We start from the raw sequence: 71,461 nt of genomic DNA on the forward strand, positions 1-71,461 counted from the left end.
GCTGTTGGCCCAGCTGCCAGAGCTCCTCAACCATGTGGGTTAGACACTGCGAAAGGACAGACTGGAGGCTTAACTCTTCCTCCTTCCATTGGAAAGGTACGAGCATTGGGACGTTCTCCAATAACCTTTGGATATTAGGAATCCGGAAGAAAGAGTGAGCAGGAATGGGTTCCTTCAGTACTCCTAAATGCTCTTCATCCAGCCCCTGGACCATCTCAATGCGCAAGGGGTAGTTGCATTTGGACTTGATGGCAAGGTCCTGCATGTGGACGTAGTAATCCTCCGCACGTGTGTGAATAGCTTTCTGGTAGTTGGGGTGGCTCAGCCCACAATTCACTATCAACCCACTTACTGGGTGTCGGAAGGTTGATTGATAGTGGGTGTGTGGACTGGCCACGTAAAACTGCCAAAAGGTGACAAACGGCAGACTGGCAATTTTAGCCAAAGCTGGAGCAACATCCAGCTCATGTTGATCCAGCACTGTCTGAAAGTTTGCACACTCGTGCATGGACATGGCGGTGAAAAGTGTTGCTCTTGGCCCAACCAACAACTGTAAACCAGCTCTAGACCAAAAAAATTGGGTGTTGGTGTCATCTGGAATCAAATTGCACGCCACATGCAGAGAACACCGAACGATATTCTGGAAATCTGTGATTTTGGATAAAATGAGTGGTTCATGTGACTTTTGGCCAAACTTGTAAACAAAAAAATGGAGATCCAATGTCGGATGTTCAAGCAACAAATCCTTGGACTGATCAATAGTACAAAGCACGAACTCTTGATCCTGAGGTAGGACATTCATGTACCCTTTGTTCTGCAGGACTGTCTTCTGTACAGAGGGTCGATCAAGATCTCCCACTGGGAGGGTTCTAAGACTCTCCACAAAGTTGACCATCATACCATTGATGAGTTCAATGGTTTCTGTGAGAAAATATCCCGGGGACTGACAGGCTTTGTCCACCTTAACAAGGGATCTGGGAATTGCAACAACATGCAATTTATAACCTTCGTCCAGCTCAATAAGGTCGATGCCTCGAACCTTGTGTAGCACTTCCAGGCCTTGAATGGAAAACTTGGTGAGATCCAAATGTTTCTTGATTAAATGCCAAGAATTGCGCAGTTGTTGGATCCGGTACAGAGAAAGGTTGAACTTTGAAAACAACAGCTTCAACCTTTCCAGGAATTTCAGTTCGATAACGATGCCATCGAAATCAAACTCAGCATCTAGTTGCTCACGAGCATTGTCAATAGTACTGGCCTGCAGAGGAATGAGGATCTCTGGGTCAGTAAGGAAATCTGAAACACTGGAGGAACTCAAAAATGCTGTGGCCAAACCATCCATGTTCTCCCTAGCAACATCCTCCATGGCTGGTGGAATCTGGTAAGTAAAAAGAAAAAATTGGGTAAGTACACACAATAAAATCAGGTAACACACAAACAGCAGGTAAGTGCACTGTGTTGTGGTTTGCAGTGTTTTGTGTTGTTTTCACTTTAAATTTGTAAAAGGAAAAAGCTGAAAATTTAAATAGTTAAAAGTTTAATTGTGAATAGTTGATTTTTTTTATATGATTTATTTATTACATTTTATGTAGAGTGAATAAATAAAAGTATATTTACAGTGGCCCCTAGAGACAAAGCACATACAAACTTCAAATCACGTACGAACACTGAAGCATGTACAAACTCCAAAACACGTAAAAACTCCAAAACACGTGAAAACACGTAAAAACTCAGAAGCAGGTAAAAACTCAGAAGCACATAAAAACTCAAAACACGTACAAAAGACAACAGAAGTTGAATAAATAAGAGTATATTTACAGTGGCCCCTAGAGACAAAGCACATACAAACTTCAAATCACGTACGAACGCTGAAGCATGTACAAACTCCAAAACACGTGAAAACACGTAAAAACTCAGAAGCAGGTAAAAACTCAGAAGCACATAAAAACTCAAAACACGTACAAAAGACAACAGAAGTGCTCCAGGATAGCCGGAAAACCCATCACTAACACACACACAGCAGGTAAGTGCACGCACACACACACACACACACACACACACCAGTATTTGCACTTAAAGGTTGATATACAGAGTTACAGTTACGTTGTGAGCCTGTATGTCCCCCCTCTCCCTCTGAAAGTTATTGTGGTGTTTTCTAGCAGATGGGCCTCCCCTAAACTTCGCTGGAAAGTTGGATTGGGCCCGCTGGAACCTGTAGGAAAAGTCCATAGTCAGTAAATGAGGCTCACCTGTGTTTGGGCCTCGGCTCCATTCCACCCTGGGTCCTCAGCAGTTCTTTTTCCGTCTCTCTCGGTGTTGTGTCCGTGAACTTGTCCAGGTAGAAGGCTAGACAGACTGCAAAAAGTTATTTCAAGCTAATGCAGGCCATACACCACAAAAACATCATTGATAAAGCTATTCTGACTCAAACTCCCCCTAAGGGAATGGCTAGACAGATTACAAAACTTACGGCATTCATTAGACCTTCCTCCCCCACGGAGGAACTCAGGGAGGCAGTAAATCTGAACACGCAGACATGGCTACAGAATAGCCTCTCCATACTGCAACAACATTATGCTAAAATCGTGTTAGAATATCAATATACAATATGGGATGACACAGCTTTTCAGGTGGCAGCAAACTGGATGATAAAACGCTATAAAGCTAGATTAGCTACAGATACTCTGGGAGCTACTAGGTCCCTATTGATCGAACAATGGGAGGGCTCAGACATCTCTGTTTCCTCACCACTTGTAGATTCTGTGGAAGAGGAAACACCGGAGGAACTAGACCTAGAAAATGAGGAGGAATTTCCACCTCTGAGTCAAGTCAATAAACTAAATCAAACCTCCTTGTATCCTGAGGTTCGGATCATGAGGAACCCCACTACCCGGGATTCACAATCGACTCCCTTACTAGATGACCATGTACCGCTACCACAATTTAATACCACCGGGAGTATTTTGCCAAACCGGGTTATCTCCCCTGTTCTCCCTGATAGCAACCAGCGGTCTACTGAGTTTACTCTTGATCCAAAACCAACAGATGAAAGGCCCCCTGTGCCAATGCGTCCTTCTCACGAGCCTCTTTGTCCCCTCTCAACTTCACATCCAGAATTGATTTTAGGGGGGGAGGGGGAGAGACCTGGGGGACTTGAAGTTAGACCTGTGGCCCCTCAGACTGATGAGGATTTGTTCCAATCCACTACAAATTTGAAAAAACCTACAAATAGAGCAAATAGAAGTGAGATACAAATTAGATCCGATCCACAGAAAAATGTGATTACGACCAAGTTCAATTCACTTCATCTGTCTAAAAGTGTATACTCTAATGTCTCGGTATTACAGAACAGCCCAGAGATACAAACCTGCAGCAAGGGGTCTCAAACTACCAGTAAAACCTTCTCTTCTGCGGTCAGGGCCTCAGCTAATGATGCAGGGACGTCCCCTGGGGGAGCACATAGCATGGACTTGAACTCCATTGGTGAAAGGAGCGTGAGCGGCCTAACGAACTTGGTGGTGAACAACTCCAACATGAAAATTCGGAAGAGAAAGAGGACAGATGTAGACCAAAAGGAAGGGTAATGGGCAGAGGACAGGAGAGGGAAAGAAAAGGATGATGAAAAGGGAAAAGTCAAAGGGGAAAGAGGAAAAGACTGGAAAAGAAGAAAGGAATAAAAAGGGAAAAATGAGAGCCAAAAAGTCTGGCAGAATTGGAAAAAAGCAATAAGCTAAAAAAGATATTATAAGAAAGCCACAGAAAGCCAAGGAGGCGGGATCAGAGGGAGAGTATAAATAGGAGCCTCAAACACAGAGCTCTTCAGTATGCCCTCGCCTGAGGAAGAAGCAACACCTTCGAAACGTCGCGACAAGGGCATACTCATTTAATATTTTCTATTTTACGTTAGTTTGTTGTTTTAGTTTGTTATTTTGGGGGATTTTATTTCATGTTTTAATTCATGTTTTATTGGTTTTCCTTAAAAGCTCAAATCAGAGACACGTTAAAACTAAATTAAAAGACTACACAGAAAACAAATTGGGATTGAAAATTCTTTATTAACACCAAACCAAGTAACGGACACGGTGAATCAAAACCTGCAAAAAAACAAATACTTACCTTGACGAACCTGTAAAAAAGAAAATACTTACCTTTGAAATTTAAAAACAATTATGGAGGTAGAGGGATGTGAGGCTGCGGACCATCGGGGTTGATGGCCCGTGCACGCCCTGTTCCTCCTTCGGGAGGGACAGGTTCTTTTCTTCAACCACAAACAAACAAAATTTATTAAACTATAATACCAAAGGCTGCATCATCCACACAAAACTTTATTATTAGATAACAAAGGCTTCATCACAGACAAGACAATACAAACACCACAACACGACAACACAAAATGGTCTACCTGGATGAGGACCAGGATTGGATCCCTGTACGGTACCGGGGACGGCGTCTTGTGCCTGGTGGCCGTAACAGGCAGTGGAGTAGCGGGAGGGCCCAAGGGAAGGACCGTGCACCTCCGCGTCCCTTCGGGGACCGGAACACTTTTCCTCTCCCTACCTGGCCGCGCAGAAGGCAGCGGCGGCCACTCAGGCGAAGAGGGTCCGGGGGCCGGCCGCGCGGAAGGCAGCGGCGGCGACGACAAAGGAGACGACGGAGCAGTTCAGGGGGCCGACCGCGCGGAAGGCAGCAGCGGCGCTCCAGTGTCAAGCGTTCTGGCCCAGGCCCAGTGGGCACAGGACCAGGCGGGGAGGCAGGCGATGACGGGGCCGGACCAGGCGGGGCTGCAGAGGCCGGGGCCGGACCAGGCGAAGCACAGGCCGGAGCCGGACCAGGCGAAGCACAGGCCGGAGCCGGACCAGGCGAAGCACAGGCGGAGGCCAGACGAGGACGAAGACTCGGATGAGGCCGGACCAGATGTGGACGAAGACTCGGATGAGGCCGGACCAGACGAGGACGAAGATTCCAGACTCGGATGAAGACTCGGATGAAGCCGGACCAGACGAGACTGAAGATGAAGCTGCAGCAGGCGCTGGTGATGCTGCAGCAGGCGCTGGTGATGCTGCAGCAGGCGCTGGTGATGAGGCCGCAGCTGGTGATGAGGCCGCAGCAGGCGAGGATGATGAGGCCACAGCTGGTGATGAGGCCGCAGCAGGCGAGGATGATGAGGCCGCAGCAGGCGAGGATGATGAGGCCGCAGCTGGTGATGAGGCCGCAGCAGGCGAGGATGATGAGGCTGCTGGCTGGACGGGCTCCTCGGGCCCTCCAGCTGACGAGGCAGGAGGCTGGAAGGGCTCCTCGGGCCCTCCAGCTGACGAGGCAGGAGGCTGGACGGGCTCCTCAGGCCCTCCAGCTGACGAGGCAGGAGGCTGGACGGGCTCCTCGGGCCCTCCAGCTGAAACAGGAAACAAAGGCCGGAGCGGTCCGTCGGACCCTCCAGCGGAGACACGAGATGAAGGCTGGACGGGCCCCTTGGACCCTCCAGCAGAAGCCATCACAAAGCCAGCAGGCATGGAGTCCTCTGGCAGACACGAAGGCAATGGGTGCTGTACTGAGCACTGGCCCTGCTCAGACAGCACAGACACGGAGTTGGTCTCTGAGGGCTGCTCAATCTTCAGGGGTCCAGAATCAGCTGGGGACCGAGACCTAGCCTCTGGGGAAGCCCTGGAGTGCAGAACGGTGCCTGAAGCAGCTAAAGCGCGAGAAACTCCCTGACTGGACCTTAAATTTTCTCCCTGCATGGAGTGAATGAGTGGAACCGGTAATGCTGGAGCCAGAGCTACGGGTAGCGGGGGCACTGGAGCTACTGGGGCCTGCGCTACAGGCGGCACTGGAGCTACTGGGGCCTGCGCTACAGGCGGCACTGGAGCTACTGGGGCCTGCGCTACAGGCGGCACTGGAGCTACTGGGGCCTGCGCTACAGGCGGCACTGGAGACTGAACTGAAGGAGGCACTGGAGACCGAACTGAGGGTGGCACCGGAGACCGAACTGAGGGTGGCACCGGAGACCGAACTGAGGGTGGCACCGGAGACCGAACTGAAGGTGGCACCGGAGACCGAACTGAAGGTGGCACCGGAGACTGAGCTGAGAGGAGCACTGGCTGCGGGGGAGCTAACTGAGCTGAGAATGGCTGCGGGGGAGCTAACTGAGCTGAGAATGGCTGCGGGGGAGCTAACTGAGCTGCCGGTAGCTGCACAGGCGATAAGCAGCTCGCGTTGACATCCGCCACACAAAACACAGCCCCTGAATGAACAGTCAAAAAGTCTGGAAAAGACACAGAGTCCTCACTCACCACAGCCGGGGAATTAGAAGTCCGAACATCCGGCTGTGGGTTGGCGCGCCGGCGGCGCGATCTGCGTTTCCTCCCCGCAGACAGCTCCGACGGGCCGGGCAAGATCACATCCGGCGAGTCGGGCAGCGAGGCAGGAGCGGCTGAGAGAAGGTGGGGTGTGTGCCGGAGAAAAGCCTGCACGGTCGGAGGAAGTGAAGTTAGAAGCCATGGAAGGCCGGAAAAGAGCCGTTGTAGCCGACTTTCCACGGCGCGGCGAAGCTCCTCTGGAGGGTCCTCAAGCCACAGCCCGAGGAGAGTCTCCACGTTATATGTAACGTCATCCCGGAGCTCCTCGGACGGATTTACTGCCGCTGGGTCCATGGTGGCTGGTTCGTACTGTCACGGATTGCCGGGGCAAGCCGTGTGGAATTGTAGAAAGGGACCAAAAAGGCGGCAGCTCTGGTGCAGGTGAGTGTTTATTCACAGAGGTGGGTAAGTACAAACAACGGTGGCGACAAAACATGAAACTGGAAACCTAAACTGGGTAAACTAATAAGACAAACCAGAAACGAGGATGCAGGGAGGTTCGGAGAAATACATACGGGAAGACGCAGGGAGACCGAGGGGAAACAACACAGACGAACCAGCAATTACTATGACAGAAGACACAACTTAAATACACTCAGAGAACACAGGGAGATTACATACAGGTGGGAACACAGCTGGGAGTGATCACGTGACGAGAGTAGGGAGACAAACTGAAACACTCACATAAGACGCAGACCTTCACAATAAAACAGGAAACACATACACACAATGACATAACACACCAACTTAACACAGACTGGGGGACACAGAACATAGGAACATGAACCATGAAACAGAAGAGTATAAACACCCAAGGTAACCAAAACCACAGAATACTAATAAACTAAACAAACACGGAGTCGCATACTCCGGATCATAACAATATCAGTCCGGACCATCACGCCGAACGAAGCTTATGACCTTCAAAAGACCAAGTGCCAACTCATCATAAGCACAATTGCAAGATGTATCTGAAACTTATTAATTTTGTCTAATTAATTCAGTTCATTTCAATGATTAATGCTTAAACATGGAAATAATGATCTATGCTTCTCACTGATTCTCTACAAAAGTCCGGAAACTTCTCGGGCCACTATTAGCTTAAGCTTTACCATTCCTAAGTTATTAAAGACACAAATGAAGTTATAAAAATGTTCAAATAATCCTTGTTTGATGTTAAAGCTCAACTTCCCCCCCTTATTTGACACATTCCCATGTGTCAAATCAACGGAGCTAGAACATTAAAAGAAAAGGTTAGGCAGCTACAAGGTTTCCCAGATTGATAAGTTGATCTGCGTGTGATGTTCTGACTCAGGTATTTAATATTTTAATAAATGTCGTTTAATCAACTGCCACTATTTAAAACTTAGCTTAAAGACATAATTGAATAAAAATCACAAAGAATAACATGATATCAATGTTATGTAAGTGCGTGCGGCCCTCTATGCTCGAAGCCTTTTCCCTCAATAGATCAGTCAGACATTCGCGCTGACTGTAGCTTTTAACCCTCATTAACTTGAGCACAACTCTACAATGAGCAACAAGTTGCAATATGTATAAAAATGAGCATGGTTACACCTGCAAAGAAAGATTATACGATTATCCTAACACTTGTAAATAGAAGATTAATCTGAGGTTATAACAATCACTGGAACACAAATGTTAGTATAATATCAAAAACTTCAATAAATGATGATCAATGCAATGCTTGTTGCATGATTCTCATGCAATAATAATCCTCATGTTAAAATAACAATAAAACACCCCCTTTCGTCCCGTTTAACTTGACAGATAAACGTTCATAGATGGCTCTCTTAAATTTGACTTTCCCCTGGTTTTTCCTTCACTGACCACAGCAGGGGAAACTCTGCTATGAGTCAGCCATGAATGCAACTCACCTAATTCATCACTGAGCCCCACCGTCACTGGCGTCTGACAGGGTGGCGCTGCATACTCTTCCTTTAATATGTCTATTTTCAACCTGTTGATTAGAGTGCTTAAACCTGAAGTCGACTACGTCCACAACAAGTCAATACAGCTGTAAATGTGGCCAATTATCAATCTATTACCAATCAATATCAACAGATAGCTTTTATTTTATGAATGCTTTCAGTCAACCACTCACCCAGAGGATATCCAATCCCAGAAAATTCCTTCTCCTCATTTAATGAGTCTGTCCTCCTTCCATGGCCTGGTAACTGGTCCATCCAGAGCCACATGATCTCAAAATATACATACAACAAGCCAAACCACACCTTGGTCACACCAACCCTTTTCCGCCCTGTAGATGTTCAACGCCATCTTAGTCTGGACTGTCAAAGGTGACTTTAACGCTGACTGTTCCGACAATCCATTTTATAACGTTTCCTGGTCAGATTTTGCGAATCTCTGCACCAGGGTTTTAATCGTTTTGCCATTTTCATTAGTTTTTATTTTTATTTAGTTTCCACTCCAGATTTTCAATTTTTACCAGTTGTAATTAGTTTTTACCAATTCTTTGCTAGTTTAGTCTAGTTTTTATTTTCTGAAAATCCTTAGTTTTCAGCTTAGTTTAGATTAGTGCCAGTTATAGTTTTAGTTTTGTTTTGCAAAAATTAAGTGTCACCAAATCCCAGCTCCATTATATCAATCATGCTCTTATGCTTATCCTTGGGTATTAAGATTATTAACTCTTGCTGCACCAGGGTTCAAGTTAATTGATAACCTTTTAAAGGCGATTGTTTCACACATTTATTTAGATGTCCCAGTCCTTTTGTCTCGGGATGCATCACGCTGCCTTATCTGGGGTTAGCTGCTTTCTGGGGATGCGGGTTGGGTGGGGGAGCTCTTCAAGGATGAGCTCTTCAAGATAAGCTAGGTTAGCCTTCTTGTGTGAGCTTTTCAAGTGCACTTCAAGGTTTGTGGGATTTTTAGTTTTACAAATGTCCCTCATAACCCCCTGATGACCCAGTAATTCATTTTTGCGCACTGTAGTACACATTTCGTTTTTGCTTATAGCTCTCATACTCTACTTGCCACTCCTCTAAGTCCTGATGTTTCTTAGAGAGGACAACAGTACCTTTAACCTTACATCACATGCGTGGGGGTATGGCCTTGCCAATTGTTTTTTCCCACCTTTTCAAAATGGCTGGCGTACCCACCAGCACATTTTATGGAAGAAAGAAAGGTAAGCATGATATTTACAATTAAAATGTTTTTTTTAAATCAGATTTTGATTAATTTTCAAAAATAAACATCTAGTAAATAATTTGAGGGGTCTTTAAGAATTAGGCTTATTGAGTTTCACAGAGAACATGACTAATTTATTAATGTGTACTCTAGTGCATGTCGGGACTTTGTACTTATATTTATTTCACTTTTTCCTAGTAGACAACTCTTTAACGAAGGCAGAGAGAATTCTTAACAGAATAATTGAGCGAAATTCAAACATAGATTTTTCAGAAGATGAGAGTCATGTGAGCCAGATAGGAGAGGGTGAGAACCCAGGAGGAGCCACACAAAGATTATCAAGATGCAGTGGCAGATGTAATAGAGAAAGACACAGGGCCACCTGAAATCTGTCGTCCTAGCTGGTCCGAAACCGATATGTAGGAGAATCTGGAATTTTTGATTTTAAGTTAAAAAATAAAATATGGGTAAAGTGCAGAAATGTTTTCCAGTAAAGTAAAAATAAGAGTCGCATTTATAAATGAATCCATGACGCCTAATTGTTTCTACAAGATCACGTCGTTGTTAAAAGTTATCAGTGATCTCAATGTGCGAAAAGAACTCCCCGTATCTGGAGTTCAAGCTCCTCTTGGCTGAGAAACCTGGGACAAACATGTGAACAAGACCTGAATAATACCAGTAATGAAAAGTTCTCTCCGAAAACCAAGAAAAGGAGACCCCAATCAGATGAGAGTGTAGCAAAATATGGTTCACTCCACTTGCCTGAGATGATTTACAGGCCAAGGCATTTCAGTTGTAGAATAATTAGGTGCAACAGTAAAACATATGTGAGATGTGGGAAGTGCCAAATGTTCCTTTGTGTCTCCCAATAAAAAATCACAATGCTTCCTCAGATATCATAAATGAATTGGCTTTTGTGAAATAGAAAGCCCAGTGCAATCACTGATCTACATTTTTTGATATTATTATATAAATACGTTTTAATCTCCTGCTTACAAAAATTTCAGTGGAGCATTTAATTTTCTTAAATAGCTCTTGAATGTTGTTAGTTTCACAGTCGTGATCAATGAACTCCCCTTGTGCACTGTAGTGCACCTGTTGTAAAATTTAAATAAAATTAGTTTAAAACAATTTTGTTTTTGTAATGTGTTTTTTTTACCGTCCCAACACTTGATTTATCTTAAAAAGAAAAAAGAAAAAGAAAAACTGAAACTACTTTTCCTTTTTTCTTCTTCCTTCCTCCCTGGGTCTCAAGAGGACATTGTGTCTCTTTCCACTACCAGATTCTTGCTATATCTAAAAAACAGTCATATTCAAAGTAATCCTAAATTGGACTCTGGCGCTTTCTCCCGACTTTTCCTGACATGATTCTGCGCGTGGATGGAGCAGCGACACAGACGACTCGACTTACGTACTGCCTTGACTTGACTATTGCAGGGCACGCACACATCAATGATACTAAACACATTTTGCTATAAATCCAGTTGATTTTAGTTAGTTTTGTGAACCTTCATTACAGTTTTAGTTAGTTTTCCTCTCTTTTTTTGATTTTATTTCCGTTAACGCAAATGTTTTTCCACTTCTAGTTTTCATTATTTCATTTGTTGTCTTTAATAATAATAACCTTGCTCCGCACACTGGAATAAACATAATCAACATGATCAACATTTCACTGTCTGTTACTGCTCCCGAACTCCGCTCTCCGCCTCCAGTTCCTGTAACCAGGGCAGCGCGGGCCCAGCTCTCCCTTGCACCCGTATCAGCTCCTCGGGTGAGGGTGGCTGAGGTCCAGCTGGTTCCTGCTTCTGTCCCCAGCCTGGCAGAGGCTCCGTTCATCCCGGCACCCGTACCTGTTCCTCGGGTGGGGTTGATGGACACCCTGCCTTTGCCTGCTCCTGTTCCGGTTCCCCGGGTGAGGTCAGCCGTGACCCTGCCGACTCCTGCACCCGTCTCAGTTCCTCGGGTGGGAGCGACAGAGGTCCAGCTAGCTCCTGCACCTACACCGGCCCCCAGGGTAAAGGCAGCCAGAGCCCAGCTCGTCCCTGCACCCGTATCTGTTTCTCGGGTGGGGATGGCTGGTGTTCAGCCAGGCCTAGCACCTGTTCCTGTTCCCAGAAGGAGAGCAACCCAGAGTCAGACACCTGCTCAACCACAAACGCAACTACCACTTCAACTGGCTTTACTATCCATAACACAGTCTGTAGCTCAGTTGTTTACGCAGTTTCTTGTTTTGTCACCAGTCCAGGCTTTAGCACAGTTAGCAGCTCCATCTCCTGTTCAGTCATCGGTTCCACTACCTGCTGTTTCGCCATCACTGTGACATGCACCCCTGTCTTTAGCGCAGCCATCAGCTCCACAGTCTGCTCAGTCATCCGCTCCGTTACCGCCTCAGTCCTTTGCCTCATTGCCTGTTAGTTTGTCAGCTCAGTTATTGTCTCTGTCACCAGCTCAGTGCTTAGCCCAGCAACCCGTTCAGTCACTGCCCACCTCAGCTGGAAGCCTTTGTGAGCCTTCTTCGCCAGCTGAGGATTACGCGGTGCTGACACACTTTAAACTGACTGTTTGCCCTACACAGCCCCAGCCGTTGCATCCTAAGCCGGCTGTGTGCCCTGTGCCGCTACAGTCAGCGCCCGCGGTGCCAGAGGTCCCCGCACCCGCTGGCTCTGCATCCGTCTCCGCTGGGGGTTCAGGGGAACCTCTCCAGCCTCTCTTCGTCTCCGCTGGCGGCTCTGGTCAGCCCGGCCAGCACCTCCTCGTCTCAGCTGGAGGGCCCGAGGGGCCCGTTCAGCCTCCTGTCTCCGCTGGAGGGTCCGAGGGGCCCGTTCAGCCTCCTGTCCCCGCTGGTGGGCCCGAGGGGCCCGTTCAGCCTCAAGCCTATGCTGGAGGGCCCGGGGAGCCCGTCCAGGCACCATCTGCTTCTGCGTCGCCTGGTCCTGCTTCGGCCTGTGCTTCGCCCGGTCCAGCCTCGGCCTCTGCAGCGACGCCTGGTCCGGCCCCCGCATCGCCACAGTCTGGTCCTGCCTCGTCTGGTCCTGCCTCGTCTGGTCCTGTGCCCACCGGGCCTCGGCCAGTACGCCTGACACTGGAGAGCCGCCGCTGCCTTCCGCGCGGCCGGCCCCCTGAACTGCTCCGCCTCCTTCGCCGCCGCTGCCTTCCGCGCGGCCGGCCCCCTGAACTGCTCAGTCTCCTTCGCCGCCGCCGCTGCCTTCCGCGCGGTCGGCCCCCTGAACTGCTCAGTCTCCTCCTTCGCTGCCGCCGCTGCCTTCTGCGCGGTCGGCCCCCTGAACTGCTCCTTCGTCGCCGCCGTTGCCTTGCGCACGGCCGGCCTCCGGACCAGCTCTGTCACCTGTGCCACCCGCCTGGTCGGCCCCCCGACCATGTGACCCGTGAACTTTTGTGCCGGTGGGCTCTGGGTCGGCCCCCTGAACTTTATTTGGACTGTGGTCTTGTGCTCCTGTGTTTTCTGTTGTTCGTTTTTGTTTCCTGTTTTGGTCCCTCCGTCCTGGTCCCCCGCCTCCCGCCCTGGGTGGGGTGTTTTCTGTTTTGCTTGTGTTTTGGTTCCTGGGTTTGGGCTGTCGGGTGCCAGCCCTTGAGGGGGGGGGGTACTGTCATGATCCTGGGCCATGTTGGCCCAGTATTCTTAGTTCTCATGTGTTTAGTGCGCATGCGCCAACCAGCGTGCAGCCTGTTACAGTTGCTCCTGCTTTTCTCTTAGTTTAGCTCTTTCTTCTTACGTATTCTTTTTTTTTTCTGACTTGTATTTTCCTCCGTTTTCTATCTCTTACTCAATCATGTGGATTGAGAGAGTTTTTGTTCTTCTGGTGGCCGTGGAACTGTTACTTTTATCAAGGAACGGGACCGCGGCACATCTACACGCACGGACTGTTTACTCCAGAGATCAGCTGATCGCCCTGATGCCGGCCGGCTGAAATTTGGAGGAAAACACATCGGGGATGCAGAGGTCAAGGACAGAAGAGAAGAAAAAAGGTGACGGTGAGACAGCGGAGGCTCGAAGCGAGGAGGAGGTTTAAACCGTGTCTGCCGTCTATCGTGATGGGAAATGTGCGATCGTTGGCAATTAAAATCGACGAGCTCTCAGCACTGGTACGGAGTCAGAGGGAATACCGAGAGTGTAGCCTGATGTGTTTCACCGAATCATGGCTGCACCAGGACATTCCCGATGAGAATGCTTCCGTGGAAGGCTTCCACACTGTTCGGGCGGACAGGGACAGCATCGCTAGCGGTAAGCGTAAAGGAGGTGGGCTTGCTGTTTTAGTTAACAACCGGTGGTGTAACCCTGCCAACATAACAATCAAAGAAAGGATTTGTTGCCCGGACACTGAACTGTGTGCTGTTGGACTCAGGCCGTATTATTTACCCAGGGAATTCTCTCACGTCATCTTGGTGGCTGTCTATGTTCCCCCCTCTGCTAACCCCACAGCTGCATGTGACACTATCCACTCTGCCATAGCTCGGCTACAGACTCAGCACCCGAGTGCCTTTATTGTGATCTCGGGTGACTTCAACCATGTATCACTGGACAATACACTACCAACATTCAAACAATATGTGGACTGTCCCACCAGGGGAGAGAAAACTTTAGACTTACTGTATGCTAACGTCAAGGATGCATACAGCTCCTCCTCCCTCCCCCCACTTGGTAGGTCAGATCATAACCTGAATCACCTCACCCCCCGCTATGTGCCAATTGTGAGGAGGGAACCTGTGACCACCAGGACTGTTAGGAGGTGGTCAGAGGAGGAAATAGCGGAACTACAGGGCTGTTTCGAGGTGACCGACTGGGAAACACTCTGTGAGCCTCACGCCGAGGACATCAATGGGCTTACTGAGTGTATCACAGGCTACATAACTTTCTGCACCGACTCCATTGTTCCAGCTCAGACTGTTCATTGTTACCCAAATAACAAGCCGTGGGTGACTAAGGACATCAAAGCCCTCCTCAACAACAAGAAGAGGGCTTTCAGAGGGGGCAACAAAGAGGAGGTGAGGAAGATCCAGGTGTTACTAAAGGACAAGATCAGAGAGGCTAAGGACAATTACAGGAGGAAGCTGGAGTGGAAACTCCAGCAGAACAGCATGAGAGAGGTGTGGAGGGGCATGAAGACCATCACTGGATTCAGGCCAAACAACAGCAGGGGAGCTGAGGGACGTGAGAATAGAGCCGACGAGTTGAAACTGTTTTTCAATAGATTCGACACCACAGTGTCTGCTCCCACCCCCACAACCTCACCTGCAGTCAGCCTGGAATCCAGAGCCACACCACTGTGCCAGCCTCTCTCTTCACATGTTGCCTCCTGTGAGATTCCTGACACCCCTCCCCCACCCATCACCTTCACTCAATACCAGGTTGAGATGCAAATGAGGAGACTTCACTCAGGCAAGTCTGCTGGACCAGACGGAGTGAGTCCCCTTGTCCTCAAGACCTGTGCCCCCCAGCTGTGTGGAGTCTTTCATAAACTGTTTATGCTGAGTCTGAGTCTGCAGAGGGTCCCGGTGATGTGGAAGACATCATGCCTCGTCCCTGTACCAAAGACGCCTCGTCCCAGTGGCCCCCAGGATTACAGGCCCGTGGCACTGACCTCCCACATCATGAAGACCCTGGAAAGGCTCATCCTGGACCAGCTGCGACCCATAGTAAGACCACATCTGGATCCCCTTCAGTTCGCTTATCAGCCTCGTCTCGGAACAGAGGACGCCATCATCTACCTGCTCAATCGTGTCTACACCCATCTGGACCAGCCGGCGAGCACTGTGAGGGTCATGTTTTTTGACTTTTCCAGTGCTTTCAACACCATCAGGCCGACCCTCCTGGGTGATAAGTTAGCAGCGATGCAGGTGGATGCTTCTCTGGTGTCCTGGATTGTTGATTACCTGACAGGAAGACCACAATATGTACGTCTCCCACAGTGTGTGTCTGACAAGGTGATCAGCAACACAGGGGCACCACAGGGGACTGTCCTCTCCCCCTTCCTCTTCACCCTCTACACCACAGACTTCAGCCACTGCACAGAGACCTGCCATCTTCAGAAGTTTCCTGATGACTCTGCGGTGGTTGGATGCATCAGCAGGGATGATGAGACAGAGTACCGGGCTGTGGTCGACTCCTTTGTCACGTGGTGTGAGCAGAATCATCTGCAGCTCAACGTGGCAAAGACCAAGGAACTGATCGTGGACTTCAGGAAGACCAGGAAACACTTGACCCCTGTTTCAATCCAGGGGGTCAGTGTTGACATTGTGGAGGACTATAAATACCTTGGAGTACACATTGACAATAAACCGGACTGGGCTAAAAACACCACAGCACTTTACAGGAAGGGCCAGAGTCGTCTCTATTTTTTGAGGCGACTGAGGTCCTTCAACATCTGCCAGAAAATGCTGAGGATTTTCTATGAGTCTGTTGTGGCCAGTGCGATCCTCTATGCTGTTGCATGCTGGGGGAGCAGGCTGAGGGTCGCAGATGCCAACAGACTTAATAAACTGATCCGTAAGGCCAGCAATGTTGTGGGGATGGAGCTGGACTCCCTCAAGGTGGTGTCGGAGAGGCGGATGCTGTCCAAGATAAAGACAATGTTGGATAACACCTCCCACCCACTCCATGACATGTTGGTCAGTCACAGGAGCTCGTTCAGTGAGAGACTGAGATTACCGAAAAGCACCACTGAACGACACAGGAAATCATTCCTGCCTGTGGCCATCTCCCTGTACAACGCATCCACTTAACACACTGTTTGCTGCTATAGCTACACATGTTTCTTTTCCAACTATTTATTTATAAGTGACTTATGTATGTATATGTATGTATATATTGTACTATTCTTAGTTAGCGTATTGTCTGTCTTGTCTTAATGTTGGTTTAAAATGGAGCACTGTAACAAAAAATAATTTCCCCCAGGGATCAATAAAGTATTCTGATTCTGATTCTGATTCTTTGTCCCTGTTTAGGCTCTGTTTCCTGAGTTGCCCTGTTGTGTTGTTCCCTGAGTGCTTTCCCTTTGTGACTCTCACCCCCTGTGTGCCCCTCTATGTATTCATGAGCCCTTGTCCCCTTTCGTGTGTTATTCCATGTTTTCCCCAGCCTGTTATGTCTGTGTTCTCCCCGTGCTCTCTCCTCCTGTCTGAACCTCTGTGTACTTCCTGTTTGACTCTGCCCGTCTCCCGTCAGTGTTATGTTCACCCCGCCCTGTCTCGTTATGGTTATCTGTTTCAGCTGTGTTCCCCGTGTGTTCCCACTTTCCTCGTTAACCCTCTGTGTATTTCTGTCTGCGTCTCCCTCTGTTCGGCGTCGCGTTCTCCCTCATGCTGTGTGTGATTCCCCCTGTGTTTCCTGGTGAACTTTATGTTATTTTTTCCCAGTTTAGTTTTCCTATTATCTTTTGTCAGCAATAAAGCTGCATTTTGAATTTATCCCTTGAGTCCGTGAGTTTTTGCGATTGGGTCCTCATCCTGCCTGCCACACAGCCGTATCATGACAGTTTGTAGGTGGGTTAATTTAACCTTTTGTATGCTCGTGGGGGGCAGTTGGTCCAGGCCCGTAGCCACCTGTATCAACACACTAAGAGATTTATTTAATATCATTTTCATCACAATCTTACTCTGCCGACTGAAGTGCCGGTCTTAATCAAGCACAATTTGTCTCTTCTATATCAAAACCCAGCCAAACATCAAACATTCAGCATAGTCATTCAAAACCTTATTTGTAATATTATAATCAGCAAAATCAGCGTTTCAGTTACAGGCGTGTATCATTGTTTGCAAATAATAATTATAAAACTCAAAAACACACTAAACAGGAAGCAAAAATCCTCTGTGCGCCTCACAGCTCATTTGCATGTTCACACACAGTCTAAAAATAGCTCGCAGCGCTGCAGTGTGCTGTCGTCACACACAGGGTCAGACAAAACTCAGGCAAGACTCTATTATTTTATATTACAAAGACATCTTATATTTACAACCACTGACAGGCCTGACAGATTCAGCACCTAACAAATTTCGACAAATTTAAAATAACGGGTCTCACCGAAGAAAGTCTAACTTTTTTGTAATCAATTAACCAGTATCTGTTTCCTCCAGAACAGCCTATGGCCTGATTTCTAAAGAACCTAAACAATTTCGACAAATTTTACCATAACGGGTCTAACCGAAGAAAGATAACTTTTTTGTAATCAATTAACCAGTATCTGTTTCCTCCAGAACAGCCTATGGCCTGATTTCTAAAATCCCTAACTCAATTTAACTGTGTCCAAAAAAGCACATCACACCGTTTCAAACGGTGAGGAGACTAACTCCTAGCTTAATTCCGGGATGCCCTGTACCCCACAGTTAAGCCAAACAGAACTATCCCTGTTCGCCGACAGGTCAAGGCCACGCGTCCATGGCCAGGAGGGAGCGTAACCTCCGGGCTATGTGCTTCTTAGCATCTTCCAGTGCCGTCCTATAATAATTTGTAACAATTTGAAACAACAGTCAACACCCTAAAACAAGAGTCTGACTAAGGCAAGTGCCACCTAGAGGTCAATGGAGCCAACCCTCACTTATAATCACTCAGGACCACACTTATAACCAATTTGGACTTTAACCAACAACATGACCAATTCCCTACCAAACTACTTGAGCCTTTAACTCAATTCCTTGGGACTCTAACCCAGCATTTCTTTCATACTTTTTCAACTTCATTAAATACTCTTAACCGACTTTTACTGCATAACACACACACGCGGGCTCCTAATCAAAATCAAAACAGACCCTCTGCCAGTAATTTCAGTGAGTAGACTTTAATTTAGTCATATCCAATTTGGCACACTTTGGAAATAATTCAACAGGTAGTGCCTTACCTTTAGATAAGCCGGCTTATGCCCACTCACGTCAGACCACTGGCTTGTGCCTGTCCGTTCGACAACCTCGGACCGTCCAAACCTTTAAATTCCACCCCAATACCACAGGACGAGCCCCCAAGATGTTATGGTTCAAAATATTGGGGATGGAGACAAGAGAAAAACCACAATAACAACACAATGAAGATGGCGCCGGTGAGGTCGGCTGCCGTCACGACTGCTCTGACCACTTTTTCTTTGTTTTTTAAGTTAGTTTTCAGCGTTTCTAAATCGGCAAAATCACCACCATTGGGTACATTAGGTATGACAGTGACACTCTTGTTTCTATTGGTATACAATGTACTCACAATTCGAAGTTTTTAACTCCGGATCCGAGCTGGCCGAGTGAGATCTCGAGGGAGAACAAAGGGAAGCGGCGGCGGCCTAGAGGGAAGCAAGCCGGCGTCAGGAACAGGCTGAGAGCTTGTGCACACCGCACACCTCTGCCTAGCATCCTGCTCGCCAACGTCCAGTCACTGGAGAACAAGCTTGACGACCTCAGGGCCAGGATAAAGTTCCAGAGAGACATTCGGGACTGCAATCTCCTCTGCTTCACCGAGACATGGCTGAACCCAGCGGTGCCGGACCACGCCATCCAGCCGGCCGAGTTCTTCTCGGTTCACCGCATGGACAGGACACGGGACTCGGGGAAGTCAAGGGGAGGCGGCGTGTGTTTAATGGTGAACAACAACTGGTGCAACAGTGCGAACGTTGTTCCTCTCACACGCTCCTGCACACCAAATCTGGAACTACTGTCCATCATGTGTCGTCCTTTTTATCTACCTCGGGAATTTACATCGGTCATTGTAAGTGCCGTTTATATTCCACCACAAGCGGACACGGTCACCGCCTTATGCGAGCTGCATGAGGCACTCACACAGCACCAGACACAACACCGGGACGCTGCGCTTATTGTGACGGGGGACTTTAATAGCGCCAACCTCAAACGCGCAGCGCCGAACTTTTATCAACACATCACCTGCCCCACCAGGGGTGAAAGGACACTGGACCACTGCTACACTACGGTCAAGGACGGCTACAAGGCACAATCCCGCCCCCCGTTTGGCAAATCTGATCACGCCGCCATCTTCCTCATGCCAAAATACAAACAAAGGCTGAAACAGGAAGTTCCGGTTCAGAGGAAGGTCGCGCGCTGGACGGATCAATCGGTGGCCGCGTTACAGGACGCACTCGATGACGCAGACTGGGGCATGTTCAGAAACAGCTCCGACGATGACGTCAACGTGTTTACGGAAGCGGTTGTGGGATTCATCGGGAAACTAGCGGATGATACCGTGGAGACAAAGACTATCACAACGTTTCCCAACCAGAAGCCGTGGGTGGATAAAACCATCCGCAACGCTCTGAGATCCCGCACCGCTGCCTACAACACGGGACTCACAACGGGGGACATGGACCCGTACAAAGCCGCGTCATATAACGTGCGGAGGGCGGTGAAAGAGGCGAAGCAGCGCTACGGGAGGAAACTAGAGTCACAACTCCAACAGAGTGACTCTAGGAGCCTGTGGCGGGGACTAAGTACAATAACGGACTATAAAGCACCAACAACCGGTATGACGAACGCGGCCGTGACTCTGGCAGACGAGCTGAACACTTTCTATGCTCGCTTCGAGGCTGCAGCTAAGGTCTCCAACAATGCTAGTGTTAGCGGCGCTAACGGCTGCAGACAGGAAGATACTGCCAGCACCGGAAACGTGCTCGTCATCTCCGAGCATGAAGTAAGGAGAGCCTTCAAGAGAGTGAACACCAGGAAAGCTGCAGGACCAGACGGCATCCCAGGTCGTATCCTCAGAGACTGCGCATACCAGCTAGCTCCTGTGTTCACTGAGATATTCAACATCTCTTTATCTCAGTCGGTGATCCCCACATGCTTCAAAGAGTCCATCATTGTTCCTGTCCCGAAGAAACCCCACCCTGCTTCTCTCAATGACTATCGCCCTGTAGCCCTCACCTCAGTAGTGATGAAGTGCTTTGAACGCCTGGTCAGAGACTTCATCATTTCTTCACTACCAGACACACTGGACCCACTACAGTTCGCTTACCGTCCAAATCGTTCCACAGACGATGCCATCTCTCATCTCCTCCACACATCACTCACTCACTTGGACACTAGAAGGAGGAATTATGTTAAAATGCTCTTCATAGACTACAGCTCTGCATTTAACACCATAATTCCCTCCACACTCACCACCAAGCTGGAGCATCTGGGACTCAGCTCATCTATGTGTCAGTGGATCTCCAACTTCCTAACTGGCAGACCACAGGCAGTAAGGATGGGCGGACATGTCTCAGCCTCCACCACTCTCAGCACTGGAGCCCCCCAGGGGTGTGTTCTGAGCCCCCTGCTGTACTCTTTGTACACATATGACTGTGTGGCCACTACCAGCTCCACCACCATCATCAAGTTTGCTGACGACACCGTCGTGGTGGGCCTGATCTCTGATAACAACGAGACGGCCTACCTGAAGGAGATTAGGAATCTGGAGAACTGGTGCCAGAGGAACAACCTCCTTCTAAACGTCAGTAAGACAAAGGAGCTGATAGTGGACTTCAGCACTAAGCAGGAGAGGAACTACCAGACCCCCGTCATCAACGAGTGCTCAGTGGAGAGAGTGGACAGCTTCAAATACCTCGGAGTTCACATCACGCAGGACCTGTCATGGTCCTGTCACATCAACACCGTGGTGAAAAAGGCCCGACAGCGTCTCTACCACCTCAGACGCTTGAGAGACTTCCAACTGCCCTCCAAGGTGCTCAGGAACTTTTACTCGTGCACCATAGAGAGCATCCTGACGGGAAACATCTCAACCTGGTTCGGGAACAGCACCATGCAGGACAGACGAGCTCTACAGAGGGTTGTGCGGTCAGCTGAGCGCACCATCCGCTCCGAGCTCCCTGACCTGCACTCAATCTACAGCAGGCGGTGCTGGACCAAGGCCAGGAAGATGGTGAAGGACCTCAGCCATCCCAACAACAGACTGTTCTCTCTGCTGAGGTCAGGAAAGCGATTCCGCTCCCTGAAGACCAACACAGAGAGACTGAGGAGGAGCTTCTTCCCGCAGGCGATACGGTCTCTCAATCACACCACCACACAGTACTGACCCACACATATGGTTCTTACACACACACTGGACTTTCTGGACATTGTTTTTGCACAACACTGGTCACTATATTCTTCATTTCCGGTTAATACTTGTACAGCTGCTGTTATTGTGTATATATTTATTTATATTTAGATTTCTTCATACATTCTTATATAGTTCTATATTGTGTATTTTGTTGTACAGTTATTTTATTTTCAACTTTAATTTATATATTTTATCTTATTCTCCCAGTTAAATTTACCCTTCATTCTAATTTGTGTTGTACAGTTATTTCATTTTTAACCTTAATTTATATTTTATTCCTTCCTAGTTAAATTTACCCTTTTTAATTTTTCATATTTATTTCCTATCTTATTCATAGCCTTTTCCTTTTTTGTTTTCTTTAGGTCACGAGTAGTTGTCCAAGCATTTCACTACATATCGTACTGTGTATGACTGTGTACGTGACAAATAAAATTTGAATTTGAATTTGAATTTGGTCCGGCCGGGTCAAGTCAAACGATGATTTTAATGATCACACACGTGGGAGATGGACACCGTATGCAGACAGCCTCAGATCTCAAAATGGTGGAGCATTGCTCAAACTCTTATAGCCTCTGGTTCTCCCACCTTATCATAAAAGCCTAAACTCCCTCACTCCCTCATCTAATGCTCCTCCCCTTTGTGAGTGTGGACGCTTCATCTCTTTGCTCTTGAATGCTTTGCTTCTTATATTGATTTTTATTGATTTTTATGCTGATTTTTTCCCTTTTTTCCGTGTGAGCTTACCTGCGATAACTTCTGGACACTTGTAGATCATTAGGACTAGAGTGTTCTTAACAGAAACAGCAACATTTTATGGTTACCTTGTCCTCAGCGCTCCGTGTGTCTGTGGCCTAGACACAGCTGAAGCCTGATTACAGCGTCTGGGCACCGAGCAGCCTCAATAGCCTGGAAAGGTGCTAACCGCTAGGCTAACTAGCAACAAGATGCCTTCCCTCTCCACAGATGACTACCACAGCCTCCTGCAGAAGATTGCAGTACTGGAGACAAAAATTCATCGCTTAGAAGTAAACGTGGAGGTAAATGGACTGTGTGGAAATGAAACAACCTTGCCTTTGATTCAAAACAATGGCGATGAGCAAGCTAGTACACAGCTAAGGAGCACAGATAACATGACCAAGAAAGTAGACTCTGTGCATTATTATTATTATAAATCCTCAAGTGATAATCCCCCCTTAGACTGTCTTGGTGCAAAACCAAGACATAAATCATGTCTCCTGGAAGGGGGAGGACGTATCACAGGCAGGGCACAGCGAGCTGAAATCTCTGAAACCGACTGGCCTTCACTTCCTACGAGACAGAGAAGCTCTTCTACCCCTGTATACGAGAGGAAACAGGACTGGACAACCGTGAATAGGAAGGTTAACAACAAACCTCCAAAACAACTGAATGTGAAACTGCAGAACAGATTTGCTCCACTATCAAAGGACCCTGGATCTATATCGGACAACCATCCATCTAAAAGCAGCGAAATAAGGTCTGAAAATCTGTTGAAAAGTGAAAGGCCACAGGGAAAGCTAAAGGCTAGGCCTGAAACTCTGATTGTGGGTGACTCTGCCGTAAAGGATGTACAAAGGATGTGCGGTAAGAACACTAAAGTCCTCTGCTTTCCTAACGATATGGTCAACAACCTGAAGGAGAGAATTCTTCAAATTGCAGATGAATATCCAACTGTGACAAACATTGTTCTGCATACAGGGTCAAACGATGTGTCCAAACAACAGTCGGAGGTTCTGAAACGGGACTTTACTGGATTATTAAATACTGTAAACTCTCTGAATGCAGCTGTATTCATCAGTGGACCTGTACCGCCGGTCAGAGGAGGAGACGAGAGATTCAGCAGGTTGTTTACACTGAATAAATGGCTTATATCAGCATGTGCTGACCACTCAGTGCACTTTATCGACAACTTTAATATTTTTTGGGAACGCAGGCATCTGTTCAAAGCAAATGGATTTAATTTTAACAAGTCAGGGGTGAAACTGTTCACCTCCAACTTGTTTTATTCCATACGTCATCCATCCGTGCTTGGTGCCAAGGCTGAGATAAACGAGGAGTTATCTCATAAAGAGGAACAAACAGTACTCCAAGAACAGACAAAGCCCAGCAGAAACCTTGAGGAGGAGCTCCATTTGCCCCCACCCGGGAAGAGCCTCAGAAAGGAGAGACATCCATGGCATCTGAGGAAGAGCCTCAGAAAGGAGAGACATCTAAGGCAAGAAGAGGGGTCCCTATTTGCCTCCAACTCTCTCAACAACACCAACGACCAGGACAAGGGACCACGACCTTCCCCAGTCCCCCAAACCCCTGACAGGCCATCACCCTCCTCCCCCTCCCTTTCTCCCTCCTCCCCACACCTGAAATTCACTGAGGAGATGATGGAGCGGGTCAATGCTGGGCTCAGATCTACCCCCCGTCCCAATCCCTTTTTGTCCCCCATAAACCCCCCACCAGAGCGGCCAAAGGTTCGCCATCGAGCCCCACCCTCAACAGAGCAATCGAAGTCACATTGCCCAGCCTCGCCCCCCTTAGTTCCTCTTCATGCCCTGTCTCCGCAGTCTGATGTGTGATGTGTGAAGGGTCCGGGCTGTGAGGATTATGGCAGTGATGACTTTTCCCAGGAGAAGCTGGGACCCTGTTTACTAGAAGGTTTTAAAATTTCTGTACTTTTAGGTGACAGGAGACATGTGGCCTGGTCAAAACACAGAGAGCTGCACTCTAAAAGATCTTTAAATATAGTAAACATACCTTGTGTGCCACAGACTGCTCCCAAACACGAGGGGACAAGTAATACCTTTAAAACACTTAAGTTGGCTTTATTAAACATTAGATCTCTAGCTGGGAAAACATTTTTAATTAATGATTTAATCACTGAGCACAGCCTTGATTTTATGTTTTTAACTGAAACTTGGTTGGACCAAAGTAACAGTGGAGCTGTTCTCATCGAGACGACCCCTCCTAACTACAGTTTTATCAGTGAGGTCAGGGCGAGCAGGAGAGGAGGAGGGGTTGCTGTCTTATTTAATGAATCATTTCAATGTAAGCAGCTATCTCCTGGAAGTTTTCAGTCTTTTGAATATGTGGCTTTACAGCTGAAGGCCCCATCCAAAGTTGTGTTTCTTAATGTTTACAGGCCTCCCAAATACTGCACAGACTTTTTTAATGACCTCAGTGAACTGCTGTCTGTGATCTGTGTTGATTTTGACTGTGTAATTATTGCTGGGGATTTTAACATTCATGTGGACAACCCTCAGGACAAAGGGACTAAAGACCTGAGTAACACTCTGGGCAACTTTGGGCTGACTCAGCATGTAACAGAGGCCACACATAATAGAGGACACACTCTTGACCTACTGATCTCCAAAGGCCTGAGCATTTCAAAGGTTACTGTGTCTGATGTGGGCCTGTCTGATCGTTACTGTGTTTTCTTTGAAAGTAAAATCTCAGCCCACACAAATATATCAACAACAGTGATCACAAAACGGTGTATAACTGAACACAGTAGTGAGATCTTTAACCAGGTCTTCCCATTAACACCTGACCTGTCCAGAGGGTCAGTCAATGAGCTCGTCAATAGCTTCAATGCTAACATGTTAAATGTAATGGACACTATTGCTCCCATTAAGGTGAAGGTTATCTCTGGAAGGAAAAAGTCTCCATGGAGAAACTCCACACTGGTGAAAAATGAAAAAAGAGAGTGTAGGAAAGCTGAACGCAGATGGAGAAAAACAAACCTCCAGGTTCATTATGACATTTATAAAGAGAAACTTCACAATTATAATTTACAACTGAGGAATGCAAGGAGGTCCTACTTCTCTGACATCATCACTAAAAACAGCCATAATGCTCGGGTCTTATTTTCTACAGTTGACAGGCTAACAAACCCTCCTGTGTCAGTGGCAGCTGAACTTCATTCGACCATGGCCTGCAATGACTTTGCCAAATTCTTCACTGAAAAAATCCAAAAAATTAGACAAGCAATTGGTACATCAACAGCAGATCCAGGATATGTACTGTGTCCACCAAAAAACTGTTTAAACACCATGAAACAGTTTCAACCTATTAACAGCAAAGACCTGGAGGACATCTTAGGTAAACTGAACTCCTCCTCCTGCTGTTTAGATGTCCTGCCAACAAGTTTTTTCAAAAAGGTCTCAAAGACTTTAGAGTCAGACCTGTTACAGATCGTCAACTTTTCTTTATTATCAGGTGTGTTTCCAGAATCACTAAAAACTGCTGTAATCAAACCTATACTGAAAAAGGACAATCTTGACAAGACACAAATGAACAACTACAGGCCGATCTCAAATCTCCCGTTTTTAAGTAAGATCATTGAAAAAGCAGTTTCTCAACAGCTCAGTTACTTCTTAAAACAGAATAATTGCTACGATGCCTTCCAGTCAGGTTTTAGACAGAACCACAGCACTGAAACCGCTCTGACCAAAGTGTTTAATGACATATGTCTGAATACAGACAGTGGAAAAATGTCAGTCCTAGTTTTACTGGATCTCAGTGCAGCATTTGATACAGTTGACCACAACATATTACTCAAACGACTGGAGAACTGGACAGGTCTTTCAGGAACTGTACTAAACTGGTTCAAAACATACGTAGAAAACAGGAAATACTTTGTATCAATAGGTAACTTCACATCTGAGCAGACAAGTATCACATGTGGAGTTCCCCAAGGTTCCATCTTGGGACCCCTTCTGTTTAACATCTACATGCTCCCACTGGCACAGATTATAAACAACAACAAAATAAACTATCACAGCTATGCAGATGACACACAAATATATATCACAATGTCACCAGGAGACCGAGGCCCTGTACAGGCTCTTGGTAAATGCATTGAGGAAATCAATGACTGGTTGTGCCACAATTTTCTCCAGCTAAACAAAAACAAAACTGAGGTAATAGTCTTTGGCGCCAAAGAAAAACGATTACAGGTCACCAGAGAACTTCAATCTATACATCTAAAAACCACAAACCAGGCGAGAAATTTGGGTGTAGTGATGGATGCAGACCTAAACTTAGAAAAACACATTAAGACAATAACAAAGTCAGCTTACTATCACCTCAAGAATATATCAAGGATAAAAGATCTGATGTCTCAACAGGACCTGGAAAAACTAGTCCATGCATTCATCTTTAGTAGGCTTGATTACTGTAACAGCATCTTTACAGGTCTACCTAAAAAATCAGTCAGACAACTACAGCTCATTCAGAACTCTGCTGCTCGAGTCCTCACTAAGACCAAAAAAGTGGACCACATCAGTCCAGCTCTGAGGTCCTTACACTGGCTGCCTGTCCGTCAGAGGATAGACTTTAAAGTTCTGATGCTGGCCTATAAAGCTCTGAATGGTTTAGGACCAAAATACATCAATGACCTCCTGACCCAGTATGAACCATCCAGATCCCTCAGGTCATCTGGATCCGGTCTTTTATCAGTTCCCAGAGTCAGAACCAGACACGGAGAAGCTGCATTCAGCTTTTATGCTCCTTATATCTGGAACAAACTCCCAGAAAGCCTCAGATCAGCTGAAACACTCAGTTTATTTAAATCCAGGTTGAAGACTCACCTGTTCTCAGCTGCATTTGAATAAAGCACCAAATCCACACTTTAAGCTTAAATTTCAAAACTTACATTTAACTACTGATTTTATCTACTGTTCTGATTTTATCTGTTTTGATTTTATATACTGTTTTGTTTGTTTGTTTGTTAATTAGTTAGTTAGTTTATTTGCTTGTTTTAATCAATTTTAAATCATGCTTTTTATTTGTTCTTGTTTCTAATGTCTCTGTAAAGCACTTTGAATCACCTTGTTGTTGAATTGTGCTATACAAATAAACTTGCCTTGCCTTGCCTTGCCTAAACATTCACATGCTTTTCTCTCACACGGCGCCTAAGCTACGACCTTGGCTCCCCGTTTATCTGCTCCTGCTGAGATGGGGCAGAAAACTCCAGTATGCTCTGTTCTCTTCTAATCAGACAAATAAGGCGATGACTTTCTGCAAACAGTATTTCTTATAACTCAGCAGTATAATGCATCATAAAACAATATCATTCATCCACAATAAATCAGCAGTCTAATGTAATGCAAATCAGTTTAACGAATGCAATAGTTATCAGCTTCTTCTAATTCAGGAGAATAATGCAAACTAAAACTACATAATAATTCACAATCTTTAGTTAGGGGTATAACATGGCATAAAATAATATTATAATCTAACAATATGTAAAGCGCTTTGGGGTCCTTAGGGACTAGTAAAGCGCTATATAAATACAGGCCATTTACCATTTCAGAGAAGCTATAATTGTACTATGTCACACCCTGAAAACAGATTGAAAAGCAGGAGCAGGCCAAGTTAGCAGAGCAGGCTCAGCCAGAGGAGCAATCTTAGCAGAAGAGGGTTAGCTGGAGGAGCAAGCTGGATTAGCAGAGCAGGCCTGGCTGGAGATGCAGGCTCGGCCAAAAGAGAAGGCAAGCAGAGCAGGTCAGGTTTAGTTGATTGTAGTAAAAAAAGGTTCAGATAACTCCAGCTTACTAAGACCAATGTCTGAATCTGTGATATAATCACATTAAAACATACATGGCTTGGAGAGAAACTCATGCACACTCACTGACACTGCCATCTTGGGGCCAAACTGGCTGTCTCTAGGCAGGGGGTGGAGATAAGTGCAAAGGGAACAACAAAGAAACAAACAAAACAAAACAAATACATGCAGGGGCCCGGAGTGACAAAATGAATTAATTAAATACTTCATTCGCAGATGCCAACAGATTAAACCCCTCTGACACCGCTGTTGATCAACAATTTGCAGTATCTCATTCTTTCCATGTTCTGTGCAATATTTTTGGCTCATGTGCAACATCTTTGGTATGAGCAATATTTTGGTCTCAGTGGAATTACCATCCCCACGCTAAATGATAGCCCCTCCACCCTTATTTATTTATTATATTATATTATATACCTGCCCTTGTTTACATCCGCATGATATTTCTGTTTCAATGTTTCTACGCATACACCATGATATAGTTCACTCACATATATGGGTGCATATATATTGCCGTTTATTTTTTTTCCCTCGTTGCATATTGTTTTCTTTTCTTTACTTGTGCGCCTTTGTGGTCCAGCTACCCAATTTTGCTGTGCAAGAAACCGCACAATGACAATAAAAGCTCTAAGTCTAAGTGTAAATAAACTGATTTACCAGGCCAGTAATGTTGTGGGGATGGAGCTGGACTCCCTTAGGGTGGTGTCTGACAGGCGAATGTTGTCCAAACTAAAGAGTGCTGGATAATACCTCCCACCCACTCCATGACGTGCTGGTCAGTCACAGGAGCACACTTAATCAGACTGAGATAACCAAAAAGCACCACTGAATGGCACAGGAAGTGGCCATCTCCCTGTACAACTCCTCCTCTAACACACTGTAAACACTACAATAGTTGCAGTCTTTTGCGCACACTCTTTACTACTCTGTAATTTTCTTTGTCAGTATTCTTGATATTTATTTATAATCACCTCTGTCCATTCTTGATATTTATAATTGAGTGATCTGTATATATTAGAGCTATTTCTCAGTATTCTGATTCTGATTAAATAATTAATGAAACATTTAATGAATTAATTAATGGCCAATTTAATTCATTCATTCAAGTCACTCCTGTCCCTCCATAATAACAGAGGCATGAATGTGTTTTTTGCACTGTTACACCCCGGCCTAGGCAACCGGCGTGCAACGTATGAAAATAGAAATAAGAAAAAAAACACACGAGAAAAAAACTAAAGCTCTCCACCAAAATCCCAAAACGAAGGTGTCTCAAACGAAAATATTAACAAACCCATTCACAGCTATTTACAACAGACTATTTATTTACAACAAAACACCAAACTATTTACAACACGGGGGAGATCGCGACCATGACCAACTGACACACAGGGCTTAAATACATAGAAGGAGCAATCAGGGAATGGACCACAGGAGGGAAACACAGCTGGGGCAAATTAGACCTGACGAGACAAGGAAACGTAAACTGAACACACTAAGATAACAACAGACCTTCAAAATAAAACAGGAAACACATGACAGTCACGCAAAAACAAAACACTGACAACACCGAAACGTAACAGCACGTTATCTCAGTTTGATCCCGTCTATGTAACGGATCTGGGCCCTACAGCTTTAAGCAGCTGCGCGCTCCCGCGGACGGCAATCACTTTCTGGCACAACACCTGAACTATCGCGAGACTCAGCGATCCTTACTGGATTGAATGGAGAATGACGCGACTATTCATTCAACGAGCCCTGGTTTGGCTTTAGGTGTACACGTTGCTAGGCAACACTGCGACCAACTCCAACAGAAACAAAGGCTTCGTTTTCCGCCACTGACTGAAGGAAGTCACAGCGATGGCAGCTGAACACATCACGGGGCTGAAGCGGAAAATCAGACTGCTCGGTAAGTTTGTTCGGCGGGTTTCAGCTCAGCTGGAGGCAGCCGGTGCACCTTAGCGGCTTGTTCCGCTCTTCGTGTTCCAGGTGTTGCATTTTCTGCAGTTAATCACAGATTTGAGCGATGAAAGAGCTCACGGATAAAGACGCTTGCTGTCTCCAGTTCGTGTCGATTACGACAAAGTTTCGACACTTGCAGCTGATCAGTGTCTTTAGATGAGCTGCAGAGAATGAATAAAACGACTTGTCTTCTAAAATTCTCAGTGCCCTAAACTGTGATTGATATTTTCAGCTGTAAAATAAATAATAGAATAGAATAGAATAATCCTTTAATTGTCCCACAAGGGGAAATTTGGTTGTAACAGCAGCCAAAAAGACAAATATACAAACAAACAGTACACAGGACAGAAACATACACAATTTTTCTTACATATTTACATTAAGGACAATGGTTACTATAAACAGAGAGTACTGTACAGTTATTAAATAAAATAAAATTTAAACAACAATGTTATTGTTTGTATAGTCTCCAAAACACCTGGGACTGATTACTGAAGATAATGATTTGTTTTACACATGAGCCATAGCTTGATTCTCGTGACAATCAGATCTGTATTATGGAGGTTCTACTTCCATCCTGAATGATCGCTACTCCTCATCTGAAATCCCCTCTAATGAATGTAAATCATACAGTCGCTGTGAGGTAAACACAAGCAACAGTGGTCTGTCTGTCTGAGGAAGGTGTACTTTAATTTTATATAAAACAGTGCAACCTTATTTTGGTTATATCGAGCAACAGCTGTGACCATCTGACAGGTACACTCAGGGTCCTGCTGAGTTCCATCTTTCTTTCATCAGAAGAAAAAAACGATGGCACAGAAAAGCACAGGTAGGCATCCAGCTTGAGGATATTTCATTTTAACTTTATGAAGCATTTTACAATCAGCATGATTTACGCAGTTATCTCACACAGCTCTTTCATTACTCACATCTGTGATAAACTGCAGAAAGTGCAACACCTAGAACACAAAGAGTCGAGACGAAGCAGCTTAGTGAAAAACAGCAAACTGCCATTTAGGTTCTTAAATGAACTTTAACACTTATAATTGACTTAGAGCCAATAAATTCAGCAGGTGACTGTGGGTCACCTGTTTCTCTGTATTATTGTGGTGGTGATGAAACGTGTCCATAGAGGTGGAGAGAAAAGCGTGCTATGACAGACATGAAGCTGCCATCATGAAGAACCAGGAGCTGATCCATCAGCTGAGGGAGGACAACAGGAGGCTGCACAGGAAGCTGGCGGGAGCTCATGCTGTAAGATGGTCACAACACAAGCTAAAGATGTTTGAATGCTGATCTGAACTTTATTTAATTTAAAATAAAGAAGATAATAGTGCAGTCACACACAGACTGAGAAACCTGGCCTACCTAGCTGGAAGCCATTTATGGTCCTTATGAAGCTGGAGACAACAATCCTCCTTCTTTTCCTCTTTTTTAACCACGTTTATCTCATGCAAAAAATGTGTTTTAGAATTCATTTTTGGTGACACTGGTGTCTGCCTCTTAGCGTGATGAGCAGGTGATCAGAGCGGCCTTTCAAAACAGAGCAAGGGAGAGGGAGTCCTACCGCAACAAGTCTGTGAAGGTGAGAGGAAGCCTGTGCACGCACCCTGAACTCCGATTTTACTTGAAATGCAGTACTGTGAAGAAATAAGTCCGCCAGTGACTGAGCAGCAATAAGCTGCAGCATTGTTTTTCTGACTTTATCAATTTTGGTCCACTCTTCTTGACAGCACTAATTCAGATTCGACTTCATTAATCCCCAAAAGAGCTTTTTGCTTGCAGCTTACACATAACACACAGTCTTTAAACCAGCTTTGATGCACAGTAAAGCTGAGATCAAGAAAAATAACATAAGGATGAAATAAATAAATAGAATAACAAGGAGAAATGTATAAGAATAAACATTCAAATTCAAATTTTATTTGTCACGTACACAGTCATACACAGTACGATATGTAGTGAAATGCTTGGACAACTGCTCGTGACCTAAAGAGAACAAAAAAGGAAAAGGCTATGAATAAGATAGGAAATAAATATGAAAAATTAAAAAGGGTAAATTTAACTAGGAAGGAATAAAATATAAATTAAGGTTAAAAATGAAATAACTGTACAACACAAATTAGAATGAAGGGTAAATTTAACTGGGAAGAATAAGATAAAGATAAATATATAAATTAAAGTTGAAAATAAAATAACTGTACAACAAAATACACAATATAGAACTATATAAGAATGTATGAGAAATATAAATAAATATATACACAATAACAGCAGCTGTACAAGTATTAACTGGAAATGAAGAAATATTTTCACAGAAATTCACAGAAATATTCATCATCTGTCAGCAGTAAGTAATCTAAGAGCTGAGAAACGAGGATTTTAGGTTTCTGAATTTTAATGAAGGACTTTAAGTTTAGTTTATTCTACACTGGGCCGGGTCCAAGGTCACGGCGACCAACTTATTAACAACACTGCCGAGCGAGTTTCTATCCTTGATACATACTGAGCCAGCAGATAAAAGAAAATCTTCAAAGACTTTCAATAAATGAACAATAAAAATGCCATAAAACGTCCCCACTAACACATTCTCTGTTGATCCTGTTTTATGATGGAGATATTTGACAAAGGCTGTGCCGAGATATTTATAAGACTGCACTATTTCACAAATAACACTGGCTTTATACTCGGGGTTACGCGTCTGAAATCAATGATCATTTCTTTTGTTTTTGACACACATTTAGCTCCAGATAGTTATCATCACACTACTTCACAAATTCAGGCGAAACAGGGCCGTGGACAGACTCAGAGGACAGTGATATCAGGCAATTATAAATCTGTCCTCAGAAGAAGTCCTGCAGCTGTCGGCATACATAATAACGAGAACACATCCCTGAGGGGAACCAGAGCATGACACAGTCCTGCCGGACATTTGTTAACGAGGACTTGTCGACTCGTCAGTAGGAAGTTTAAAGTCAGCATCAGGAGCTGTTCTGGGAGTTTGGAACGTGAGGCTGCGTCTTATTAAAAGCAGAGAGGTCAGCAAACAGAAGTCTAACGTGAGGACTGGATTTTTTGAGGTGCTCTTAGACAGACTTTAATATAAAGGGTTTAGCATCATCAAAGCATTCACTCTGCTGATGAACAAATTACGAAGGATCAAGTTTACCATTAATGGGGGATCAAATAACACTTTAAAGATCTTTTCCAAGGTTTTAATTACCAGAGTCATGTAAGCGCAACGTGAAATCATTTGAAGTTTTAGTTGTAGGGATAGGTACTGCGGTTTGCACCATTCATTTCTGCACACCTCTCTGAGCTCTGCAGCACCTTGATTCTTTGGTTTTCCAGTCGTTCTATTGGAAATGGTGCTCATGCCGATCAAACTGGGTCATCAACATTATCGCGTTGATGACCCAGTTTGGTCCGAGCTTTAGCTGTGGGACAGATGGCCTCACACTGACTCTGGAATACTTGGGTATGTAGAGGTGTCCACGGTCCACTCAGTGACTCGTAGGTCCCTAAATCATCAGTCCTCCGCGGCCCTTAACCTTTAACATGCTCACTAAGGTGTGCAGACTATCTGCTAAAGCTGTTTTGGGTTTGTCACGTCCAGCTGCGTGGCACACAAGATTTGGACCCAAATGCAGGACAGGAAAGGAAATAAACTCAAAATACAAAACAAAGGCTGGCCAGGAACAAGGGTCCAAAACTAAAGAGCCAACAGTTAGAAGACATGCAACCATGAGAGAGGACACAACAAAGAACTGAGACAAACTGAAGGAACAAATAGGCATGCCAGGGAGGGCAGCTAAACCTAAGTGAGAAAACAAGACAAGGAATGTAAAACTAAATACAGAGCACAAAAGACAAAAAACCCAACAAGGTAAAACAAGTAACAGATCTCAGGAAATAAACAGACTTGACACAGAGAGTGCAGGAGGCAGGAAAACAAACTCAGGGAATTACAAAGGACAGAATCAGGGCTGAGAATAAAAGAGAAAATGAGCTAGAATACCAAACTGAAAAAGGCAAGAAAAAAAGAGCAAACTAACCTTCCTGTCATGATCGGGTCAAATCGCCCCGATTTACGACTTAAAACACTCATAAATATTGTGTTTTACATGTGATTGCCTCCAGGCCTTATGACATCCTCCACACTATGCACTTGAACATGTAAACGTGATGAGCACTTCTTTCAGTGAATTTTGAGTGTTTTAATCAACCTTGAATCTGTGGAGTTCCCGGTAAAAAGTGACCACCATAGGAATTTCACCTGAATTTTGGTGAAAAATGTTTGTTATTCTAATTTAAGAGCTGATAAAACAGACTGGGAGGGGGTGCACAAAACTGGAGTGCTAAGCAGAAAGACACACAGGTGAAAATCCAAACCAAAGGCTAACAAACTGAAGATATCTAACAATGACAGCAATAATAAGCAAAAAACTACAAAAGGAAAAAGACTGACTGAGAAAAAGGATCATGAAGGGCTTTTGCAGTTTCTCTGAGCTTGTTGTGAGTTCACTGGAAGATTGTGTTAACATACCTGAATTCTGTAGACCTGCTCACACCGATGATGATCAATCAATTAAGGGTGTTCTTAGTTCTTCACGGGACTGCACACTAAATCTGTTGTCATGGTCCGCATGCATGACTGCACTGCATTCCTCCTCTGCATGTCTCACAGGAGATCATTGGAACACTAGACGACTGCGTGCTATCCAACAGGAAGCGTCTTAATGCCCTAAAACATGGCACTGAGATCTATGAGAGGCGCCGTGAAGAGCTGAAGATGGAGTACCGGAGAATGAAACCAGAGCACAGTGTAGCGCCCCCTGGTGTTCGCACTTTGAAAAAAGAGGAGAATGCCATGGTAGTTACCTCTCTGATTCAAAAACAAAAAAGTGTCATTGCCTCTGAGTTTCTTTTTATATGGTTCTCATTTGTTATAAGATGTGCAGGTCAAAGGTCACAATGAGCAATGATTCGTGTTTGTCTTCAGAACTTGCGGGTCCTGGAGAACAGTCTGGAAAAAAGCCAGTTTAAGTGCAAGGAGGCCGAGAACATCATGATTGACTACCTGAAATTAAAGAGTCACTTACAGGTCAGTCCAGCGTTCCTCGTAAAACGCAAGACTTTGTCGGCACCGTCTCCTGTAACGGTTTGTGTTATATACACTGAACAAAAATATAAACGCAACACTTTTGTTTTTGCTCCCATTCCCCATGGGATGGACGTAGAGACCTAAAATTCATTCCAGATACACAATATAACCATCCCTCCCAAACAGTGGTCACAAATCAGTCCAAATGTGTGGTAGTGGGCACATCTGCTATATTGAAATAATCCATCCCACCTCACAGGTGTGCCACATCAGGATGCTGATCTGACATCATGAGTAGTGCACAGGTGTACCTCAGACTGCCCACAACAAAAGGCCACCCTGGAATGTGCAGTTTTGTCTCACAGCAAAATGCCACAGATGCCACAAGCAATGAGGGAGCGTGCAATTGGCATGCTGACAGCAGGAATGTCAACCAGATCTGTCGCCCGTGCATTGAATGTTCATTTCTCAACCATAAGCCGTCTCCACAGGCGTTTCCGAGAATATGGCAGCACATCCAACCGGCCTCACAACCGCAGACCTCGTGTAACCACACCAGCCCAGGACCTCCACATCCAGCAGGTTCACCTCCAAGATCGTCTGAGACCAGCCACCCAGACAGCTGCTGGAACAATTGGTTTGCACAACCAAACAATTTCTGCACAAACTGTCAGAAACCGTCTCAGGGACGCTCAACTGCATGCCCGTCGTCCTCATCGGGGTCTTGACCTGACTCCAGCTCGTCGCCGTAACAGACTTGTGTGGGCAAATGCTCACATTCGATGGCGTCTGGCACGTTGGAGAGGTGTGCGCTTCACGGATGAATCATGGTTCACATTGTTCAGGGCAGATGGCAGCTGAGAATGTCCCAGTTCTTGCATGGCCAGCATACTCACCGGACATGTCACCCATTGAGCATGTTCGGGATGTGCTTGACCGGCGTATACGACAGCGTGTACCAGTTCCCACGAATATCCAACAACCTCGCACAGCCATTGAAGTGGAGTGGACCAACATTCCACAGGCCACAATTGACAATCTGATAGACTCCATGCGACGATGTGTTGCACTGCATGAGGCAAATGGTGGTCACACCAGATACTGACCGGTTCTGGGTCCCCAGACCCCCAATAGCGCAAAAAACTGCACATTCCAGGGTGGCCTTTTGTTGTGGGCAGTCTGAGGTACACCTGTGCACTACTCATGATGTCAGATCAGCATCCTGATGTGGCACACCTGTGAGGTGGGATGGATTATCTCAATATAGCAGTTGTGCCCACTACCACACATTTGGACTGATTTGTGACCACTGTTTGGGAGGGATGGTTATATTGTGTATCTGGAATGAATTTTAGGTCTCTACGTCCATCCCATGGGGAATGGGAGCAAAAACAAAAGTGTTGCGTTTATATTTTTGTTCAGTGTACTTTTGAAACACTCACTGCAAAGCTGGTCTCTGAAAATGGTTATTTTGGTCTTTGCTCTCAGCATTAATTCTGTTTTAGGCGTTAGCAGACACCTGCATAATACAATGATCAGCGTTGCTGCTTTATAAGGTTTAAATTAAGTTTAACATCCAGGCATCCATGAAAACAGGATTTATTACATTTAACGGAGTTAGACGTTAGCAGGAAGTTAGCTCGGTAGTTTCCACCTAAACATGATATAGCATGTTCTGACTGAGAGATTTCTAAAAAAAATTCAAACGTACAGCTCTGCTTGTTAAGTCAAAAGACATGACGTCGTGGTCTCACTCCAAGCGCTTTATTCGTTACTCCATGTTTTACTGCTCACACACAATAACAACAACTCACCGTGGGCCGTGATATAACAGAAAATAACAAGTTAACAATCTCCCTCTTTTTTTTAAAAAAATAAAAATATAAACACCCCTTTTAAACATTTGTATACATATATGTGTGAGTAAACAAAACAAAAAAAAAACTTGTCAACTTTGTTGAACATCCAGGAAACTGTCAGGGTCCTGGGTCATTTTGACCCAGCGTTTTGTGTTTCCTTGAAGTTCATTTTTGTGCCTTGTGTTTATTCTGATTTTGTACTAGTTTAGGGTTGAACCTGAAGTTTGGTGTATATTCAGCCCTACCTGTGTCTGTCCTTGGTGCTCTGTTCATGTCCCCGTGTTGTGTTGTAAATCAGTCTGTGTGTTTCCTGCTTTACTTTGAAGGCTCGTGTTCTGGATTTCCTGTTCTATTCTGAAGGTCTGTGTCTTTTGTCATTGTGTTCAGCTTGTGTCCTCCAGTCATCATGTGTATCCAGATCAGCTGTTCTTCCCTCCTGTGTGCGATTACCCGATTACCGTGTGTGTGTGTGTGTGTGTGTGTGTGTGTATATAGTGGGTGTCAGTCTGTGTTCGTTGTCGGCTCATCTGTGTTCTATGGTGTTCCGTTCCTGTCTCTGCGTCTCTCTGCCCCACACCCCTTTTGTATGCTCTCAGGTTTGTCATTTAGTTCTCCTAGTTTAGGTTTCTTCAGTTGTTTTCTCATGATTCGTTGTCTGTTCTGCCACTGTCACCTGTAAATAAACCCTCTCATATCATCAGTTGGCTGCCTGCATTTTGGGTCCTCCTTTTCCTCCAACACTACACGGCTCACCCTGCCAGCCGTGACAGAAACACTTCAATGTGCTTTGCTTTGCTTAAAGCATACTATCACTGCACACAATAAACAATAGTGCATTTTAATGCAAAGAAAACTTCACAGTATCCAGAGTCCTTCATCTCATGCTTTTAGAAGGGTTAAAGGTGAAACTCCCTTTTTTGTCAGACAATCAGCAAGTTGGGATTTGGAATCTGACCAACAAACCTGTCTGATTTTCTTGGCTTGTATGAGCTTTTTAATGCTACTCATTTCTAGCCTCAGTCTCTTCTCTGTAACCTGCTTAGCGGACTTGAGTGCATCAAACAAGGAATGATTGTCAGTCACACAGATCAAAGGAAGAGCGTTCAGACCAGTGTTACCAGTTGTAAGCTCTGAAAAAAGTGTTGCCAGGAATACCGCAGTGTCTATTCCATCTGACATGGCAAGAGTTTCTCCTGCCAGTGTACTTCTGACCACACGCCTGATTTTCTTAGGCTGCCAAAAGAGAGGACAAAACTTTCCTCCTTTACCCATAAGGACGATTAATGTCCCTCCTTGAGTACCACCATCAGGAAGGTTACCAAAAGAAGCGTCACTGAAAACAACCAGTGCCAAATCCTCACTGTTAGCCAAGCTCTGAAACTTAAGAGTCACTTTCTCTGCCTTAAGTTTACAGATAACTTTGTTCACTTCATGAATGGACTGCACAGTTGCACCTTTGATATTAGATCCAAGGCTGCATGTGTCAAACATCACATCTGGCCTCGTTTGTTTGGCAACCCACAAAATCTGTCCTATTTTTGACCTGAGTTGCTCCCGTTCTGTTTCACTTAAGGAAGCATCCCTCTGTACAGCCCATGCTGCTTGTAACTGAACCGGCTGTAGGTTATCAATGTAAAGTTGTTGATGTGCCTCTATTACATCATTAACTGTACAAATGTCCATACCCTCTTGAGCCTCTCTGTCCTTGCCCGGATGATGCGGAACCTTCTACCCGATTGCAGAAGTTGGAACAGTTTGTTTACAGGATGGGACGGGTGCTTCAATATCTGCGCTGCTCTTGTCCGGCATCTCCTGGTGTAGGTGTCCTGAAGCAGGGGGAGAGCAATCCTGCAGCAGTGTTCTGCTGTATGGATCACTCTCTGGAGAGCTTTTTGGTCCTCAACACAGCTGTTCCCAAACCAGGATGTGATGTTCTGTGTAAGGATTCTCTCCACAGCGCCTGCTAGAAAGTCCTGAGGATCTCAGGAGAGACCCTGAACTTCCTCAGTTGTCGTAGGTGGTACAGGCGCTGCCTAGCCTTTTGCTCCATTGATGATAATGGGCTTGTAGTCTTTGTGCTGACTCCTTCTGAAGTCCACCACCAGCTCCTTGGTCTCGCCAACGTTCAGCTGGAGGTGGTTATCATGGCACCGTGATGCCAGATTCTTCACTTCAGCCATGTAGGCCGCCTCATCGTTGTTGGAGATGGCGCTCAACACCACTGTGTCGTCAGCGAACTTCACAATGGTGTTGGAGCCATGGGTGGCCACACAGTCTGAAGTGTAGAGGGAGTAGAGCAGTGGCGAGAGGACACACCCCTGTGGTGCTCCTGTGTTGATGGTGATGCTTCTAGAGACGCATCTACCCACCCTCACCACCTGAGTTCTGCCAGTGAGGAAGTCCAACACCCATGCACACAGACGGCTGTTGAGTCCCAGTTCATTCTGCGCGATCAACCTGTGATATTTTACCACCAGTTTTGACCATAATGTCTTTGACCTTATTGTACCAATAAAGTGAAGCATCTGCAAGTCCATACACACACTTTTTTAGTTTCCATAGAACATTGTCCTTGCCAGCTTCAGGTGGGGGATGAAGATAATGTCTCTTGACAGTTCCATTCCCTGCAAAAAGGCAGATGTAATGTCCATTTAATTCATTTTCCACTTGTTTTGATATATCACAGCTAGCACCAGTCTGAGGGACTCAGATGCACATGTTGGAGAGTCTTTCAAACCCGCAACAAGTCGGGCCTTTGGGACGATACCATTATTAGTTTCTTTGAGTGTACAGAACCGTCTAGTAGACACACATTTTTGACCCAGGTCTTTCACTTCATCAAACACGCCATTACTTTGCCAGTTCTCAATCTCCTTTTTGGCAGCATCAAAGGAGATATCTTTTGTTATTAGTACATCTACATCTCTGTTTTCAGCTTCAGTGCAAAGACCATCAACAAGTGACATGTCTAAAGCTTTCTTTTCACCTTCACTACCATCAGGCTTAAGATATTGCACATTGTACCAGTTTTTGTATTGCCCTTTTGCTTTTCCCGGTCTGCCTAGCACTCTGGCTGTATGTTGAACACCGTTGTCTCTGTTCGTAAAAGTGATCAGCTGTCCTGCCCTTAACTTTACATCTGCAGAGGAGACAGGATCAGTGTATGTAGAAGACTGTGTCATAGACATGTTACTGTAGTGTTAGTTTCCCTGTCACTAGTGATCTCTTCTTCCTCACTAATACTCTGTTCACCATCGGGTGCTTCTGTCTCATCATTTTCAACTGTGTCTTTGTTGTCAGTGTCATCATCAGTAGTACTCTGTGGTATTTGTTTATCTCCACTCTGTGCATCCACTTTACTCAACCTTGACTGCTGTACTCTTACAAGAGTCCCCCCATGTCTTACAAATACAACAGCTCCATCTTGCCCAATAACTACACCTCGACCCTTACACTCTGTACAGTCGACTCGTTTGTAGTATACTTTATCTCCTGCCTCATATTTGTCATCTGTAGGCCCAAGTTGCTTGTGTAGTGCTCTCATGATCCCTTCTGAACACTCTGCCTCAGTAAATGCTTTCCTGGAAGCATGTAATGCTGATGTGTGTTCAGCTACTCTTGCGCTTACAGTTGTGCTTTCTAAGGCAGGTGGCTTATCCATCAACACAGAAGGAAGGTTGGGGTTTTGGCCAAACACAAGTTGATGTGGACTATAACCATGTACAGCATACTGTTTTTGGCCATGAGGGCCCAGTCTAACGCAGTGTGCCAGTCACATCCTTGTTCCTTTTTTACCTTCAGGAGGATTTCTGTAAGTGTCACGTTATGTCTCTCCAGTAGTCCGTTGCTCCAGGGACTATACCCCGCCGTTATCTTTACCTCAATGTTGAAGTTTTCAGCCATGTCCCGAAGCTCCGTGTTGTTGAACTCTCCGCCGTTATCTGTGTAGAGCTGTCTGGGGGCACCGTGAATGCTTATCCAGGTGTGAATGAAGGAGTTGACGATCTCTGCAGCTTTCTTTGTCTTTACGATGCTGCCGTCACTGAAGCGTGTGAAGTGGTCGATGATGTGAAGGCTCCAGCTCATGTAGAGCCATCGCTACTGTCTCATTATACTCAGAAACCAGAGGTAGACCAACAGCAGCTCTCGGCTTGGTTTTGCAATATCTCTGATAAATGTCACAGTCATGATCTACCTCTTGCAGAATAAATGCACATTGTTGGTCTGTATTGACAGAGCTTTAGATGAGTCTCAATAACCTCTCTGCAGATGCATGGCCAAACTGTTTATGAAGCTTCACAAGAACTTTGTTTCTCTTTTGTAGACATTTCAGCAGTTACAATGAGAACTTCATTTTCATTGCAGCTTTCTGTAGTATTTTCATCTCTAATGTCTGTGAGGGTTTTCAGTCACCCAGGTCTATGATGACCTGGATGACTGAGAACCTTCACAGACATATTGCCGTACATTTTGGAAGGAGCACCCTTCAACTGGTGTGGGAGTATGAAAGGGAATCAAGAAAACTAGCGGCTTATAGGAACCATCTCCGTTTCAACCTGAGATGCAGAGAAAGCAGAGTTGTTCCTAAGAGCTTGCGCCTTAAATCCACTGTCAGGGGATACAGAGCAGACTTGATTCTACAGGGAGCACAAAATCAGCTTCTAGGTGAAAAGATAAGACAGGTCTATTTCACTATAGATGCCCTCTAGAGCAAGATTAGCCAGACTCTGCAGGAACTGGAAACCCTTCTACCCTCCAATCCTAGAAGAGGTTTACAAGTTTGTGTCCAGTTTGGGTCCAGGACGGAGGGACCAACACCGAACAAAAACAAGCTCCAGCGAACCAAGTGAATTGTCCAAAACAAACACACATGCTGGAGTTCAAGAACAAAACACAGTTCAGGAGGCCGGCCCGGAGGCTGACAACTCAGAAGTCCAGGACAATTCATCTTCTGAGGCCGGCCACGTTGGCGACACAGATCCAAAAGCCAACCGCGCGGAAGGCAGCGGTGGCGAAGTGGAAACAGTTCAAGGTGCCGACCGTGCACACGGCAGCGGCGGCGACGGGGAAACAGTTCAGGGGGCCGACCGTGCGGACAGCAACGGCGGCGGCGACACAAGTCCGGAGGCCGGCCGCGCGGAAGGTAGCGGCGGCATTTGGGAGGTCGTCCATATCGACGATGACGCCCAACGAGCGGCCTGGCAGATGACCGCCGATGTCGAGGCGGCAGTTTGGGACCTGAAGGTGGCGTGGCCCCCGCAGCACCAGGCGAGGAGGAGGCTGGACCAGACGGGGCAGAAGCAGAGGCTGGACCAGGCGACGCTGAGGATGCCGAAGCCGGCTTGTGACAACAATACCTACGAAGCCTTAAATCGAGACCCCACAAGCAGCAGTCGTGATGCCAGAGCTCTTGGCCAATCACTACACTGATCCAGAAACCAGTGTTTCACAAGGGCCACATTCCATGGATGTTACCGTGACAAAAAAAAAAGGAAGGAAAAAGCTTGCAGACAACTCTTATATTGAAGGACTTTATTGTGATTTCATGTTTAGTGTCACATTTGGGTGGACCCATCTTCCTGTACTCTGCACTTTATGGTTTGTGTTACCTGTTGTTCTGTCACTCACAGTGAATTATTAGAACGTGTTTAAATTGCTATAAATGTCTGTCACAACAGTTATACTTTGTTGTAAATATTTGCCGATTTGCACTACTGCACTTTACAGCTGTGCTGTAAATTATCTCTTTGTCCAGAATGGGCCAACGCAATCTATTTTTCTTTTCAGTTTGTACTAGATACAAATAAAGTAAGTGTTGCACAAGTCTTTCATCAGGACTGTCTTTATTTATAACTGACAACAGTGTTACATGTTACTATTGAAGCTTACAGGACAAAGGCAAAATAGTATACCGTTGTGCATTATTAGTTGATTTGTATAAAAACACAGCTGCACAACAAAACAAAAACAACAACCACAAAAAATTGATACAACAAATTGGAAAACAGTTATTCATCACTTGCTTGCTTCACAACAACACTTGGGCACATATTTGTGAGCGCACATGATACAGCGACTATCTTATCCAGCAAAGTCATGTTCTCACCTTCACATGGCACCACAAAACCTGGACCGTAGACAGCCTATAACGCGTTCTACGTGGATCCAGACATGTGCCAGTTTTCGTGTGTCCTCCACATCTTTTGCTTGTAGCTGACTACGACCCCGTGTAAATGCTGGAATTTTTAAAGTGACACCCATTAAGGCAACACTTTCCTTGATATCAATACCCCGGTCAGCGAGCACTATGTCCCCAGGTGAAAGCTTCTGTAGAAAGCCAGATGTTTAAGCTATCTGCTGTGGTTGGATCTCAGCTGTAGTTTTCGTAGTGACTGGTGCTGAAAGATATACATGCATACAGACAAAGACAAGTTCATTTTATGTGCAAAAACAAGACACAGTACTTAATGTGGAAAAAGTGGAATTTATTTATGTACATTAACAATGTTACCTGCATGGATTTCGCCTGGATGAGCTGTCTCTGCCCCACAGGAACGCGGGCCTTTTCGTGGCTGTTTTGATTTCGATCTCTGTCTTAACTGATCAAATCTCACTGTTTGAGAGAGGGTGCCCAGTCTGGATCGCATTCCAGCATTTTGTAGGCTGGTTTGCCTACAAAACACAGCAAACATTACACACAGCCACATAAACAAAGGAGCATAGCGCGATGATTTCTGTTCAGCGCCATATAAGACGTATTAACTACTACAAAACACTTACCTTTGTGGAAATGCTTGGAGCAGACTAACATGTGAGGTGGAGTGTTTTCGAACGTTATATTAGGTCTTCGGATAGCGGCAATCCAGGCCATCCATCACCTCTTCTTGACTTAGGGACCCCTAACTTCCAAATGTACTTCCTCCATTAAGAGCCTCGGTGTTACTTTTGACAGTGCTTTTAAATTTGATAAACAAATCAGCTCCGTAGTCAAGGGATCTTTTTATCAATCTACAGATTTTAGCTAAAGTCAAGTCCTACCTGTGCAGGAACGATCTAGAAAGGGTGGTCCATGCTTTTATTACATCACGGCTGGACTACTGTAACTTCCTTTATGCTGGTTTAGATCGTTCCTGTCTGCATCGCCTCCAACTGGTGCAGAACGCTACTGCTTGCATGCTGACCGGTTCCAAAAAGAGAGACCACATAGCTCCGGTCCTCTGCTCTCTCCACTGGCTCCCAGTTGCTTTTAGGATTGATTTTAAAATTTTACTGCTGGTTTTTAAGGTTCTTAACGGTACTGCACCTCCTTACCTGGCAGAGCTTCTTAGCATTTACCGCCCCAGGAGATCTTTGAGGTCAGCAGACCTGATGCTTTTAGATGTTCCCAGGTACAGACTAAAGACTAGGGGAGAGAGGGCTTTTGCTGTGGCTGCACCCAGACTGTGGAACAGTTTACCTCCTCACATCAGATTCTCCACAAGCCTAGGAACTTTTAAAACTGCTCTTAAAACTCACCTCTTCTCATTGGCTTTTAGCAAGGTTTAACTTACTTTTTTAACTTATTTTTTTTATCAGTGAGGTGTTTTATGTACTTGCGTTTTATTGTATTTTATAATTGTATTTTATTGTACAGCACTTTGGTCAGCCTTGGTTGTTTTTAAATGTGCTTTATAAATAAACTTGACTTGACTTGACTTTGGAAACATGGCTTGGACAATTTCTCTTCCACGCCGGAATCCAATAAAAACCATTCGCTTTACCCGTCGGCTTCACGCGGCTGTCGCTCACCCGGCTTGTGCAGTTAATAATAAAACAGCTTCTTGCCATTTTTTGTTTCTTTTTATCGCTGTGTAACTGATTTCAATTGAAAGCCTGCGTGCGCTAGTACCTCTTGCCACGAGTTCCCAGAATTCTTTGCGGTTTTACCCCTGAATGACGTCACATTTTCAATCTCTGTAACAACTCACCGCGGGCAATAGTACTCTCGCGATATAACAGAAAATAACAAGTTAACACTGCTATCACTTCCAACATAAATGAAGACAGGAAACTAAACAGCAGTGACGTTTGTAAGGTTACTGAAGTTGGGCTAGCTGGTATATAATGATGTGCTACGTAATCGCTAGCTACACAGCTATGTTTGCATAACATAAACACAGTGAAGCTGGAGGATGAACGCTAACTTTTTTCCACTCGATAAACGTTAATGTGAAGGTTCTTGATGGTTAGAGACAAATGCAGTCGCATGGCAGGATGCTGTAAACGGACCAAACTTCAGTCAGGAGAACAACTGAGATAATCCATCCACAATACGAGGTTAGTCATTAATATACTGCTGCATGGGCTGGGCTGTAGTTACACCGTAAGGTTTTGATAACTGTGCTTTAAAATGGTAAATGGCCTGTATTTATATAGCGCTTTTACTAGTCCCTAAGGACCCCAAAGCGCTTTACATATCCAGTCATCCACCCATTCACACACAAAATGAACAACGGTAATAAAAACCGAGAGAGGCCGACAGTGATCACCGACTGTTTTTATGGGATAGAGATACAAAACATGTTAAAAACACAACAGCCTTAATAACGCATAGTTTGGACCCGGAAGGATTCATCACATCATCACTTAAAGACCAGATGGGGTCTGATTATAGGAAGTCTGAGGGTAGTATAATTAAAAGTTTATTTTTTATAAATGTTGTATTAGTGAAATCAGAATATTGTATATTTTATGTGTTGCACCCTCAGAGAGACATGACTCCGTTCTCCTTTTTCTTGCAACTTTATTCTCCTCAGTTCAGGTTTGGAGTTTACAGGCAGAATAGCGTATCATCAGCAAAACATCACTCCCTCACGCCTCAGACACTGTTTTTTTTTTCTGCACTTACTGATGACATCACACATCTGAACTCTGACCTCCTGGAGCCAGTAAACTACAAAAATTAACTAGAAATGTGTCCAAAAACAAAACGCAATTAAATAAGAATAGTCTTTAAAGATTTTCCCCACAATTCAGAAAAATTGAAGTTTTATAAGTACTTTTAGAGCGCAACACCCTCCCCCACAAAAGAAAAATGTTGCCACACATTTTCTTTCTAATCTTTGACAATTTACCAAAAATAGAACATTTAACCAAAGATGAGTGAGCAAACAAGTATTTCCACACATATTACACGTTACTGGGTGAGAGGCTATACCATCTCTTGGTATCTCAGGACAAGTCTCTCATGGTCACGATACAAAACTAAATGTTCATAGTCCTTTTGTACTGAAGGGTGGGTTATCCCTCGAAGTATTGGTGGGCCTGCCAAATCTTCGCAGTGGGACAAGGAAAATACCATTTACACCCCAACATCATGTGATTACACACTTCAAAACCATGAGTTCAGTAAACCCATATTGTACTCACTACTGTCTTAACTCTTTGACGCTAGAATGATAAACCTTCCCTCTATTTATTATAGTAATAATGCTCAGAGTACCTGTTTCTCTTTTAACTGTAACATGTGTCAATACTACATCAACATGAACTGCAACTGTAATGTTACGCTTAGATTAAACTCTCTTGTGAAGTTGACTGTGTTTTTCTGTTATATCTATTGATACTGTAAAGGATACATGAATGATGGTGGGACAGAGGAATGATGGATGCCACTTGAAGGGCTGTTCACACTGACAGGGCATGTGCTCCATTGCTGGACTGTTGGCTGGCCTAGTTTTTCATATGTGTAGACACGCCGGGGCTGTCTCATTCTCTTTGGCTTGTGCCTCCATGTCTCAGCATCGCTCTGCTCACCCTCGGGTCCAACAGCTGGAGCTTCAACCTCCTCCTCCAAACTGCGTCTCTCCTCCACCTGTTCCTCTTCAGGATGCCCCTGTGCTCTGAAAGCAGGCTCAGACTTCTCTCCGAGTGCGTCACTCTGGGGGCAGAAATCCTCTGTTTCTGGGTCGAGGGGTGGATCAGCATATCTGAGTGCTGTCCACATGTGACAGTCATCTTCACTAGAACTGCCTGTGTCTGTTTGGTCAGTATCGGGCTTGGTCTGATGATGTCTTCTTGCTGACTGTCTCTGTTTGTTTCCATGGCTTTTCTCTTTCAGGCTGCTTTCACACACCACAGACTCGTCAACCAGGTAAGGACACGGCAACAGTAGGTTACGGTGTAACACTCGTCTTCTTCCTGTCCCCTGCAATGGCTCAACCACATACACTGGACTATCAGGACCTTTCCTCTCGGTGATGACATGAATCATATCCTCCCAATAGCTGCGCAGTTTCCCAGGACCTCCTCTGGGTGTGAGATTTCTCACCAAGACATGGTCACCTGGCTGAAGCACAGAGCTCCATGCACGTTTATTGTAGTTTTTCTGTCCCCTTCTTGCACTCTTTCTCATGTTCTGCCTTGCAATTGCATAGGCCTCTTGCATAACTCCCCTCCATTTCTCTGCATAGCCACTGCGTGACTGACTCTTCTCTTCTTCTCTTTTTGGGAAGAGCAGGTCGATAGGCAAGGTTGGTTCACGCCAAAGAGAAGGAAGAATGGAGAAAATCCTGTTGCTTCGTGCATAGTCGGGTTGTAGGCATGAACTACTTTGTTCAAATGGTCTTTCCATCTTGACTTCTGAGATTCATCAAGTGCCCGGAGCATACCTAGGAGGGTCCTATTGAAGCGCTCTGCAGGATTGGTCTGTGGGTGGTACGGGGAGGTACGAGAATGGTTGATACGCAGTAGCCTTGAAGCTTGCGGAAAAGATTGTTCTCAAATTCTTTCCCCTGGTCACGGTGTATTTTGGATGGGAAACCAAAGCGCATGATAAAGTCATCAAAGAGCTTTCTTGCCGCAGTCTTCCCAGACTTGTCCCTTGTCGCATATGCCTGGGCATATTTGGTGAAATGATCCACAACTACGAGTATGTATTCTTCACCTCCTGTGCACTTGTCCAAATGCAGATAGTCAATGGATATCATCTCAAACGGCGCAGAGGTTTCAATGCTCTGAATTGGTGTTCTGGTTATTCTGTTAGGCTTCTTCTTCTTTATACAGCGACACACCTGAGTGACATAGTGCTCCATTTCCTGCCTCATTTTAGGCCAGAAGAAGCGCTGCCTGGCGAGAGCAACCATCCTGTCTGCTCCTAAATGTCCCATCTCCTCATGTAGATGTTTATAGACCATGGGCTTTAATGAATCAGGAACAACAAACTGTTTTCTCCTGGTGGTCTCACGCCTCAGAATGCCATCTCCATCAATCTGCAAATGGGGCCACTGCCGAAGAAGGTACCTAACTGCCTCACTCTCCGCCATCTTTTCTTTATGCTTCAGGTAGGTGTGTGTTCTTTTCAGGGATGGCTATGTCTGCATCCTGGGTGTCTCTGATGTTGTCAACTGCAAACGGCTGAATTGGTTCTGAGACGATGCATCCCTCTGGCAGCGCGTTGACATTACAGGTGACAGCTGAGATCCAGTTCATTTCTCCTGTTTTCTCTCTCTCTAGGGCTTTCCCAATACATTCAATGTCATCTTGCTGACATTCCTCTGTGCATTCGTGCATGATGTCTTCAATGGGCTTTCCTCTTCTTGATAAGAAATCTGCATCTCGATTCGCTGCCCCTGGCCTGTACTTAAGAGTGAACCGATAATCTGCCAACTCCGCCACCCAGCGGTGTCCAGCTGCATTAAGTTTCGCTGACTTCATGACGCATGTCAGCGGGTTATTGTCACTGTACACAGTAAAATGAGGCGCATGAAACAGATAATCACAAAAGTAGTAGAGAAGTAAAGTAGTAGAGAACACCATGAGAACGCTAAAGGGTGAAGTGTGGGCGTTGATCGTATATACCGGACAATCGCACATACCTGTCTAAAAGGACAGGTATGTGCATTATGTGGAACATCGTTGTTTTAACAACCCTGAAAATGGCAAAGAGACACGCTTATGAAGCACAGTTTAAACTGAAGGCCATCAGCTATGCGGAGGAACATGGAAATCGAGCAGTGGTGAGAGAATTTAAGATTAATGAATCGATGGTTCGCAAATGGAGGAAGCTAGAAAACAAGCTCCGGCAGGTCAAGAAAACGCAGCTGAGTTTCCGCGGACATAAGGCGAGGTGGCCCGAGACTCGAGCGGTGGATCATCGAGCAAAGAAGGAGCGGGAGAAGCGTTTCGACGGTCACCATTCGGCTAAAAGCAGTTTCACTAGCTGAAGAGATGAACATTGAACATTTCCAAGGAGGTCCGTCTTGGTGCTTTCATTTTATGAAACGGTGCCATTTTTCCATCCGGACCAGGACTACGGTAGCGCAGCAACTTCCAGCGGATTATAAGGAAAAGCTGGCCATCTTCCGCTCCTACTGCAGCAAACACATTGGCGACAAAAACATCCAGCCCAGCCACATCACAAACATGGACGAGGTCCCGCTCACTTTTGACATCCCGGTGAGTCACACTGTGGAGAAGAAGGGGACCAGCACGGTAGCGATACGCACAACGGGGTATGAAAAGTCTTCTTTTACTGTTGTGCTTGGCTGCCATGCTAATGGACAGAAACTGCCGCCTATGGTGATTTTTAAGCAAAAGGCTTTGCCTAAAGAGAAGTTTCCAGCAGGAATCATCATTAAGGCAAATGAAAAGGGCTGGATGGATGAGGAAATGATGAAAGAGTGGCTGAGGGAGGTGTATGTAAGGAGACCAGGTGGTTTTTTCCACGCATCACCATCGCTGTTGATCTGTGACTCTATGCGTGCCCATCTCACAGCTGATGTGAAAAAACTAGTGAAACAAATGAACTGTGAGCTTGCTGTCATTCCGGGAGGCCTGACAAAGGAACTCCAACCGCTGGACATCGGTGTGAACCGCCCGTTCAAAGTAAGGCTGCGAGCGGCGTGGGAGCGATGGATGACCGGTGGAGACCACAGTTTCACCAAGAGTGGAAGGCAGCGCCGGGCGAGTTACGCCACAATTTGCCAATGGATTGTAGATGCTTGGGCTAACATGTCTGCTGGCACTGTTGTTCGAGCTTTCGCAAAAGCCGGCATCATTTCCGAGGAGCCGCACGGCACGGAAAGTGACTCTGACAGTGAAGAAAGTGAACTTGGCATGTTTGATGGAGATTTAGCGCAGCTGTTCAATTCAGACACAGAGGATGAGGACTTCCATGGGTTTGATTGATGATAAAAATGTGAGTACCAAACTTTGTTTTGCTCCTGCTTTATTTTTAAATACGCACACTTGTATGCTTGTGTGTTGTTGATGATGACGATTACCGGTAATAGAAATGTGAGTAAGGTACCGAACTCGGGTTTGCTCCCGCTTTATTTTTAAATACGCATACGGTACTTGTATGCGCCCTATAATCCAGTGCGCCTTATGTGTGTGTTAAATACAGTAATGGCACACATAACTGAGACTGCGCCTTTTAGTACAGTGCGTCTTATGGTCGTGAAAATACGGTATATGTCTTTTGCACAGGCACTTTGTCTTTTAGCTGTATCTCCAGCTCTAGATCTTTAATGCATCCCGTGTCCCAGTCATCTTTTGCAAAAACATTGCATTCCTCCCTCAGCATCTGTTTTACCTGCTGCTGTTGGTCACTTGTCAGATGGCTCAAATCCACTGGTGGGTCCCAGGGCTCAGTTTTTGTTGTCTGACTGGACTGCACTGTGGGTAAGGAAGTACTTCCGTCTGATGTCTTAGAAAGCTCACCCTCCATACATTTTACATGTGGCATGTAGATAGCATCAACATTGTGCAGCCACCCCAGTGTAGTGCGACTACAGAGGGTGATATCATGGTCAGTCATGTTTTCCACAGTCACTGCAACAACTAGGCCTGCTGGCCATGGTGTCTCACAGTTCGGCTCCAACACTGCATGTGACCCACTCAACACACTCTTATTTAGCCAACCACATTGCACTGTCATCATGTTACGCTTCGGGATGGTCACAGGTCGCCTTCCTACTCGGGCTATGTGGGGATGGCTGTCAGGCGTTTGTTTCTTTAGGACAGACAGGACAGCTCTTGCAGTTTTGCGCCCCACCTCGAATGCTGAGCACAATCTGTCCAGCATATGCCCTGGGGGGATACAGTCTTTGCTGGTGTCATTTCTCAAAGCTAATTCTTCTATCACATTAAAGCCGATGATGGGGCATTCAATGTCACCGCTGGCGACTAGGATTGGAACTTGGACGGGCCTGTTGCTCATCCCAGCAACAGCATTTTTGGACAGGCTGAACTCAGTCTCTATCCATCCTTCATATGGAATACTGGTCCCATTAGCAGCTGAGAGCTCTAAAGCTCCCTCTTCGAGCAGCTCTTCCACTGACCTCATTTCAGCATCAGGCAGGTGTTTCTTTCTCCAGTTCGTCCCCACTATCGATACTTGTGAGCCGGTGTCCCACAATATTGTGGTGTCCACACCTCCTAAGAAGCCACGGACCTGGCATCTTTTGCCTACCAGCTTCGCCATTTGTTGTTGTTTACCAGTGAGGGGTGCTTTGAGGCTGAATGGGTCGGTTTGGTGCTTCTCCCCTTCAGGGTTAAGTATGATTTCGATCTTACTTGAATTAGCTGAGCACTTTTTCCTACGACAACCTGCTGCCCAGTGTTCCGTACTGCCACATTTGTAACAGTGGTCACATTTGTTTCCTGTATTAGATGATTGACACTGCTGGCACTGTCTAACGTTTGTGCTCCTAGGCTGTGACTGGTATTTCCGGTCAGGTGGTTCGACCATTCTCATGTGCTGAGGCTTAACGGTCTGCTGGAGGCTGGCAATGTGAGTGGTGAGGTTCTGCAGAGCCTCACATATAGCCTTGTTGCTTTGATCAACTTTATCCATTAATGTGTCTCGTTTGACCGCTCCACCTTGCTTGTTCTTACTGTCTGATGTGTGCATACTGCTTTCTTTTTCCACCTCTTGATCTTCCCCACTTACTGCTGCAACTTTGATCATCTTTGCTCTTGATGCAGCTGACAGCTTATTCTTTCTTTCCATTTCCAGACTGTATGCCGCAGTCATTTTTTCCAGAAGAACCTCATCTGTGATTTTAGGATTTTGCAGGTATAGCTTCACATCAGCTCGGATGGTGTCATCATGGAGGCCAGTGAGTACTGTCTGGAGAAACTGATTTTGGATGAGCTCCGAACTGTACTTTAAACCAGACTTAACTCTCTCTGAAGCAAGAACAAGTTGTTGTCTCAAATCCATTGCTCGCATCAAAAACTGGATTGGAGTTTCTTTTGGCTCCTTCATCATATCCCCTCTTCAATGCCCTCTGGATTTGTCTTTCCAAGCTAGTGCATGTTAATTTGTCCTTTTGGTTTGGTTCTCCAATTTGTCCCATTATTTTCAGATCCCGTCGGTACAGTGGGTGTACAAAAGGGACACTTTGAGTGGCGACAGGGGTGACTCGTGTAGCATTCAGATGAGAAACACTTTCTCTCTGCTCGTCTGAATTACTGGGTGCTATCACATTTTCAGCCACAGGGTGGTGCTCTTGTACCACTTGTTGAGGCAACGGGGCATTACTTTCGCATCTCTTTTGCTTCACTTCATAAATTTTGTCATCTAATTCCAACAACAGAGACATTCCTTCATCTTCTCGTGCAGTAACATCCTCTCCCTCTAAGTACTGGAGAATACGCCGCCTCAGTTTACGAGGTAAGTCTTTTTCACTTTCATCCACGGCTAAACTGAGGGCAGCACAAATCTCATTCAAATCCGGTGCTAGCAGTGTAAGTAACTTTTCCTCTGTCTCCTCAAGAAGTTGCTCCCAATCAGGAGACATCTGCTGTACTTTAGACATGACGAAAAACTTTTACCTTCACTGCCTTTTCTTGGAGGGATGGCACTGCCGTATGAGTTCAGGTGGGGGGGTAGTGAGCGAGGCTAGTCACATGTAGCTCATCCTTCTTTGCGGTATAAACTCCAAACCGGGCGGAAACACCAAGATTATGTTGCACCCTCAGAGAGACATGACTCCGTTCTCCTTTTTCTTGCAACTTTATTCTCCTCAGTTCAGGTTTGGAGTTTACAGGCAGAATAGCGTATCATCAGCAAAACATCGCTCCCTCACGTCTCAGACACTGTTTTTTTTTTTCTGCGCTTACTGATGACATCACACATCTGAACTCTGACCTCCTGGAGCCAGTAAACTACAAAAATTAACTAGAAATGTGTCCAAAAACAAAACACAATTAAATAAGAATGGTCTTTAAAGATTTTCCCCACAATTCAGAAAAATTGAAGTTTTATAAGTACTTTTAGAGCGCAACATATGCATTGATGTGATGTTAATTTGTTGATCGCTTTGCATTATTTGTGCTTCTGCCTGCATTTCTCTCACTTTACCACCTTCAGGATGAGAGTCTGGCGTATCAGAGCCAGCTCGACACTCTGCAAGCAGAAATCCTGAAGCACAGAGAGGAGCTTCGCAGTCTGCAGGTCGTGAATACTGACAGCCAGCTCTCCAAAGAAGCTGCTAAGGTGACCTGTAATTTCCTTTGCTGTGACTTCAGATTAAGAAACACTCAGCATCGCTCACATTATCCAGCTGATTTGCCAGAGTCATAAATGAAGGAGTCACTGTATCTCACAACTCGCCACCATCAGCCTACATCTTCTTCTGCTTCGCAGGCTGAGTTGCAGCAGCAGGAGGAGCTGCTTCACAAGGAGTGTAAGGAGAGGGACCAAGTGATAGCAAGCTACAGGAAAAAGGTTGATGAGCACAAGGCCCAGGCTGCAAAAGTTGAGAGAAGGGTGAGAGACATTTAATGTACTCAGTTTTTGTAGATGAATGTTGAGTAACAAATAAAAGAGCAAAGATATAAAGAAGTACCTTCCTGCTCACTCCAGCACAGCAGGCCAATCACATTGATGTTAGTGACACAGATGTTTGGTGACATCATCAGTCTCTCCAATGGTAGAACGATGTGAGGTGAGGGCAAAGACAGACTTCTCTTGTCCACATCTTTGTCTTTCCTGTCCCCCAGTCATGTCTGTACCGATTGTAATAACTTAAGAGTAAAAAAAGTAATAAAAATAAACAAATAACAAAGATCAATCAAGTGGACCAGCATGGCAAAGCCGTAATGATCCACTTGGGAAAATAAATGTGTCGGGCATTTTTCTTGGTAATAATTGTGATTGCTACAGTGCTGAACGGAAAAACGTGGAATGCCCGCTCTGGGTCAGGGACGAGTTCCTGCCCCAAGTGGAGGAGTAAAGTGAAACCAGGTCCCTGACATGTGCAGTGGTTGCTGTTGCATCGTGCAGGTACAGCGAGCAGCTGTGCAGCTGGATGAACTAAGCAGTGAGGTCCAGCACAGCACCACCAGGATGCTGGCTGAAGAGGAGAAAGACATTTCGACTGCTGAGGAGGCCTTCAGACGCATCAAAGAGGCCACAGGGATCACCGATATACAGGTGCAAAGGTTTCCGCTCATTCTGCTACACACAGCGTGCTTCCTGATATGCGTTTTCCTTTCATGCATTTTGTGTTTGTAGGAATTAGAGGAGCACTTTACTTCTCAGAAGGAGACACGTCGACATCTGGAGAGGCGGCGGGAGGAGAACGAGGAGGTCCTGCTGCAGCTGAAGGAGCAGAAGGAGCTTCTGGAGCAACAGTCTGAAGAGATTAAATATTCTGGGGAGGCTAAACTCTCCAGGTCAGACACATATTTAACTCTGTCATGCAGCAGCTGTCACAGTGTTTGTGAATCACATGGACTCTCTGTTGGTGTGAATGGGACTCAGAGGATCACACGAGTGTCTAATTCTTATTCTGAAGCCTCTGCTCTTTCTGTGTGCTTTTTCTAGCCACCAGCAGATGCTGCAGGAGCGTGAGCAGCAGCTGCAGGCTGAGCAGCAGAGGTGCGATGAAGCCGAAGAGCGACTGGATCGGCTTGTGAAAACCCTCGGTCCCGTCCGTCACGGAGTTGAGCACCTGGCAGACCATCTTCAGCACATCTCACTGGTACAAACAACCATAGTCTATTAGGATTCCTGATGTTGATGAGGTCTTCAACGTAAACTTCTCCATTTACTGGGGCAACATTGATTGAACATAGAAACGGATTCTTACAGGTGTGCTGTGTGTTGTCACCATATAGAGAAGGTAAAAATGTCACATCTGACCTGTCCTTGAAGGTCAAGAGATAAAGTGATACTAATGCTATGGCCACTGATTGTATTGACAACAATGATATATAGGGATATCACATTATAGTTTGCATTTGACCTGTGACCTCACTTTTACCTTTCACATTAGCCTGTCTCTCATGTTGAAATATCTTTAAAGGATGTGTTGTCAGGAGAGTGAGCTGCCGAGTTAGTTCGAAGTATACCGTAGTATATTATTAAATACTAAGCTCAAGTCATTCATGTCCCCTTATTTACAAATCAGTTTGTATCATCATTACCTGCTCCCTATATAATGCGTGTGTAATCAAGGTAAACCTCCATCTCAAGGTACGTTTTTTAAGAGTGTTACCTTCAAAGGAAATGCCCCCCAGAGAGAGAACTGCCCTGCTGGAGCTCCACAGTCTTCATGTGCTTTTGTTCCTTTTTTCACGCATCATCTCCCAGGATGAGCACACAGTTCCCAACATGCATCCAGACTCAGAGGACTTTGTGGTGCTGAAGCTGATGGCCCAGTGTGAGCAGAAATTGGAGTCCCTGCAGAAAGAGCTTGAGGGGATGGATGTGGCAGCTATAATGAAGGAGATGGAAGAAAAGGAGGTAAGACAAAAGCCTACAAACTCAAAACTTGAAATGGATCATCTGAGTCTGAAACAACATGTTTGACATTTGGAAATTCAGTCAAGGCTTTTGTTTAAGTTTGTCCATGGGCTCCCCATTAAGAGAAAGGCAGTAAAACATGTGTGTAGATGATCATTAACACTCAGCAACACCTTCTCTGTTTGAGAATATAACACAGAGCATACAAACACACAGTCTGCCAATGACACTGATTAACACTAAGCCTAACCCTTCCTGTTTTTTCTGCTATGAGTTCTACGTCAGGATTGAGGGGAAACACAGCACCCAAGTCAAGCCACCTGAGGATCAAGCAGAAGATCCCTACAGTGATGGTAATTTGGTGTTCTTCTACACACTACCAGCTACGACTAAAGACTAAATTACATTGAAATTGCTGATTACTTAATTGTGTTCCAGAGGACAAGAGTGACAAGGACTGGGCTCACGTCATCTCTCGTGAGGCACTGAAGCGTCAATCTCAGCTAATCGTCGACTCCAACTCAAAAAGAAAGGCCCAGAAGAAGAGGAAGGGCAAGTTTTAATCCGACGGCATCTCCAAACTCTCCCACAATAAAGCAGTGATGTGTAAAACGGGATGATTTTAAGCCGAGTGAACAGACTGTGATTTGTCATTTGTTAGGGCCGAGAGGGCCAGGCTGTGGGTGTGGACTCAAATGCAGACACAGAGGGAGGCAAAACGGGCGTGAACACAGTGCTTTATTTACAGTGCCTAGTGAACTTACAAAGCAGGAAACTATGAATGCTATGAACGGAGAATGCTATGAACTGTGAACTGTGAGGCCAAACTGTGAACATGAAACTCTGAGTGCTATGACTAGGTGCTAGATTTCACGGATGGATCCTGGGAATGCAAAAAAGGGGCAGCGGCTTGGATGGAGGTACGCAGTCACTATAATAAGAGGAGACAAGTAGTCAGTGGCAATCTAGTGAATCACAGCTGAACAATTAGACTATGGTGGTTAGGGCTTACACGTTGCAGGTTAAAGTGTCATGCGAAGAGGAGGTGTCCAAGGGGTTCCGGGTGAGGAGTGTCCAGAGAGGATCCAGAATATGCTTGGAGTGAGGGGCTTGGCAGGGAGGCAGGCAGGTGTTGTCCGATGATGGAAAGGAAGCAACCAGATGACAGAACCAGCGTCCAGGCAGAGATGTGAGTAGTTTAGGTTGGAAAACGCGACTGCCAGGTGGGTCTTATGACAAAGAAAACACGGTGAGGAGAAACGCAGTAGTTAAGGGCTTGGCAGCCTAGCACTAACATGAGTTAGCAGAAGATCTGGCAGAGGTCTGTTGTGAATGCTGGTCTTATATGCTGGTGACTTGATTGGAACCAGGTGTGGAAGCTGATTGGAGTCTCTGCCTGAAGGTGGAGCCCAGCGGAGTGGAAAAACCCCGTACTCACCCGGACCAAGACACCATTGCTATCAAGTTTCTCCTCTTAGCTGCTGCTATAAGGATATGTAGTAAACAACAAATGAAGACTTAAGTTTTAACAGTCTTACATGACTGTCATGAATTGATACCTTATGTCTGTACTTGTTGTGTAAGTAGGTTTCATTTAATAATAATAATAATGGATTGGATTTATACAGCGCTTTTCAAGGCACCCAAAGCGCTTTACAATGCCACTATTCATTCACTCTCACATTCAAACACTGGTGGAGGCAGCTACGGTTGTAGCCACAGCTGCCCTGGGGCAGACTGACAGAAGCGAGGCTGCCATATCGCGCCATCGGCCCCTCTGGCCAACACCAGTAGGGTGAAGTGTCTTGCCCAAGGACACAACGACCAGGACAGAGAGCCCGGGGATCGAACCGGCAACCTTCCGGTTACAGATACGCTTCCCAACCCCCTGAGCCACGGTCGCCCTCGGCAACAGTCAGCTGTCAACACTTTACTCCACATCATTTTTGGTTGTTTTACTCATATTTCACTCTCTGCCTGTCTCCACAGAATACACTATACAGGAAAGAGGGTGCTCTAAATAGGTCTTGCAGACTCAAATATATGCATCCACTGTACAGGCAATTTTGTTGAGCACTACATGCATGCTATATGGTGTTGTGTGCCTGTGCAGAGGTTTTGGCAGAGGATTTCTTTTTTTTTGTGTGTCCCGTTTGGATCTTCAGCCATCAGAATTGTTGTCTGAAGGCCAAGAAAGATGCCAAACAGTTTACAGTTTACTTCACCAAGTGGATCATCATGGCCTTGCCATATTGGTCCATTTGATTGACCTTTATTATTATTATGTATTTATTTTATTTTATTTTTGGTTGTTACAGACGGGATAGACTAGTGCATAGGTGTCAAACTAATTACATTTGGCCCGCCATACCAAATTACTTTTAGAGCTGGCCTACTGGTATTATACAGCTAATATATATATATTGTTTAGTATTAAGCTTTGCTTGTTCCATATTCAGTTTTTCAGCAAAACGTATTTGAGTCCATAAGAATAGAATAGAATAGAATTCAACTTTATTGTCATTGCACATGCACAGGTACAGGGCAACGAAATGCAGTTTGCATCCATCCAGAAGTGCTTTAGTGATATAGATATATTACAATATATATTAGCAAGAAAAGATTCATTCTTATATCTGAAGGAATAAATATATTTCAATAAATATTAACGTTAGCCCACGACTTTGTTCCAGTTTTGAATTTTGGCCCACTGTGTATTTGAGTTTGACACCCCTGGACTAGGGGATAGGACAGGGAGAAAGAAAGAATGAAAGAAAGAGGGAGAGAAAGAAAAACACAGGGGAGAAGAGATAGTGAGAAAGGGGGAAGAAAGAAAAATCCCCCCTTCCGGGGGGCGCCCGGAGGGAGCCCAGAGGGATTGATCAAATGTGGTGGCAGATGCTGTATCAAGACTAATGTGATCTATTAGGTGGTTTTTATATTGGTTAGAATTAAGATTATTTTTTATTTTTCCAGTTAATGAGGACCATTTTCTTGGCAATGCATAGGGCCGTAAAAACAACGTGGGCTGTGTTTATTTCTGCAGTGACCTCATCCAAGCTGCCCAGCAAGCACACTAAAGGGGAGGCTGGAATGTTACATTTCAGACACTTTGATAAGTCTTCACATATCTCGCCCCAAAACCTCTGAACTGGTGGACAGAACCAAAGAGCGTGGATGTAATTGTCCGGTGTATTTGCTTGACAGTGTGAGCAGTTGTTAGAAAACAGCCCATCTGGAACATCCTATTACCTGTATAGTGGGCTCTATGTAATATTTTGTATTGTATTAATCGCAAACTGGGATTTCTGATACATTGAAAGGTTTGCAAGCATATCTGATACCAAAAGTTTTGGTCTAAGCTGATCCATAAATCCGCTTCCCATTTTGCAATAGGAAGGGATATTGATTCATCTATTTTAGAAAGTGTTCTGTATGTTTTAGACAATAATTTGGGGGTTTTAGAGTAAAGAATTGTACCACACTTGGTGGTGTTTGTAATTCAGCTTGACTGGGCTTAAATTTATTTTTTACTATGGATTTAATCTTTTGATATTCTAAAAATCTTTTCTTGTTGATCCCATATTGTGTAATTAGTCTGTCAAACGAAATAAAGTCTGTTCCTTCTGATATATGTTCCAAGTATTTAATTCCTTTATAACTCCAATCTGGCAAGTTGATCATATTATTGTTTTGTAAGATGTCCGAATTGTTCAAGATAGGTGTACGTTTGCATGGGATTAATGAAGACTCTGTTATTTTTAGAAACTCCCACCATGCTGTCAGAGAAGAGCTGATGTTGATGCTTTTAAAGCATTCATGTCGTTGGATGTTTGAGCTGATAAATGGTCCGAAATTTCTAGATTATTACACAGTGCCTGTTCTACATCTAGCCAAGGTTCATCTAAGAAGGTATGTTTTAACCATCTAGAGATAAACTGAAGCCTGTTGGATGAAAAGTAGTGATTAAAGTTTGGCAGATCTAGTCCTCCTTTATCTTTGGTCCTTTGTAATGTTTTTAAGCTTATACTTAGGGGTTTATCTTTCCAAAGGAATTTAGAAATATACGAGTCTAGAGATCTAAACCAATCTTATGATGACTTACTTGGGATCATTGAAAATAAATAGTTTATCTTTGGTAAGACCATCATTTTTATAGCGGAAATCCGTCCCATGAGTGATATGGGTAGACATTTCCATCTAGCCAGATCGCCGCCTACTGTCTTTAAAAGTGGGATATGGTTTAATGTAGTTAAATCTGCAAGCTTAGGAAAAATATTGATACCTAAATATTTTATATTTCCAGATTGCAGTCAGGTAGATGAAGAATTATGGAAGGAGCAATTAATTGGAAGAGCTGTAGATTTTGACCAGTTAATTGAATAATCTTAGACTCTTGAGAAAGAGTTTATCAATTCAATCACAGAGATATTGGTTTGTGAATTTGGAGAAAAAGTTACACGTCATCCGGATAAAGGCTGATTTTATATTCTACATTCTTGCATTTTATGCCCTTAATTACTGAATTCTGTCTAAATGCTGCTGCTAGTGGTTCAATAAAAATTGCAAACAGTGAAGGGGAGAGTGGGCATCCCTGCCTGGTGCCCCTCAGGAGACAGAAGCTGGAGGATGTTTGGTCATTTGTTCTGACACAAGCTGTTGGGGAATTATATAATATTTTTAACCAGTTAATGAAAGAGGATCCAAAACCAAATTTGTGTAAAGTTGCAAATAGAAATTTCCAGTTAACTCTGTCAAATGCTTTTTCTTGCCCACAACTGGTCATGGCAGATGGCCGCCCCTCTCTGAGCTTGGTCCGGCTGAAGGTTTCTTTCTGTTGAAAAGGTTTTCCTTCCCACAGTAGCCAAAGCGCTCGCTCCTAGGCTTCAAATCTGTTGTTTTTTTTCTTTGTTTTCTTTATATTATCATATGGAATTTACCTTAAAACATAAGGCAAGGCAAATATATTTGTATAGCACAATTCAACAAAAAGGTGATTCAAAGTGCTTTACAGAGACATTAGAAACAAAAACAAATAAAAAGCATGATTTAAAATTGATTAAAACAAGCAAACAAACAAACGAATTAACAAACTAACAAACAAACAAAGAAAACCGTATATAAAATAAAAATCAAAACCGATAAAATCAGTAGTTAAATGTAAGTTTTGAAATTTAAGCTTAAGTGTGGATTTGGTGCTTTATTCAAATGCAGCTGAGAACAGGTGAGTCTTCAACCTGGATTTAAATAAACTGAGTGTTTCAGCTGATCTGAGGCTTTCTGGGAGTTTGTTCCAGATATAAGGAGCATAAAAGCTGAATGCAGCTTCTCCGTCTCTGGTTCTGACTCTGGGAACTGATAAAAGACCGGATCCAGATGACCTGAGGGATCTGGAAGGTTCATACTGGGTCAGGAGGTCACTGATGTATTTTGGTCCTAAACCATTCAGAGCTTTATAGACCAGCATCAGGACTTTAAAGTCTATCTTCTGACGGACAGGCATCCAGTGTAAAGACCTCAGAGCTGGACTGATGTGGTCCACTTTTTTGTTCTTAGTGAGGACTCGAGCAGCAGAGTTCTGAATGAGCTGTAGTTGTCTGACTGATTTTTTAGGTAGACCTGTAAAGATGCTGTTACAGTAATCAAGCCTACTAAAGATGAATGCATGGACTAGTTTTTCCAGGTCCTGTTGAGACATCAGATCTTTGATCACAGTGGTGTTTCTGAGTAGCTTATTTGCTTAGCAATTTAATTAACAACTTTTAAATACATTCTTTTTTTCTTTTCTTTTTTTCTTTTTTTCTTTGCCTGTCCCGTTTGGCTCTTTTGCCATCAGAATTGTTGTCTAAAGGCAAAGAAAGATGCCCAACGGATTTACTTTACCAAATTGACCTTGCCGTAATGGTCCATTTGATTCACCTTTTATTGTTCATTTTATTTTCACTTACTGAATACGGGACAGACTTGACTGGGGGAAAGAAGGGGAGAAAGAAAGAGGGAAAGAGAAACAGTTGAGAAGAGGGACGGGGGAGAAGGGCAAAAGACAAAAACCAACAGAATGAGCAGAAAAAAAAGAAGAAAAAAAATGCATCCATCAATCACCTGGATCACCTGCTGAGAAAGAAAAAAGAAAACAAGCAGAAGAGAACAAGAGTAATAGAATAAACAACATCACAATGATATATGGGAATATGACAGTAAATACTAAATATTAAACATTATTGTGCAGCACATAAGATCAACAGAACACAGTGTGCTTTGAGGTAGGAGCCAAAAAGGGTGTAGTTTGTGGGTGTGATCACCCGTGTGTACACCTGTGAGCATGGACACGCTTGGTTTTTTTTTTTTAAAAGGTTCCTTCATGTAATGATCTGCTAGAGGGTGTGGGGGGGCCACAGCCCCATCCTCCAGGGCATGAAGCAGGTATGGAGGAGATCAAAACTCCAGACATCCAGAGGCCCCCAGAACACAAGAGACCAAGGAAGACCAACAGAGGGGCAGCCGCGCCACTGTCCCAGAAAGAGCTGAGGAGAGTCCCAGATGAGGGCTCACTCAGCAGCCGCGGAGCAGAAGCCAGGGGGGGTTGCAGTGACGCGCCCGTGAGCTCTGCCGGCAGCCAGCTGTGCCTGAGTGACCGAGCCCCAGGCCGAGAGGCCGGGGGCACCCCACCTCCGAAGTGGCCCGAGTGAGCCCCAGGCTCCAGGCCCCGATATGCGGCCGCCAAGGAGTGAGCCGGTGTGTACCTGGACGCCCATCCCCGGACACAAAGAACCACCAACGCACCGATGTCTGAGGGAGTCCGCCACTGGCAGGGGAAGTGGTGGTAGGGGGAGATAGGCCTCCAAACCTTGGAGGGCCTAAGATGTCCCCAGAGAGGTGGCGTCTGACACCCAACCTGACATATAGACACAGACATACAGGCACACACAGACACAAACATCCATTCCCACCCTCATGCTCTCATATACACTTACTCCACACTCAACCAACGTGGAGACAGACATAAAGAGACGCTGTACACACGATCACACTCCCCAAGCGTACTCTAAGCCCCGGGTCTAGGTACCCTTGCCCCTGGAGGGGGGAACTGCACCCAGACCCAGGTGGTGTTACCCTTTTCCCTGCGGTGGGGGGAGGCAGACCGCCCCGACTCCGCAGCAGCAGGAAGGCTCCACACTCCAGACCGCAGTCTGACGGCCAACTCCTCCTAGCCCCCCCGCTCCAGCAGGTCGCAGAGAATGGGGGTGAGAGAAGACTCCAAACCTCCCTCCACCCGCTCATTTTAGTGTTGATGCATGTGTGTTCTAAGGTGCATTTAAAACCCAGGAGGGCATGGAGCTACCTGCCAGAGAGCAGCAGGTAAGCGCATGGTCCCTCCTGCTAGCCCTCAATGTCTACGTGTATTTAACATTGAGAGGTGGGCAACGACGCCAGGGGTGGGGTGTACACCCTGATGGTACTTTGGATTCCGTGTATCGTGCCCACCCCCAAGATCCTATATGTATGTGTAATGAGAGTGTGAGTAATGTGAATGTCTAAGTTGTGGGATAAAATTGAGGCAGAGGCAGCCAGAAGGGGACGGGGGGGGTGGCCTCCTCTGCACCCTGGTGACATGTGTGGGTGGTTGTGGTGGAGCGGGAAGAGGGAGGCAGCTGGAGATGGGGAGGGAAGGAAGGGAGGGGCAAGTGACCCCTCCCTGGGGCCAGCTCCCCCGCTGACCCCAGTAGGCACCCCCATACTCCGCGACCCGCCAGGGAAAGGGGGCCCAGGCCCATCCAGACCGGGGCCCAGCGCAGCAGCGCCTCCCGGCCCCACAGAGCCCGGGACAGTCCACCCAACCCCACCACGGAGAAAACTGCACCCACCCCACCATCCACTCTTCTTCCAGACTACATAAGACAATAAACACCCAGGCTGAGATCTTCCTCCACCTCTCCTGTATCTCCCCCTCCTGCAGAGGCAGCTCCTGAGGAGAGGAAAGCTCCTGCAAGATGTGACAATCTCCCCCACCAGTTGAAGAGCCCCCCAGGTGGCTCGATGCACCGGTGGCACCCTGCTCCAGGGCTGGGCCCCCATGCACCCACCCGCCCACAACCCCGGCAACACACCAACCAGGACCCGAGCCCCCGAGGCCCGGCCCGGGCCCCAGCCCAGAGACGGAGCGCCCCCAGAACCTCACGCCCATCCCGGACCCACCCAGGGGCAGCCAGGCTACCAGGTCAGTAACCCACGTCCGTCAGCACAGACCCTCCCCTAGCCCCGCTGCACGCAGCCGCGAGGAAACAGTCACCTGAAAGCCAACAGAGCCCCTAACCGGACATGACCGCTACCCCGGGTTGAGCCCCCCAAGGAAGATGCCTCCGGGGAACCCCCTGACGCCCTAAGCCTGTCCCTACCCCCACACCAACCACAACAGTGAAGGCGGGACCAAACTATGACCCCCCACCCCCACTAGGTGATGGAGCTGATCAAAGGAGCCCAGAGCAATTGATCTGATGTGGTGGCAGAGGCTGTATCAAGACTAATGTAATCTAATAGATAATTTCTATATTGGTTAGAATTAAGATTATTTTTATTTTTCCAGTTCATGAGGACAGTTTTCTTGGCTATGCATAGGGCAGTGAAAACCATATGGGCGATATTCTTTTCTGAAGTGACATTATCTAAGCTGCCCAACAAACACACTAAGGGGGAAGTTGGAATGTTACATTTCAGACACTTCGATAAGTCTTCACATATCTCGCGCCAAAACTTCTGAACTGGTGGACAGAACCAAAGAGCGTGGATATAATTGTCCGGTGAATTGGTTTGGCAGTGTGAGCAGTTGTTGGTAGACGTAAAGCCCATCTTGAACATCCGATGACCTGTATAGTGCACTCTATGTAATATTTTGCATTGAATTAATTGAAGACTGGGATTTCTAATTAGATGAAAGGTTTTTAAGCAAATCTGAGACCAGAAGTTTAGGTCTAAGTTAACTGATAAATCCGCTTCCCATTTTGCAATAGGAAGTGATATTGATTCATCTGTTTTAGAAAGCATTCTGTATATTTTGGATAGTAATTTGGGGGTTTTAAGAGTAAGAAATTGAACCACACTTGGTGGTGTTTGTAGTTCAACTTGACCCGGTTTAAATTTCTTTTTTACTATGGATTTAATTTGTTGATATTCTAAAAATCTTTTCTTGTTGATCCCATATTGTGTAACTAGTCCGTCAAATGAAATAAATTCTGTTCACTTCGCTCTCGCTCTGCAGGCCTACTTGTTGTTCCTAGAGTATTTAAAAGTAGAATGGGAGGCAGAGCCTTCAGTTTTCAGGCCCCTCTTCTGTGGAACCAGCTTCCAGTTTGGATTCAGGAGACAAACACTATCTCTACTTTTAAGATTAGGCTTAAAACTTTCCTTTTTGCTAAAGCATATAGTTAGGGCTGGATCAGGTGACCCTGAATCCTCCCTTAGTTATGCTGCAATAGACATAGGCTGCCGGGGGATTCCCATGATGCATTGAGTTTTTCCTTCCAGTCACCTTTCTCACTCACTATGTATTAACAGACCTCTCTGCATTGAATCATATCTGTTATTAACCTCTGTCTCTCTTCCACAGCATGTCTTTTATCCTGTCTTCCTTCTCTCACCCCAACCGGTCGCAGCAGATGGCCGCCCCTCCCTGAGCCTGGTTCTGCCGGAGGTTTCTTCCTGTTAAAAGGGAGTTTTTCCTTCCCACTGTTGCCAAAGTGCTTGCTCATAGGGGGTCATATGATTGTTGGGTTTTTCTCTGTATCTATGAAGCGCCTTGAGGCGACTTATGTTGTGATTTGGCGCTATATAAGTAAAATTGAATTGAATTGAATTGATCCTTGATATATTCTTGAGGTGATAGTAAGCTGATTTTGTTATAGTCTTAATGTGTTTTTCTAAGTTTAGGTCTGCATCCATCACTACACCCAAATTTCTCGCCTGGTTTGTGGTTTTTAGGTGTATAGATTGAAGTTCTCTGGTGACCTGTAATCGTTTTTCTTTGGCACCAAAGACTATTACCTCAGTTTTGTTTTTGTTTAGCTGGAGAAAATTGTGGCACAACCAGTCATTAATTTCCTCAATGCATTTACCAAGAGCCTGTACAGGGCCTCGGTCTCCTGGTGACATTGTGATATATATTTGTGTGTCATCTGCATAGCTGTGGTAGTTTATTTTGTTGTTCTTTATAATCTGTGCCAGTGGGAGCATGTAAATGTTAAACAGAAGGGATCCCAAGATGGAACCTTGGGGAACTCCACATGTGATACTTGTCTGCTCAGATGTGAAGTTACCTATTGATACAAAGTATTTCCTGTTTTCTAAGTATGTTTTGAACCAGTTTAGTACAGTTCCTGAAAGACCTGCCCAGTTCTCCAGTCATTTGAGTAATATGTTGTGGTCAACTGTATCAAATGCTGCACTGAGATCCAGTAAAACTAAGACTGACATTTTTCCACTGTCTGTATTCAGACATATGTCATTGAACACTTTGGTCAGAGCGGTTTCAGTGCTGTGGTTCTGTCTAAAACCTGACTGGAAGGCATCATAGCAGTTATTCTGTTTTAAGAAGTAATTGAGCTGTTGAGAAACTGCTTTTTGTTTTGTGATCCTGTTTTCTCCTGTTTATGTATTGTTAGGTAGGTTATGGTTATTTGTTGTATATTTTGTTTTCTTTGGAGTTGGGCAAGTTCCTTTTATTTTCGTATTAGGGATGTTTTGCTTGTTATGTTGGCCTTGGCTCTCCCTGAAGCTGATTGTCAGTCTGAACTCAACCTTTACAGCTGAAGATAAACCTTTTAAAAGCTACCATCTTGACTCCTTCACTATTTTAACTTTATGTTAGCCCCTTCTATAGCCAAGGGACATAACATCAGCCATCCAGGAGGGGCTCAGATTAGAGCCGCTGCTTTTTCATATCGAAAGGAGCCAGTTGAGGTGGTTCAGGGATGCCATAACAGGGATGCCTTCTGGGTAGGTATTCTGGGTTTGTCCCACTGGGGCAGACCCAGGACACGCTGGAGAGATTAGATCTCTCCAGCGTGTCCTGGGAACGCCTTGGTGTTTCCTGGACAAACTGGAGGGGGTTGCCGGGGAGAGGGAGGTCTGGACTTCTCTGCTTAGGCTGCTGCCCCTGCGACCTGACCCCGGATAAGTGGAATAACATGGAAGGACATTTGAAATGCGTGCAGAAAAATTTACTATTTGCCTTCAGACTTGTGTACACTTCAGGGCCCTGTGCTTCGTACGTCGCTTACTACATCCAAGATCAAATGAAACATCCAAGACCAAATCATCGCGCTAACTCTGAGCTCGCTATTCCGGTTCCCCGAACACACCTGTTGTTGACGATTAGTATAGCTGGATGAAGTAATGTGAGATCACTGGGTGGCCCAACAGGGGCTGCGCATCGATAGTAGAAACATTGATCGGCAACCCTTTGATTGGTCGGCGAAAATGTCGAAGGAGCGCGCTCGGTATTTTTCGGCAGCAGAGCAAGAACTCTTGAGTGAGGGATTTCAGGAGTTTCAGAGTTTAATTAAAACGCAAGGGAACACTGCAAAGGCTGCAAAAGCAAGGAGAGAGGGCTGGCAGAAAGTTGCTGACAAATCAAACTCGTAAGTAATTCAATAATAACAATAATAATGGAGTGGATTTATATAGCGCTTTTCAAGGCACCCAAAGCACTTTACAATGCCACTATTCATTCACTCTCACATTCACACACTGGTGGAGGCAGCTACGGTTGTAGCCACAGCTGCCCTGGGGCAGACTGACAGAAGCCAGGCTGCCATATTGCGCCATCGGGCCAACACCAGTAGGCGGTAGGGTAGATTTATCATATCACACCATATTATCCAATATTATATTACATTATATTATATTATAATATGTTATATTATATCCCCTTTCACATTAGAGCCACAACAGGACCCACTAGAACATGGGAACAAGTAAAAGTGAAATATAAGAATATTCTACAGAATGGTAATATTTATCACTTATATTGCTTGTCGTCTCTTGGAAAGAGACCCTGGAATACTCTGTTTGTTTGTTCATAACAGCAACCAAGAAAAGGGCAGAGCAAAAAAAGACAGGTGGTGGTCCTGCACCCCCTCGTCAACAAGTTGGTTAAGTGAATAATACCCTCACGGGAAAATCGATAGCTCTCTATGAGCACACTGTCGCGCTGAGCTAAAGGATCCTGTCTGTCCCGCAATATACGCTGAATTCTGAGGACTCTCCTTATCAATCTTGCACCTTCCGCAATGGGTTGCTCGCGTAAACGGACAGGATATGACTGCGACAGACTTCCCAAATCCACCTTCGCTTTTATAGCCGTGGTCTCTCATCTTGATTACATGAAGTAATTTGCAATTACTACTCTGAAATATGAATTACATCTGTAATAATCACATACATGTAATAGAATGTTAATAGTACATTTCCCTTTTTTAGGGAATGACCTGTATGTATCTGTGTGAAATCAATAAAAGGATCAAGTGCTGCATTATCTTTGGTTACAGTGATGTTATTTATTTATGGTGAAACAGTGGTGGAATATCGCTGTTGCTTTCGTATGAATGACGCGGGCATACCTGCGTGGCCGCGATCTAATCCTGTTTACATAAAGTAAACCTGCTCCCCAGCAGGTTTACGCTTACGGCTCTGTTGCTATGACAGCAAGTCCCGGATGGGCTTCGGGGAACCGAACGATCCAGGATCACGCGAAATCGTAAACAATCTAATCCAGCTAACTCACTTAGCGCGGTACGAAGCACAGGCCCCAGACCTTTAGAAGAGGACAATAAACCTAATCATAGAGATCAGGTATACCAAATGGTTTGTTTCCCTGTGAAATTTCTGGTTAAATTTGGAAAGATAAACATTCTGGCTAGAAATGGAAAGAGATTCAAACTAAAAATATATAAGAAATATTCCAGGGAGTGTAAAAGACTCATGGAGGGACTGAGATCTAAAAAAAGCAGCACTCCACTGTGACCACTCTCTTGAAGAGCGCCTCAAGGCGCCTCGTTGTGTGCCTCAACTTTCGGTCTTTTATCACAAGCTAATCTGCCATTTTTTTTTCTTGGTTAGGTTTAGGGATTAGAGATCTGTATGGTATGCTAGCTCCCTACTGCCTCCCAGAAAACGGAAGAAGAGCAGAATATTTTCTTTTCTCTCACGGTTAGCTTACTGCCTTAGCTGCCCAAGTGATGTCAGCCCTTTTTAGCCATAGCCAGTGACTGGTCCTCTCAGCAGTGTTAGCTAGTTCTCTTAGAGCCTGCCATTGCGCCTGTCCTCTGATCCCAATCTCTCTAAGCAGTTTTGCTGTTGTACTGGCAACAAAGCCCCTGCACCCACTTCCACCTGGTTGTGGAGGCTGGAGCCGCTATGGTTAAGGTGAATGTGGCGCTGGAAGCAGCCACCGGTTGCAGCAAGGAAAATGCAGCACGTGTCTGCTGCATGTGGTCAGGTCGTTATATCACAGCACACTGTATGAATTTGCAAAGAGCACCCAAAATGCAGACAAAGAATGTGGAAGAAAACGTGAATATTAACAAAAACATTAACCTACAGGGAGTGCAGAATTATTAGGCAAGTTGTATTTTTGAGGAATAATTTTATTATTGAACAACAACCATGTTCTCAATGAACCCAAAAAACTCATTAATATCAAAGCTGAATGTTTTTGGAAGTAGTTTTTAGTTTGTTTTTAGTTTTAGCTATTTTAGGGGGATATCTGTGTGTGCAGGTGACTATTACTGTGCATAATTATTAGGCAACTTAACAAAAAACAAATATATACCCATTTCTTTTTTTTCTTTTTTTTCTTTTTTTTTCGTGATGTCAGCAGCATGTGACATCACGTGATGGCGGAGCTTCAGTTCATCCTTTTTTTTTTTTTTTTTTTTTTTTTAATAGGACAGGGGGAAAGAATGAAAGAAAGAGGGGGAGAGGAAGAAAGAAAACCAAAGGGGAGAAGAGACGGTGAGAAGGGGGGGAAGAGAGAAAAAAAAAAAAAACAAAAAAAAAAAACCTCCTGGGTCACCTGTATGGAGAGAAAGAAAAACAAAAAAACAGGGGAGACAGCAAACAACAAAGAGCAACATAATAATAATAAAAAAAAAAGCACCATCACAATAAACTAGCTAGTCATAGATATCAATAGTTACTAAATAATAAACGATATTGTGCAGCACGCAAGATAGACAGCGCACAGTGTGCTTTGAGGCAGCAGCCAAGAAAGCTGTAGTCCGCATCTGTGAATACCCGTGTGTACACCTGTGTGCATACCTGTGTGGATCAGCATGCTTGCATTCCAAAGGTTTCTCCATGTAATGATCTGCTAGAGAGTGTGGGGAGCCACAGCCCTGTCCTCTATGGTATCAAGCAGGTATGGAGGAGATCAAAACTCCAGACATCCAGAGGCACCCAGAACACAAGAGACCAAGGAAGACCAACAGAGGGGCAGCCGTGCCACTGTCCCAGTAAGAGCTAAGGAGAGTCCCAGATGAGGGCTCACTCAGCAGCCGCGGAGCAGAAGCCAGGGGGGGTTGCAGTGACGCGCCCGTGAGCTCCGCCGGCAGCCAGCTGTGCCTGAGTGACCGAGCCCCAGGCCGAGAGGCCGGGGGCACCCCACCTCCAAAGTGGCCCGAGCGAGCGAGGCCCAATAAGCGGCCGCCAAGGAGTGAGCCGGTGTGTACCCGGACACCCACCCCCAGATACAAAGAACCACCAACGCACCGATACCTGAGGGAGTCCGCCACCGGCAGGGGAAGTGGTGGTGGGTGGAAATAGGCCTCCAAACCTTGGAGGGCCCGAGATGTCCCCAGAGAGGTGGCGTCTGATACCCAACCTGACATATAGACATAGACATACAGGCACACACAGACACAAACATCCATTCCCACCCTCATACTCTCATATGTACTTCACACTCAACCGACGAGGAGACAGACATAAAGGGACGCTGTATACACGATCACACTCCCCAAGCGTACTCTACTAACCGGGTCTAGGTACCCTTGCCCCTGGAGGGGGGAACTGCACCCAGACCCAGGTGGTGTTACCCTTTTCCCTGCGGCGGGGAGAGGCAGACCGCCCCGACTCCGCAGCAGCAGGGAGGCCCCAGACCGCAGTCGGATGGCCCACTCCTCCTAGCCCCCCCGCTCCAGTAGGCCGCAGAGAATGGGGGTGAGAGAAGACTCCAAACCTCCCTCCACCCGCTCATTGTAGTGTTGATGCATGTGTGTTCTAAGGTGCAATTAAAACCCAGGAGGGCATAGAGCTACCTGCCAGAGAGCAGCAGGTAAGCGCATAGTCCCTCCTGCTAGCCCTCAATGTCTACGTGTATTTAAAATTGAGAGGTGGGCAACGACGCCAGGGGTGAGGCGTACACCCTGATGGTAACTTGGACTCCGTGTATCGTGCCCACCCCCAAGATCCTATATGTATGTGTAATGAGGGTGTGAGTAATGTGAATGTCTAAGTTGTGGGATAAAATTGAGGCAGAGGCAGCCAGAAGGGGACAGGGGGGGGTGGCCTCCTCTGCATCCTGGTGACATACCCCTACTCCAAGGCCCTGCATGTGTGGGTGGTTGTGGTGGAGCAGGAGGAGGGAGGCAGCTGGAGATGGGGAGGGA

General features: G+C 45.4%; 1 protein-coding gene across 1 annotated transcript; it reads left to right on the forward strand.

Annotated features, from left to right (window-relative positions):
- The first annotated feature begins 29,838 nt into the window (after nucleotides 1-29,838).
- Nucleotides 29,839-59,429, forward strand: LOC113023509 (outer dynein arm-docking complex subunit 3-like). Its single transcript, XM_026169574.2, has 13 exons — nucleotides 29,839-30,047; nucleotides 31,233-31,354; nucleotides 31,608-31,685; nucleotides 34,788-34,973; nucleotides 35,103-35,204; nucleotides 53,421-53,546; nucleotides 53,697-53,819; nucleotides 54,336-54,485; nucleotides 54,567-54,727; nucleotides 54,879-55,035; nucleotides 55,647-55,799; nucleotides 56,074-56,152; nucleotides 56,238-59,429. Exons 1-13 carry the CDS (start codon nucleotides 29,999-30,001, stop codon nucleotides 56,360-56,362), a joined length of 1,611 nt encoding a protein of 536 aa, XP_026025359.1. The 5' UTR covers nucleotides 29,839-29,998; the 3' UTR covers nucleotides 56,363-59,429.
- Nucleotides 59,430-71,461: the final 12,032 nt, after the last annotated feature.

Source organism: Astatotilapia calliptera, chromosome 6, assembly GCF_964374335.1.
Source record: "Astatotilapia calliptera chromosome 6, fAstCal68.1, whole genome shotgun sequence".
Taxonomy (NCBI): Eukaryota; Metazoa; Chordata; class Actinopteri; order Cichliformes; family Cichlidae; genus Astatotilapia; species Astatotilapia calliptera.

Bases quoted from the DNA above. Each gene is read 5' to 3' on its own strand.
- LOC113023509 (XM_026169574.2), top strand. From the start codon at position 29,999: ATGGCAGCTGAACACATCACGGGGCTGAAGCGGAAAATCAGACTGCTC. The intron at 53,547-53,696 runs GTGACCTGTAAT...TCTGCTTCGCAG, and splicing joins TCTCCAAAGAAGCTGCTAAG to GCTGAGTTGCAGCAGCAGGA. The intron at 55,036-55,646 runs GTACAAACAACC...ATCATCTCCCAG, and splicing joins ATCTTCAGCACATCTCACTG to GATGAGCACACAGTTCCCAA.